The following is a 72,089-nucleotide window of genomic DNA, read 5'->3' as shown; positions in this document are numbered from 1 at the left end:
TTGGTGGGGTCTTTCTCCCCCCTCACTTTAGCGTAATGTGCTATGGCCGCCAAGTTGTAGCCTACCCACGCTCGAGTCTTCCCTGTCTTCCAGCACCAGCCTATGAATGCCCGTACCGGGTTCTCCCCCCGGATGCCCACTAGCACCTCTTCCTGGAATTGCGTGAAACGATCCCAACACGCCCTGTACCTTTTGGCTGTACCTGGTGCCAGGGCTGTCTCTACCAATGAGGTCAGATCACCCCACTCATCCCCCACCATTGTTCCTTGAATGGGTTCATCTCTTTCCTTGCTTCGGGGCAGCTTTCTCGGAACCGGTCCCACTGTAAATGAGACAGAGAATCAGCGGCCGTGTTTTTTACCCCTGGAATGTGCCGTGCCCTGACCTCGATGTTCAGCTTTAGCAGACTTTTGGTGAGCTTCCTGAGGAGCCTTAGGACCCTAGGATTGCTGGATGACCCTGTGTTAATAATCTGCACCACTGCCAAATTATCCGACCATAGTGCGACTTTCGTATTCTGCAGCTGCCCCCCCACAATTTAAATGCCACCACTATGGGGAATAGCTCCAGCAGCGTAATGTCTTTAGTGACACCTTCTTTGTGCCATTCCATTGGTCATGCCATGCCACACCACCTGTCCCCCAGGATCGCACCAAAACCCAGGGACCCCGATGAATCGGTAAACAGTTTGAGCCTCTGGCTGCTGGCCCAGTCCGCCCTCCAGATCGCCACCCCATTGGATTCTGTTAGGAAGCTATCCCACATCCTGAGGTCCTCCTTCACCTCTGAACCCAACCGGACGTGCTGAGAGGCGTGTTGCAACCCCACTGTTTTTAGTTCCACACTTCTGGCAAACGCCCTACCTGCCGGTATCACTCTACCTGCGAAATTGAGGGTCCCAGCCAATGACTGTAACTCCCGCAAGGTTGCCTTGTTTTTCCCCAAAAGCTCCTGAATCAAGCCCCGCAATTTTTGTACCTTGTCCTGCGGGAGCCTAAATTCCCCTTTCACTGAGTCAATCTCGATCCCCAGAAAAGTCAATGTTGTCGCCGGACCCATGGTCTTCCCTGGTGCCAAGGGCACCCCTAACTGCTCCATCTGCCCTTGAAATTCCTCCATCAGGGCCCTGCACTCTCCCGTCCCCTTTCTCCCAATGAAGAGAAAATCATCTAGGTAGTGCAATATTCCCCCTCCCTTTTTCCCCAGCCTCACTGTAAATTCCAAGAAGGAGCTGAATGCCTCAAAATATGAGCACGAAATGGCGCAACCCATGGGTAGGCACCTGTCGTAGTAGTACTTGTCCCCCACCTTAAAACCCAGCAAGTGGTAACTGTCCCTGTGGATTGGTAGTAGTCGGAAGGCTGACTCCACGTCTGCCTTCCCTAACATTGCCCCTTCCCCTGCTGCTTTCACCATTTGTATCGCATCCTCCAGGGAGGCGTACTGCACCCTGCACTGCTCCTCAGGGATGCCATCATTCACCGACTGTCCCTCGTGGAAGGATATGTGGTGGATCAGGCGGAATTGGCCCTCTTCCTTCTTTGGTACCAACCCCAGTGGGGATACCACCAGATTGCTCATGGGTGGTGCTGTGATTGGGCCGGCCACTCTCCCCAGCTCCACCTCTTTCCCCACCTTCCTTTCCACCACCTCGGGTTTCTCCAGTGCTGACCGTAAATTGGCCGCCTCCTTCCCCCCTTGGGTACCTGCCCCGGGATCCGAAAGCCCCACCTGAACCTTTGCCATAACAACTTTGCCTCTGCTTTGTTGTGATACATATTCAAAAAGAAAGTCATGGCAAGGAGGCTAACTGGTGTGGGCAATGTCCCTTTAATCACACGCTTGACATTCACAAATTCCCCTACATTGCCTTGTTTTGCCGGCATATCAATCAACATTTGCTTTTTCTTTTGGTTTGCTACTTTCCCTGGGCTTAGCCTCCCCTGGGGTGGCTTTGCGAGGACCTGTGCCGCCACCCCTTTGGTGCTTGTATCTGGATGTCTTCCCGTATGAACAGTAGCCCTCGTAAACCTCCAGCAGATCTCTTTCTCCCCCTGGTGGGCTGCTGCCCTGTACACCCAGGAGGAGGGCCCGCGAATGGACCCTCTCCCACGCTGTGAGTACCCGCCTCTGCCTCTCCCCCCCGGGACCTCTCCCCTTGCGGCTTGTTCTCGGGTTCCCTGCAGGGGACCACCTTGTCCATATACCCCCCGACATCCATTTCGTCCCATGACATTGCTGGCCATATTTGCATCTTTAATCTAAAGCCCTGGTCGTACTCCAACCATCCCTCGCCGCCATATTTCTGATACAAGTCATGGACATATTGCTCATACGCTATCATTGCCAGTGCATCCTGCGGGTACCTTTCCAACATCACCGACATGTACATCCTATAAGGGTTTAGCCAATTGTTAATGGAGTGCTCTACCTTGGTGCATTCTCTGTCCCTCGTTTCCTTCTCTTTCTCGGACAGCTGTTTCAGCCCTCCCCCCATGGGCACAATCCCTAATAAGTCAAAGATGTCAATAAATTCTTTCCTCCACAGCCTCTCCTTGACTGCCCATGGAATATGCCACACCAAGGATTTTCTGTAGCCCGTATCGGTGCGAACCCTGGCAGAGGTCTCCCATACTGGGTTGCCTGGCCCCACACACCCCCTGTCTCGCTGCTGCTCGGGCCTATTGCCGGCAGCTGAGCTGCGCTCTGCCCCCCTGGTAAGACCGCCTCTGGCCCCGGCCCCCATTCCTTCTGGGCCGCCTGCGCCGCCATCGGTACCCCCGTAACGGGTTGCTGGGCCGTCCCAGTGGTAACCGGAGCCCTCAGCCCTAGACTCCACCATTCCTGTCCCCCCCGGTATCCCTGCTATCTGTGCCTGCTGACTGCCCCCGGTAGGTGGACCCACACTAGGAAGCCCGACAGATAGGAAACCCTCGGGTGGGATCCCGCTCCTCTGTGGCAGCCGACTCACTCCCCCTGTCTGAGACCAGCCTGACTCCTACCTCCGCACCATGGCCCCCTTAAACCCTGAGTTGCCCCTGGTTGCGTGGCTGCTCCCCCATTAATCATCATCCCCTCCAACATACTAGCATTGGCAAAAACATTTGGCATTTGCCCATTTTTCCCCCATGCTTGCATGCATTCCATCACCATACCTTTTACCAACTCCAGGGATGTGGTTCTTCCACCAGCGACTTCCACCGTTCTGGTCACAGGAGTGCTGGGTGGGCTCACTCGGTTCCCTGAAGCCTCAGCAGGCGTAGGAGCCATTAAGGCCACATCCTCCTGCACCCTCCCCTTTTGTCGCGGTCTCTTGGTGCTGTTGGCCTGTTCCTTGCTCGCCTTAGCCTTAGCCGTCATTGTCCTTTTCCTCTTTTTCACTTGGACCTCTTCCTCTTCATCCTCCTCCAAGCTGTGAATCTCCGCCTCGACCACCGTGGCCTCACTGCCGCTGTCCTGAAACATCAGAGGGGAGCTCTCCACCCTCTGGCTGTGCCCGGGCCTTTCCTGGCTTGTCTGGGCCACCATCTTTGTCATCCAGTCCGGGCCATGGGTTTCAGCTGCCACCCTGGCCATCTCCATAAAAGCCGCCAGATCCATTGCTTGTGGCTCTCCTGCTGTGTCAGCCACCTGCTTCCTTTCTGTCCCTCCCGGGAAGCCTGTTGCTGTTGCCCGTGGTTTCCTTGATCCTCACACTGCCCTGGTGCTTTCCTCTCTGCACCCCTTCCTGGCGTGTGTCCACACGGCCCCCTCCTCCTGCCCGCCGCTGCTCAGAAGGAGGCTGCTGCCTCACGGCTTGCCGAGCAGCGTGTTCCTGTGAGAGGGGGGCCTGTGCGATGCCGTGGCCACTGCCGCGTGCGCCGGCACCCGGTTTGTGGGCCCTGCCCGTAGGGGGGGGTCGTTTGGGTCGGCCGGGGCCTTAATGCTGGGTCGCTGCCCCGGATGCACCCGCTGTACCTTCTTGCTGACTGGGCCCCTGCCCTGCCTTGGTGCCTGGTCGCGCCGGAGTTGCTTGCCCCATCCTCCTTTCCGCCGGCTCCTGCGCCGAGCGGGTTCTTTTCCTGCTTGGCCTCCGCCGCTCACTGGGCTCCCGCCCTTCCTTCCCAGTCGTGCCGAGCCGGTCTGCCTGTGCCGCTCTGCTCGGTCCCGGCACTCCGCTCAGCTGGGCAATCCTTGGTCCCAGGCTCCAGCCCCACCTTTTCGCTGTGCCTTGCCCGCTCTGCGCTCTCCTCCGCGGTCCTGGGCGCCTTCCTCCTTCTTCTGCTGCCGCGACTCAGCTCCCGGCACACCGATCAGCTGTGCGATCCTCCGGCTGCTGGGCGGTCCTCCGTATTCAAAGAACTCCTTCCTGCACAAAACGAAATGACAACGAAATCCTTCCTACTGGCGAGGCGGCGGCCGGGTCCCAGTGCAGGGGCAAGATGCCTTGCACCCCGGCCCTGCCGGCTTATAACGTGCTGGCCCCGCCCCTTTTCTTTTGTTTAGCCCTTCGCGGGCTTTTGGGCTATTTGGCCTTTCGGCGCCGTTCCGCCCCTTGACCTCCTATCCCCAGGGGGAGGGTCCCAGGTTGCCGGCGGCATGACCCCGCAGGGGTTAACCTGCTGCCTCCTCCATTTTGTGTTGGGTTTTCCGTCATCAACGACAGACAACTCATTCTGTACCCTGGAACACGCAAGAACTCAACCTCAGCAAAAGAGTCATCAGGAAACAAGAGAAAACCCTGGCACTGCTCTAGGACCGCATCGGACCTGCCCAACCTCAAGGAACTCGAAGCAACTCGTCAAAACTCATCAACGCAGCCAAGGCCGCCTACTATCAGAACACCATAGCAGAAGCCGACAACTAAAGCAGAGCCTTCTTCAAAGCGGTCAAGCACTCTGTCAACCTGCTACCCGTCCCTTTCATACCACACTCCATCGAAAAAACAAACGCCATCAACATCTTCTTAATCAACAAAATCAGCAAGATTCACCAGCACATAACACCAGCTCTGCATCCACAGACTCACCTCATGTCCCTCCTTGTGAAATCTCCACACCCTGGACAACTTTCAAGACACTCTCAACAGAGGACCTGGTAAAAACCCTGGCTACCATCAAAGCCTCATCATATACAGACGACATCCTCCCAGCATCCATCCTCAAGAGCCTCCCAGCAGAAGCTCTCCTTCCCTAACTGGAGAGATCATCAACAGCTCCCTAACTCAAGGTCCCTTCCCATCGATGATAAAGACAGGACAAATCCTGCCTCTAAACCCACTCTGGATCCCGACAACCTAGGCAACTATCGCACCATCACCCATCTTCCCTTTCTAGGCAAGATCGAGAAAGTGGTAGTCGCACAACTGCAGCAGCACATCGACACCAACAATCTCCACCAAACCTACCAGTCCGTGTTCAGATGCAGCATGGAGACAGCAACCATACAGGTGGTCGACAACACCCTCAACTTCCTTGGGAGCAGCCACCCCTGCCTCCTGGTTCTACTCAACTTCTCAGCCACTTTTGACACAGTAGACCACCAGGCACTTACGGACACTTAAGTTCACCCTATATCGGCGCATGGGAATCGGCAAGCGTGTCCAAAGCTGGTTCTACCTCACCTACCGCCTACCGGCAGCAGTTTGTTCAGATGGATTCCTCTAAATTGCCAATGCTACCCATCACCTGTGGAGTCCTGCAGGGTTCCACCCTCTCTCCAGCTATCTTCAATCTAGACATGGAGCCGCTGGAAGACCTCATAGCCATAAAAAGCATCCACATACACCAATACGCTGACGACACACAGCTATACCTCAAGATCGACTCCATCAAGGACACCCATAGGCCCAAAACCTGCCTCTCACTGATCCAGTCTTAGATGTTCAGTGCATTCTTGAAGTTCAACCCCTCCAACAGCAAACTCCTACTCCTCACCAGTAACACAGAACACCCAGATATACAGACCTGGCTATCAACAATGAACTCTGAGGGCTTCACATACGAGCTCACCTCCTGCGCCACGTCCCTCGGGGATCACATCGACAAATACCTCTCCTTCAAGACACGCATAGCTTAGGAAACTCAGACAGCTTGGTATCAGCCCTCCAACCTACAGAAAGCCAAGCCCTTCCTCCCTCTGAACAGCTTTTGATCCACTGTTTAAGCACTGGTCTTATCCCACATGGTTGGGGGCAACACACTCCTCAAAGGCCTCCCGTCGTCCTCCCTTGTGCCCCTGAGAAGTGTCCTACACATAGCCACATGCCTCACCAAGGGTCTACGAAGATACAACCCCTTCACTGGCTCCCACTGCATGCACAAATCACCTTCAAGTCTTGCAGCATCATCTATAAGGCAGTTGCCATCAAGTTACCCAACTACCTCGTGAAACTCTGCATCTCCGGTGGACAGCGCACCACCAGAAGCCAGGACACGTGCAGACGTGAAATCTGCCGCTGCAAAAAGGAAAGGACCAGAAAACAAGCCGTCTCTGCCTACGCCCCATGACTATAGAACCTCCTCCCTGTCAGCATCAAACTCGCCCCCACGCACCTTACAGTTCAGAAAAGAACTAAAGATCCACCTCTTCAAGGAGGTCTCTTCTCCTCTACACCTAGGCCATCACGTCGCCCCCCGTGCCTCCTGAATTGCTCGAGGTCACCTGCAACGCCCCGCTCCGACACCCGGTACAGTAGTACCCCTCACCTGTGCCCGACTGTATCCCACCCCCACTGTATATTTGTATATAAGTTCACACTATATAATTCACGTACATACCCGTGGTGATACCGTTCCCTGGCGAATGCTTCTAAACCAGGAGTGGTATGCAACTGCGAACGCACAGGCATTCTGCGATTCATGACGCCATCTTGTTCTTTGAGTTTAAGTTTGCATCTCTTGTTTTAGTGTTCTTACCATAAAGCGTTAAGGGCCTGGGATTTCTCCACGCACTCCCTCCATTGCCTTGCACGTTTAGGATTTAACACATTCGATATAAGAGGCATGTATGATTTCATCTCTCTCTCTCTCTCTCTCTCTCTCTCTCTCTCTCTGGGATTCTGCAACACATAACCACACACACACATTGTGGATTTCACTCCATACACACACTCAATATCCAATTACTGGAGACTTGAGATTTCATCAGGCGCTCAACCACAGTGCTGCTCACACACATTGTCCACAACTCTGTGCATGTGGACTTTCATACCCACACAAGACGTTCTTCGGAAGTTGGAATCGGACACTGTAGGCAGATTCCACTGCTCTGTGCTGTTAGGATTACACACAACACACACATTAACTCCACAACATTTTGCATTTTTGACATTGTTGTTTTCACACTACATGCATGCTCTGTGACACCTCAATAGTTGCGTGTGTGCCACATGCTCACACACATTCTCGCATATATGAGGATTTGAGGTTGTACATTCACATTCCAAATCCCGCATATTTGGCATGCCAATAAACACACACACACACACACTGCGCACACCAAGCAATTTGGGATTTACCATCACATAAGAATAATTGCGCTTCTTGGTCCAGTAAACACGATTCCATTCCTACCGATACATACACACACTTGCACACACGCACAAATACACACACGTGCACACCTGGAGATTTGGAATTGCATACCACACATATAGAGCGCAATCCTGGGAATGTAAAATGCCACATTCCCAAAACTTCCAGAGTCTAGGGAACATGGTGTTTCACATCACACAGACATTCTATAGCCATTGGGTTGCTGCAGCACAACGCCCCGGAGCCTACTGGTTTTGGAATTTAACACAACACACACACTCTAAAGTCTTTGGGATATCACACCAAAGCCATGCTCCACAGAGCAGGGGAATTGGTACTTCACACTCCATAAACACGCTACAGTCTTTGGGACATTGGCTTTCACAGGGCTTGCACCCACCCATGCGCAACAATACTAGTCCTTTCATAGCTCAGGGGAAACGCATTTGTCTTGGAAGCAAAACAGCGCAGAGAGTCATGGGTCTGAATCCTGGTCCTGCGCTTAGTGGTTGGTCTCCGGCATAAAGTGTGATATAAAAAAAAAACTCAAACTCAATTCTAGAATTCAGACATATGCCACTGCGCTTAGAACTGGGATTTGAGCATCACACGCTATATTCTACATACATTCCTTACACCACACCCAGACCCTACTGCACATGACACGTGTTTCTTTTATCCTTTTAGCCTTTCCTCCCATTTCCTTTCCACCATAGACCCCGGTCTGGTTCACTCCGCGCTGGGGCCATTATGTGAGCAGGGCTTGGTGCCGTAACACCACTATGGTAGGGTGGACAGATTTTAAAAGTAAAAAACCGGGACAGAGCAACTACCATAAAAGTAGGACTAACTCTTGAAAGTGGCGTCAAGACACTACACTTCAGTAACATTTGGAGGAGAAGGGGGTTTAAGTGCTACTGTTCAAAGAAACACATATTATAAATAATCACAAACTAACACTATCTTAAGCTGCAAAATGCAGCATTTCTTCTGTGTGAGATTGTGCATTCCTGCCTGCCAGCTATGAAGACCTACTACAAAAACCGGGACCACTGCAGTTTCCAATGGGAACATAATCTTGAGAAAGGGGGAAAGAGTACCAAATACCGGGATAGTCCTGGCAAAACGGGGAGGTCTGGTCACCCTACACTATGGTGGTGATGAGTGCAGTATAAATGCTTTCCAGCATAACACACGCATACAGTTCTCCAGAGCACTGGACAGCTGCGGTTTTGCAGCACATACCAACTGCACAGCCCTGGGCCGTTGGGAGCCCACACCACCCACAGGCGCTCAGCACTGCTGTGTAGCTGTGGGTGCACGCCCTCCACTCCTCAGTATCTGGTCTCACGTGATCACCCAGCCCAGGAGCTGATATGAAAATAAGCGTGGCCTCCCCTACACTTGAGCTGTCAGCTCTCATTACCGCGCCGGCTGTGCCGCTGCTCCTCACCGCGGGCCGCTGCTGCATGGCAGGAATGCAGAGCAGTCTATCAGTGAATGGAAGCCACTCATAGTTACACGGCAGGCCGAGGCTTGATAGGGCCTCCTTCGGCAGCCAAGGCAGGTGGTTTATTGTGTTATTTACTGGGGCCTGCTGGTAGCCTCCCGCCCAGCCAGCTCTGGCCACCATGTGTACCGTACAATCCCCTCGCAATGCTCAGCCTGGAGCCTGCGTGTCGGGCATGTCTTACTGTGTATACGTTTGATTTTTCCTCATTAGCTCTGTGACCGGTGTAGTATCTAACTATACCGCCTATAGAGACTGTTGACATCAGTTCCATTTAAGTTAGGGACAGGTAGCCTTGTAAAGTCTAGTCAGCACATCTAGCCCTACAGATAGACTAGACTCACCCTGCCCCAGTATATATGTCACATTGAGCGTGATTGGGTCAATTCAGTTTATTTCGTTAAATTGTATTTCTTTATGTTTCCAAGAATTGGCTGATGTTCATTTGGAACACACTAACAGTTTTTTAAGTGTATTTTGTTGATCTGGAATATATTAATTCCAGTCACCTTGACGTGTTCCATCTATTTGTTATTTTTCCTTGATGTATTTCTTTGTCTTGCACATATTTGTCAATTTCATTAGTTTGTAGAACTCAATATTTTTTGTGAATCATTGACACAAAATATTCTTCAAATATGTTTTAGATTTGACTACTCTTTCTGGATTTATGCTAACATGCTTATGTTGCTCAAGCATAGTATTATATGTACTATATTTTCACTAAACTACATGATTAATTCATGAAACTAACGAGTTTAGTAAATGCTGTTAATTTATAAATCATCTAACTAATAGTGCCTCCACGGGAACACCCCATTGTTCGTTTGTTGGGATAAAGACCATCAGACAGTGAGTAAAGATACGTCCCTTCCCCTGGACACTGTACATCAAAGTTTACCACGTTGACCCCAGTGTCCAATAAATACCTCAGTTACCTCATACAGTGTCCTGTCTTCATTAAAGCCACCACATAATTGGCGACGAGGAACCAGAACCCAGCGCAACCGCCATGCAAGGCGCTCGCCCCTCCCCCCATGTTCCTCCCCTCGCCCGGGACCCCGGAGATACCGTGGCTGCAGTGGGAACCGCTTTTCTCCACATACCTGGAAGCGATGGGCAGAATGGAATACGCACAGGTCAGGAAGAAAGCAATGCTGTTAAACGCAATGGGGGTCGAAGGGCAGCGCATATTTGCAGGACTAAAAGCCATGCCAGAGGCTGGCGAAGACGATGATGTATACCTGGAGACAATTCACCGCTTCGTGAAGAGGTTCACCAACAAAGAAAATGTGGTGTTGCACAGACTGAGGTTTTACACCCACAAGCAAATGTGCAACGAGCCAGTCGACGACTATATTGCTCGAATGAGGGAATTAGCATCCCTGTGCAGATTTGGCGACAATACAGAACAAGTCATCTGCGACATGCTTGTGGTACACACCAATTCCAGAAAAGTGCAGGATAAATTCATCAAGGAGAAGGAAGTGGATCTTGACAAGGCCATCCAAATAGCCAGAGCCGAAGAGGAAACCACCAGCAGGAGCAATGAGGTTGGGAGTCTGTCCCCGGTACCCGACATATCGGCGCTGCAGTGGAGAGGGCGCAGAGAAAGACAGCCCCGCGACAACCCCAGGGACAAAGGTCCCAGACCGAAGTGCTATAGATGCACCAGCACCAAACACATGGCCAGTGATCCCGAATGACCCGCCAGGAACAAAGAGTGTTCAAAATGTTGACGCTTCGGTCACGTGGCCCAGGCCTGCACGTGGAAGGGAAAAGCCGTCACCCGCATCGACGGCGACAAAGAGTCGAGTGAAGACGACAAGCTACACAACAGACCCATGGTCATAATGGTCAACGCCCCCCAAGCCAGATGAGAAAAACCCCACTGCACAATAAAAGTGGACGGCATGGAGAGACGAGTCATGGCTGACTCAGGTTCGGATCTCACCATATTGCCAATTAACACCTACAAAGAGATGATGGGGCGAGACAAAGTTGAAATCAGAACCACCAGACAAAAGCCGACGGTCTTCGGAGGTGCCACCGTGGATCTACTTGGTAACATTAAAGCAAGGACTGAGTTCAAAGGCAGGTTCACCACGACGAAAGTCTACTTCGTGTCTCAAGGCCCCGCGTTATAGGGTGGGACGATCAACACAGGCTCAGCATTAGGCTAGACCCCAGCACACCAGAACAGGTGCTTGCAGTCTCTTCAGGAGGAGCGCCGAGTCAGAAAGAAGCCTTCCCTGGCCTGTTCTCTGAAACTCCAGAAAAAAACAAGAACTTTGTCCACAAGATCTGCCTCAAACCCAATGCAGTGCCTGTAAAGTGCAAGGTCAGGTCCGTACCTGCCACAGCGAGACCTGCACTGGAAGCCCACCTCCAGAGCATGGTCGAAGAGGGCACCATCGAAACGGTAGAGTCCTCAGAATGGTTGAGCCAAGTAGTACTCATGTAAAGAAGTCTTCAAATGACCTCAGAGTCTGCATTGACCTCAGAAGCCTCAACCTAGAAATCGTGACCGACAGCTTCCCACTCCCCAACATCAGTGAGATAGTGCTCATGATAAAAGAGGCAACGATGTTCTCAAAGCTGGACATGCGTGACCATACCACCAAATCAGCTTGCACAAATCCTCGTGCCCACTCACGGCGTTCATCACCCCATTCGGCACATTCCAGTACACCACAATGCTGTTTGGCGTGTCCTCAGTGGCATCCGCATTCCAGAGGATGATGAGGTCCCTGGATGACATACTCTATACTCAAAGAACTCAGAGACCCATGACAAAGCACTTGCTGCAGTACTGAGCAGACTGCAGGAAGCAGGGGTCCACCTGCGCCACGAGAAATGTGCCTTCGGCATAGGGGAAGTCGAATACCTCGGCTATCGTATCTCAAAAGAGGGAGTGAGTCCCAAAAAGAACCTCCTAGAAGCCATAACCGACGCCCATCACCGATGTCCAAAGATGAACTCTGGTCCTTTCTGGGCCTTGCGGAATACTACGCAAAATTTGTCCTGAGATTTTCAGAAACCATGTCCCCCATGAGGGAACACCTGAAGAAAGGGGCGAGCTAGGCTTGGGGGCCCCAGCAGGACGAAGCATTCAAGGAGATCAAAAGAAGGATCCTCCATGCACCCTGTTTAAAATCCTTCAACCCAGAGTGGGAAACATTCATAATGACCGATGCCAGCGCCTACGTTCTAGGCGCCACCCTAACCCAAAAAAAGGGTGACACAGAGAACATTGTAGCGTTCGCCTCAAAGGCCTTGTCTGCATCGGAGAAGAACTACTCCACAGTAGAAAAAGAAATTCTAGCGTGGGCCTGGGCCGTAGAATACTCCCGGTCGTATGTCTGGGGTACGAAATTCCGATTGGTCACCGACCACAAACCCCTCATACACATGCTAAACCCAGGAGACACAAAGACCGCCACACCGAGAGTGGCCAGAATTGCAGCCAAACTCCAAGAATACACCTATGAAATAGCCCACATTGCAGGCCCAAGCAGATTGCATGTCTAGGCTCCTGAACCAAAATGCCCCAGGAACCACATTCCTCGAGGACGAATGCGTAGTGGCCTCCATAGGCGACCTAAAGAACAGCGACTACTTGGAATTAAGCGAGCGCCACTGGCCAGATGAATACGAGCAGGGCGAAGCCCTCCGCCGTGTAGCAGAGTGGGCATGTGAAGGATGGCCCAATGAAAGAGCAATCCCAGAAAGGCTACGCCCCTACTGGAAAGTGAGCGACGAAATTAAGACCATGAACGGTCTCATTCTGCGTGCGACCGTGTGATTCCCCCCAGAGGTATCCGGAAACTCATCCTGTGCAGAGCCCATTCGGGCCACCTAGGTAGTAACATGACGAGGCGTAGAGTACAAGATGCCTACTGGTGGCCAGGCATGGATCAGGACATACGAACCATGATAGAGAGGTGCCACAAATGCATCAACAGCGACAAACGCCTGTCCGTGAGGTGGACTACTTTTCCAAAAGGGTGGAGGTCGAATTCACCTCAGACATCACCACCAGCACGGTCATCGAGGCGCTCACTGCCGTCTTCCAGCACAAAGGCCTTCCAGAAGAAATAGTGACCAACAACAGGGTGCAACTAGTCTCCCGAGAAATGGAGAGATTCCTTTCAAAAACACAACATTCGACAGTTGGCAGCAAGTCTGTACCACCCACAAGCCAATGGGCTCGTCGAGAGAGCAAACCGCTCCATCAAAGGGGCGCTACAGTTGGCGCATGCATTGGGTTTGGACCCCAGCAAGACAGTAAAAGAGGCTGTTGCGGCCCACCGCATCACACCAAACGCCATCACAGGCGTATCACCTTTCCAACTGTTGAAATGGAGAAGGGCAGCATCCACGCTGGTACCGCCGTGACTACATCAAGTAAGGGTAGACAAAGATGTGGACATGCAAGACATAGTATTCTGCATGCAAAGAAACAAAGAAGTAATGAAGGCCCAAGGGGACAAATACAGGGCCGCTCAACGCACGAACAGTTAGCAAAGGTGACCTTGTAAAGATACGCCTTCCCCATAAAGACACCATGACCGGCTCCAAATCCAGCAGACCCATATAGGTCATTGCCAAGGGCCCCAACCACATATGCACCAGCGATGGTAGGTGATGGAACTTGGAAAGAGTGGCCATGTACCGCAGAAGAGATTCAACCAACCACCCATCCGAAGAAACACGAGGACAGTCCCAGCAAGGAAAGGAGGAAGGAAGGAAGAAAGGGAGAGAGGGCGGAGAGAGAGGGCAGGGGGAGGAAGGAAGCGAGGGGAGAGAGGAATAAAGGAGAGGGGGAGGGAGGGGGGAAGGAAGATAGGGAGGGGGGAAGGAAGGAAGGTATGAAGTATGCCAGGAAGGGAGGGATGGAGGGAAGTATGATAGGGAGGAAGGAGGGAGGAAGGAAAGGATGCATGAAAGAAGGGAGAGAGGGAGGAGAGGGCGGGAGGGGGAAGGGAGGAAGGAAGGAAGGAAGGGAGATGGGAAGGGAGGGAGGAAGGATAAGAGAGGGAGGGAGGAAGAAAGGGAGGGAGGGTAGGGATGCGGGGAGCGAGGAAGGAAGGACGGGGGAGGGAGGAAGGAAGGAAGGGTGAGGGAGGAAGGTCACTGCGAAATAGAGTAAAAAAGAAAACACATTTGTATACTTGTTTGAAGGATAGAAATGCAAGTGGGAGACCTCCTACTTCAAACTCAGTGCATGAACGGTTCAAGTCTTTGATTTTTGGCATTTCAAGGGCTGCACATCACGTCCTGTTTAGAAATACCCCCTTATTTTTATTTGCGCAAACGCACGAAGGGAGTGCAACAAGATAACCTGCACGTGCACACTGAGCGTGTGCACATCCAGGTGTCCTTTGTGGATTTGGGTGCACCTTTTTGTCACGTGAGTGATGCTAGTGCACCTCATCACTTGCACCAAAACACGTTTTCTGAATCTGGCCTGCGCGTGTACCTTGGCTGCAAGTGCCATGTGACTCCACCTTGAGTGCAGGCCTTTAAGTGGCCTGCGGAAATGCTGGCCCGGCAGCCTTTCCAGCCGGGGCCCTGCCAGGGCCCACGCGCAAGAGGCGGGCTATCCTTCCTCGCTGGAGCGGCTGCTGCCCATCGGCGGTGACACAACAAGGCCACATAGTACTTCTAACCATTCCAGAGTCCTCCAGAACCCTACCAATGTAAAAAAGGTGACTCCCATCCAGGGGAAGATGTTAACACCTTTTTAAGGGCAGGTTTTGGAGGATGTTTCAGTTATGCGGGGCGAGGGGGGCTGGAACAATGAGAGTTCTTGTCTTTTGGTGGAGCTATCTGTGGCAGCATCTGGCACGCCCATCTCTGCAGTAGGCGCGTTAACCTCTTTCGTTATCTTACATGTCTTGGGACCCAGAGTGACCTATTTTTATTTCATTTTATTTTACATTTTATTTTCAGAATTTAGTTGGACTGCATATTAATTATATTTAAGCCTTCCAGTTTTTCTTTTTTATGGATTTTTATACATAAATACAGGACATTGATCTGCTTCCTGTCAGTATTTATTTATAAAAACGAAATAAAAAAAACTGAAAAAAAGCCTTTCTTTCTGGTTCTCTCTGATGTCACTCATACATTGCAGGCCAGTCGCATTGCAGATTGGCAGCAGGGAGAGTGTAAAACTTGCTTAAAAATAGCATCAACGTCCTTCAAATTGCTGACAGCTTATATCTTAAGGCAGCAGCAGTCACAGGAGCAAGATGTTGTTGTTATGCAGCTAGCATTTCTTTCCTATATGGCTGAATGTGTGCTTTAATGCATGCAGAAAAATGCTGGTTGCAAATTATGTTTTTATATGACAGAAAAAAGGCCACAAATTAAATATGGATACATACAGATGGAAACGGCAGACAAATAAATACCGTACCACAGCCTTAATCATATTTAACATGCTTTTTTAAATAAATCGTTTTTTTTACTCCCAAGATTTCAAAATGAATGCAGAAAATTAACTGCATCTGTTAAGCTGCTCCTTTCTTTTAAAAAGACACTCATTCTTCTTAAAGATCCTTATTTTCTTTAAAGAAAAGAATGTGTTGATTGATTTAAAATGAATGTGATTCTCAGGCGACCTCAGACACTTTTCACATCCTCGTCGTTTTCTTATCCCACTTAATTCAGTGCTTGTGGGGCTGCTCAGAAGGATGGAGGCGCCATCTTCTTGTATTGGGGACCCTTGTATGCCATTCACGAGCCTAAATTCTAAATGCCAAGGACGAGTATTCTCGTCCTTTTTGCATAGACTTGCATAATAGCCTGGCATTTAAGGGGTTAATGCGCAACCCAAGGTTTTATCCGCTCTTGCCCGCACCAGCGTGTTCTCTTATGGCGCCCCCTTGATTGTGTGTTGGGGTCTGGCAGGTTCCTGGTTTCCACCTGTAGCTACACCCAATTTTGTTGTGGAACCAGGGGCGGGACCATAACCTGCCTTGGGAGGGCTTCACTGCTGTCACCTTAAGGAGATTGCAGGCAGAAGACGGCACTCCCCTGTGCCACGTGGCACCAATCGCAGAGGGGCACTGGTGCCTATCAAAATTCACACCTGGGAGAGCTGATCACTTACAAATGAACAATCTATAACTGGGCAGCAGCCCATTCATTTACAGTGGCAATGGTCATGTCTCCCATCTCAGCCCCCCACCCCCACACTCCTGCATAACCAACACAGACCACCTGCTGTGGCTCAAGCTCAAACCCTTCAAAGGAATGAGGGAATCGCCCATATCAAGCAAACTGCACCCCTCCCCCCCACCCTAGCTCATCCAGGCTCACTCACACCTTGACTTCCACTTTGACTATAAATTAACTATATATGAGATAATCCAGAAATGCACTAGGCTTCCCCAGTTACTTACGTCTCTCTCTTTCTCTCCTAGTTGTGTATTCTTTCAGTACTTTCGAGAGCCAGAGATTCAGTTGTGTCTAAAGTTCTCCCTTCTCCATCGCCCATGGCTCTTTTCAAAGTATCATCCCTATCTTGACAATTGACATCTTTTTCCTAATCATACTCTCTACTCAAATTCCCTGTGGTGACATCTTCCAAAAGGGCACAATTACTGTATGTTCCCTGCACCTTCTAGGCTGCCATGTGATTCGCAATACCCTTCCTTTTATGTATAACCTTCCTGAGCTTTTACTCCATTAGTGTCTTCACAAACTCAGCTTTTGCACTGCAATTGCAATTAGTATAACCTTTTACTATGTTTCTGTCTAATGGCAACACACTCATGAATGTATTTCTCTTTCGTATTATGTTATTATGCAAAACTCCTTACCATCTTTCTTAACCAACCAGGGGTGAGGCGGATCAATGGCAACTTTCTCCGGTGAAAGAGTAGCTGTCCCCTGATAGAATGCAGAGTAGTGCAGTAGAACAACAATCTATCTCTCTATGAATGCAAACAATTTGCTATAGCCAGCTGCACCTATTTCTAAATTAGAATGTTTAAACGCTCCAGCATCCCATCGCTTTGGGGATGATATCCTGAAGTCCAATGCTATTTGGTCCCACTAGATGCAAAGCACATTGGTTCTGAAGAAAGAAACATCTGCACTCCATTGTGTGACACTAACTCACCTGACAACCCCTCCCTAGTAAGACAATATTTCAAAAACTCATTGACTCTACTAGTGGTATTTTATGTACTAGCCTGGAAGGATTTAGAATAGTAATCTATAGCACCTGTGGTACATTTTGAGTCAAGGGACAATGTGTGGGCAAGAAATCGCCACTTTAAAGGAAGAGGGTTCTTGATTAAGGCAAACCAAAATACTCTAATGGCAGTACCAGCACCGCAAAAGCAGCATTATCCAGAGGAATCCAGGCAAACAGGAAGCAAAAAGGAGAAATCCAGGAACTGTCTACCACTATAAGAAGCTCACAGGATTATTTCCCTCAAAAGGATAAATTTAAGAATTATAATGCAAGCCAAATGAACTAATTCAATTCAAGACAAATATGACAATATAACTACTTCCATAACAAGAGGACAATCACTAAAACATGACTGTACAAATTTACTTTCCCTCCTGATGAACCACTAATGTAAAGTGGGGAAACACGTGTTGAGGGCATTGATGTAAACCTTAAGAAGTTGAGAAAGAAATGCAACTAAGCTGTGGTAGCAGTTACTACTAAATAAATGTATGTTTGGAGCGCCTGGCAACAATGTTTGTATCCTTCATTTGAGTACTCTAATGGTACCCCAGGTTGTCCCTATGGCAACGTGGTTAAAGGACAAAGCTTATTTATAAAAGATAAAGGGGGGTCTGGGAATCTCTCTACCAGCACGAACACAGCCCAATGACCTGTTCTTGGGTGAATAACCCCTGGGAGAGACTCTACCAAGTCTTTAGCTCACTGTCCCTTTCACAGAGAAGAAATTTCCCCGCATATCAGCCTTTGTCCTGCCCAGGGGCAGTCCAGCGCCGAAATGCTAGGCAATTCTCCTCTGAACAAGAGTACCATCAGTAACCCCATACACGTGTTTCAGCCTTGTTGGGCATCATCAGTGAGGTGAAACTGGTGCCTCTCTAAGAACAGTGAGCAAGGGGTCCACGTCTGGATCGCCCTGTTAACTTAGGGTGAAACCCAAAGTTAATTTATTCAAAACAAAGGGGGGTCTGGGAATCTCTCTACCAGCACGAACACAGCCCAATGACCTGTTCTTGGGTGAATAACCCCTGGGAGAGACTCTACCAAGTCTTTAGCTCACTGTCCCTTTCACAGAGAAGAAATTTCCCCGCATATCAGCCTTTGTCCTGCCCAGGGGCAGTCCAGCGCCGAAATGCTAGGCAATTCTCCTCTGAACAAGAGTACCATCAGTAACCCCATACACGTGTTTCAGCCTTGTTGGGCATCATCAGTGAGGTGAAACTGGTGCCTCTCTAAGAACAGTGAGCAAGGGGTCCACGTCTGGATCGCCCTGTTAACTTAGGGTGAAACCCAAAGTTAATTTATTCAAAACAAAGGGGGGTCTGGGAATCTCTCTACCAGCACGAACACAGCCCAATGACCTGTTCTTGGGTGAATAACTCCTGGGAGAGACTCTACCAAGTCTTTAGCTCACTGTCCCTTTCACAGAGAAGAAATTTCCCCGCATATCAGCCTTTGTCCTGCCCAGGGGCAGTCCAGCGCCGAAATGCTAGGCAATTCTCCTCTGAACAAGAGTACCATCAGTAACCCCATACACGTGTTTCAGCCTTGTTGGGCATCATCAGTGAGGTGAAACTGGTGCCTCTCTAAGAACAGTGAGCAAGGGGTCCACGTCTGGATCGCCCTGTTAACTTAGGGTGAAACCCAAAGTTAATTTATTCAAAACAAAGGGGGGTCTGGGAATCTCTCTACCAGCACGAACACAGCCCAATGACCTGTTCTTGGGTGAATAACCCCTGGGAGAGACTCTACCAAGTCTTTAGCTCACTGTCCCTTTCACAGAGAAGAAATTTCCCCGCATATCAGCCTTTGTCCTGCCCAGGGGCAGTCCAGCGCCGAAATGCTAGGCAATTCTCCTCTGAACAAGCGTACCATCAGTAACCCCATACACGTGTTTCAGCCTTGTTGGGCATCATCAGTGAGGTGAAACTGGTGCCTCTCTAAGAACAGTGAGCAAGGGGTCCACGTCTGGATCGCCCTGTTAACTTAGGGTGTAACCCAAAGTTAATTTATTCAAAACAAAGGGGGGTCTGGGAATCTCTCTACCAGCACGAACACAGCCCAATGACCTGTTCTTGGGTGAATAACCCCTGGGAGAGACTCTACCAAGTCTTTAGCTCACTGTCCATTTCACAGAGAAGAAATTTCCCCGCATATCAGCCTTTGTCCTGCCCAGGGGCAGTCCAGCGCCGAAATGCTAGGCAATTCTCCTCTGAACAAGAGTACCATCAGTAACCCCATACACGTGTTTCAGCCTTGTTGGGCATCATCAGTGAGGTGAAACTGGTGCCTCTCTAAGAACAGTGAGCAAGGGGTCCACGTCTGGATCGCCCTGTTAACTTAGGGTGAAACCCAAAGTTAATTTATTCAAAACAAAGGGGGGTCTGGGAATCTCTCTACCAGCACGAACACAGCCCAATGACCTGTTCTTGGGTGAATAACCCCTGGGAGAGACTCTACCAAGTCTTTAGCTCACTGTCCCTTTCACAGAGAAGAAATGTCCCCGCATATCAGCCTTTGTCCTGCCCAGGGGCAGTCCAGCGCCGAAATGCTAGGCAATTCTCCTCTGAACAAGAGTACCATCAGTAACCCCATACACGTGTTTCAGCCTTGTTGGGCATCATCAGTGAGTTAACAGGGCAATCCAGACGTGGACCCCTTGCTCACTGTTCTTAGAGAGGCAACAGTTTCACCTCACTGATGATGCCCAACAAGGCTGAAACACGTGTATGGGGTTGCTGATGGTACTCTTGTTCAGAGGAGAATTGCCTAGCATTTCGGCGCTGGACTGCCCCTGGGCAGGACAAAGGCTGATATGCGGGGAAATTTCTTCTCTGTGAAAGGGACAGTGAGCTAAAGACTTGGTAGAGTCTCTCCCAGGGGTTATTCACCCAAGAACAGGTCATTGGGCTGTGTTCGTGCTGGTAGAGAGATTCCCAGACCCCCCTTTGTTTGCATATTTATAAAAGATGTTGAGGGGGATGCGGCCAGTTCACAAGCTCAAGAAGAAAACAATGTAAACGATATTACTGGCAAGCTATAAAAACATCTAATTTTATTACCTAACTACCATAACGAGATTTGAGGCGAACATCCCCATACAAAGGGGTTCCATGTGAACTAGCCTCCACAGTTTTATTGAATTCAATGGGGTTACACGTAATATGGATTCTTCATGCAAAGAAATGTCAAAACATGAAACACCTACCAAGGCTCTAGACATCTGACGAGAAGCGGCAATGGACAGGATGGGTATAAGATCAGCAGCCCTGTAGATGTTTCAGTCAATAGCTCCTTGCAGACTGGGAAAGTTCACACCAGCCCAAAGGCGGGTACGTCTCCAGTGAAGGCTCTCCTTCGCAGGGCAGGTGCAGGGCTGGCACAAGACTCTGCCCGTCGCTCATGCTTTTCTTCTGCTTGGGTGGCTCTCTCATGTTCAATGTCTTGGACCTGTAAATCGGCCATGCACCCTGCACGTTTTCACATCCTATTCAGTACCCGTTTAGAGTGTCTTGAGCCCACTACTCCAGGTCTTCTTGGCACTCACACTGCCATTAGCTGCAGCTCTGAGGTCCTACAGCACAGCAGGCAGCTTCCTACAACAGTCCTTTGTTATCCGACTGTGTGAGGATATGTTGGTGGTGGGTGAACTCTCCCCCATCTAGTAAGTAGACTGGTATAAGGAGGCAAGAAGTCCTTCCCAGCGCTTTAAGTCTTTGTGAGCTCTGGACAATGCAGACCAAGGAGCATCCAGTTCATACGGCAACATCGTCCTTGAAACTTCAAGTTCCTCAACGCTACCATTACTACTACTGTTGGTCAGGGGAAGTATTTAGTTCCAGCCCACCCCTGGCAATTCTTTCCAGCCACCATAAAAAAGGTATGGGGGGTGTGGTCCAAATGCTGAAAAGATTCTCATGCCATCTATACCTGGGGAGCCAGTCGCCTCTTCCCACCCCCAACCCCATCTCACAGGGCGGTAACTCCCTCCTTTTATCCTGGACCTGGCAAGGCCTTGCCCAGCTGCACATGAAGTGCTGTCAACTCTATCTTGGGCCACCAGTGATAAGCTGTGTCACACCTGTCACAGCAAAGTCTATTTGAGCCACCCACTGCCCCAAGCCCCTCCTCCTGTCCTCCCTCAATAGGCAAAGATCTAGCGCACAAGCTATACTTTACAATCAGATTAAGGAGATTTGAACCCATTATACTCGCCCAAACCACTTAACCACTCTGGCAAATGAATTATCGTACGCAGCTACCAGGAAAAATACAAATTTGCCAATATTTTACTCATGGTAAAAGTGGACCCATGAGAAATACGGTACCTCAGAAGGCGCTGGAGTGGTCTACACAAACAGTAAGTGTTTTAACACTCAAGGCTAGTCACTGCAACAGCCACTAAGCCAATGGCCTGTGACCTCTGGCTGCCCACTGGAATAAAACCAGCCTTTAGGCACCCATTCTCAAGGGCTATAGAGTAAGGCATTGCCATTTCTACAGAGAACGCAGACCAGACTTATGAGGTCTAGACTTCATAGTGGAGTTCTATCAAACTACAGAAAATGAACCAAACCCCATTGGTTGAACGCCGACGCCAGATGGACTCTCTCGCAGTGTGGAATGGCCCTGGCATGTCAATTGCCAACATCCTCCACATGCCCCCGGCTAAGTGTATGGAGAATCATAGGCACAGCGCTTAGCCTGAGTACTTTGCCACTAGTTGCATATACTTTACATTCCTATATGCACTCCTTCCCTCTTCTGTGAGAGCCTTGAGGAAGGCTGAGGGCCACATCTCTTGCGGCATAGGCTGAAGACCCAGAGCTGGGCCCCAACACTAGTGGTCGTGCAAGCCTAGCAGTGCCGCAAGAGGTGAGGGTTGGGCTGAGGGTCTGGTGGAGAGATGGAGGGCTCTGAGAGGGAGGGTGTCTGGCTAGAGTGGGAGGGCCTCAACATATCCTTCCTCAATGTTCTCTTGTTAAGAGTCATTCCTACATGACTTGGATGTATAAGATGAAGTCACCCTTTTCTCATCTCGCTTAGGGTCACTGAGTCTCTCTCCCCAAAATACTATGCATGCCGCGTCCACACTCAGTTCTGCCCGCACTTTGCTGGATGAGTGCATTTCGTGCTTGAATCATCTCTCCTTTGGCAACCCCTTCACAATACACCCTTACACTTTCTTCAATTGCTCATCTTCTCTTGTCTGATCTGCCCAGTCGCTTTCACTGCTTGTCCCGCCTCTGTCCATAGTGCATCCTGCATGGCGCTATTCCAATCCTTAACACGCGGCACTGCGCATTACGCATCTTCCCCTACAACAGGGCCTGAAAGCAGCAAGCTGCAGACACATAATCTGTATCTACATAGTCCACAGTCCATAAACCCTCTTCTGCTCCCCTACTGCATCTGGCAGAGGGTTTGTGGGATGTAAGCAGAATTGCCATTTCATCTCTCTCAGAGATAGAAACTGTCCCTGTGTCAGCCCGTGTCCGGATTTGGGGCCTTCAGAAATACTATTTCTAGGGGTTTGAAGCCCAGCACTAGAGAAGATGACCCAGGCTCTCAATGACATTCTTGAGCCCAACCAGTCCATGAGTGACCCCGTTGCCTCTTAGTCAGGCCCTCAAGGACCTTCACTCGAAGGCTGCTACATTGAGGGCAATTCTCCGAGGCATCGCTCAAAAGCTGTGGATGGCACCATTGAACCCAAAGTCCATCATCTCACTCAAGACTGGAGAGACTGATGCTTCTTGCTTCTGTGGCAGGGTCACACGCCACAGCCTTTGCAGCGGTTCCCCTGACAGAGAAACAAAGGAGGTGGGAGCTTGGGGCAAGGAGGTGTTTCCATCAGGCACCTTAGCACTATGCTCTGTTAATGCCCCTTTCTTCTATTGCCCGTCACTGCCATTCACTCACTGATCCTGCCGTTGAAGCAGAACATATTTGCATCCAACCCTGAAGGATCCCGGGAGACTTTGAAGCCATTGTTGAAGGCAGGCCTTGCTCTCGCCAGCAGAGTGGTGACCTCCACCGGGACGGTTGTCCAGTCTCCATCTTGGATGAGGGCATTTAGATTCGTCCAGGATGTTCGAGACACCCTTTTTGAGAAGTTGTTGGACATGCCTTTTAATGGCATGAATCTGTTTGGTAGTTGGGAACATGAGAGGCTTGAAAAATGTAAAGGGTACTTGAGAGGGAATTCGCAGAGAAAAACGAATGAAAAAAAAATGAAGAAATACCGATTTTTTTTGATGACCGAAAATGGTATTTTTGTATATATATAGTAAATAAAAGGTGGGGGGTGGGGTCAGGGTATAAGTTAGGGTAGGCGAGCAAAGAGGAGGGCGGGGGTCTCCCACTGTATTATTTTTTAAAAAAGTAGAAGAAATCATTTTCGTTTTTCAGTCAAAAAAATTAGCTAATTTCTCCATTCGGTTTTTTTTCATTCGACATCTTCACGATTATACACTTGAGAGCAGCACTTGAGCTCGAGACGGGAAGAGGTATCGATTCTAATATATTATAAGTACCTGATTTAGCAGAAGATCTCAAATCTGCACTATTTAAAAGAAACTCTGTCACTGGACATGGCGGGGGGGGGGGCAGTATCTGCCTAACAGAGGGGGGAGCGAGGGGAGCCTTTCTATTTGCGAGGTCTTTTCATCCACAAGGCTTGACATAGCAGGTGGTGCAGCGGTCCACTGAACCACACACACATAATAGGCAATGGCAGACCCCCTTCCCCACTCATGCTGCATTGACATATGTAAGGCCTCTAGGATAATGGTCACGTCACTTGGGCTTTTGGCGCGCTCCGCTTCCTAGTTCTCATCCGGGAGGGGTCACTCTTTTCCTCTGAAGAGAAGAGGGTTTGGTCGAGGCCAGCAGACTGAGCGCCATTAAGGAATGCATTACTTGTGCCCCTCCATAAATTGGTGGGGGGGGAAGGGGGAGTGGAATCTACAACTTCTTGCCCTGTAGAGCTTCCTAACCTGCTTCCCGCGCTTCCTCTGGAACAGCTCTCTTGGAACAAATCTCTCTGTCAATGCTGAAAGGAGTGGAGTTTGCACCATGAGCGGAACGTTGGGAAAGGCTGGTATTTTTTCTATTTCCATCTCCACAAAAAGGGCATGGCGTCCGACCCACCCGGAAGATGAGGCTCCTAAAGTGGCTTCTACAGAGGTCAAATTTCAAGTCTGCGAAGATGAGGCTCCTAAAATGGCTTCTACAGAGGTCAAAGTTCAAGTCTGCGTCCTTTGCCAAGATCCTCCAAGCGTTAGAGTTGCTAGGTTATCTCAGCTCTTTAGATCTAGAGAATGCTTATTTTCACATCCTTCTCTTCAGAAAACAATGGAGACTTGGAAAGCGCTTTCATTTTGGGGTAGGAGAGGCACATTACCAGTTATCTCTGCCCCCATTCAGCCTCACTTTGGCACCTTGTGTGTTCACAAAGATCATGGCAATGGTATTTATTTATTACATGTGTATAGCGCACAAACAGCCCTTGGGCATCATGGCGCTGTTACTTGAGGAGAACTCAGTTACAGGGAAGGTACAAGTGGGTTATGCATTTACCTGTTTTACATTAATACGTTTGAGCATAAGTTATAAATACATTTTGCGGGTTAACAGGAGATGCAGTAAGCAGTCACATACGGTGACTGTGGTGTTCATCAGGCGAAGAGAGTGGTTTTCACGGCCTTGCGGAAGGCCGTGAGAGGTACCTCAGAACGAAGAGTTGTAGGAAGGGCATTCCAGTGTAAGGCAGCAAGGTAGGGCTACCTAATTCTAATGAGACATGGCAGCTCCGGTGTTGGGCATTGAGATTTTCCCTTCCGAATCTTAGGCCAGGGCAGGGAAAGCAGTGCTGGTTTCTAAAGAACATGTTACTGCCCATCTGTGGGGATGCTGCACTTGACTTAAACCTAAGCATGGTGTTAATATTGTTAAATGATGCATCATTTTTAACCTTTACTTTCTGTCGGGGACCTTCCTGATTATTGCAATAGTTTAATAAATGCACGTTGTGTGTTTGAACGTAAAGGTTTACGTGTGAACAGTGCACATGTGAACGTGCTATGCACATTTTATATGTATATCCGTTTTTATTTTTAAACAGTGAGAATGGGGAGGGGCACAAGAACCCAAATCCTGACAAATATGTCTGGGGTAAGAGTTGTATGATGAAATCACTAAAAACATGATGCACCCTAAGTTTTGTGCTCCTTTCCTTTTTTCCTTTTTTATTTTATTTTTAAAAAAAACATTTTTATTTTTGTTTTAGAAAAGTCCGCTTTTATAAACAGTAACCATGCATATAAGTTGGGAATGCAAAGGCTTTAGGTGTGACATTGTCTGCACGCATATAATTTAATCACATTCATTTGGGCTGCTGCCTTCCAGTGTACTTGTGGGGTCTCTTCTCCGCAAGGGGACTGAAAGGCAGCTCAGGCCATTGCAGTCCTGCGGGCAGACAGGCTCTCTGGCTGCTCCACTGCCTGTGTTGTGCTTGTGCTCAGAGCAGAAAGGTTATCCATAGGAACATCAAAGGATCGGTCAAACTCAGGGAGATATAAATAACGTTATGATAAACAGCACATCGGGGTCTCGGGAGGGTAGCTCAAGGGCAACGTGCTCGCCTTGCAAGCAAGACCACACGGTTTATAGTCATATAATCGAATGTCAAAATGTCGAAAGTCATAATCTCGAAAAAAAAAATCGAAAACAAAAAAGTCAAATGTTTTTTTATTATGTTTTTTTATTCGAAATGGGGGGGGGTTCCCCCCCCAAACTCCCTTTTTAAATTTCATTTTGTTTTACCCTTTTTTTTATTCCCGGACCCCCAAAAAATATATAAATAAAAAAATAAAAAATGTGACTTTTATTTTTTTGACATTATTGTTTTCTATATTATGACTTTCGACATTATTCATTCGATATTTTGACTGCACACCAGACCACACGGAGCACCACTGGTTCGATCCCCGGGTCGACGCTTAGAAACCTCTGGGTATTAAGCGCGTATAAATAACCTAGCATATCATATCACATTAATTCGAAAATACAGGCTGCTCCAGTGTCACTCTGACCCTTTAGGCCAACGCCTAGTTGGTCCAATTGGCAACCAGTGGTTATTTACAATCAAAAGCACTAGTCCAGTCAATAGCTCCATCCACACAGGGCAGGTGCAGGGCAGGCACGTGCCCTTTGCTCGTGCTCTTCTAGGCTCTGTCATGGTCAATGTCTGGCACTTGTAAGTGGGTCATGGGCCCTGCAAATTCTCACATCTGATTCATTAGCCCTTTTCGGCATGGATCAAGTCCACCAGTCAAAGACTTCTTGGCGCTACAGACTGGCGAGGGCTCTCCGATTAGCTGGAGCTGTGAGCAGCTTCATGCAGCATTCCTTCATCATCATTGTGGTTCCTACGACCTTTCACCCTCTGTCTCATTACCCGAGTTGCATCTTGAACCCTCGCCCATTCTGTGTTCTTTTTACAGGGTGGGCTTTAATAGGATTTTCTATTAGTTATTATTGCATATGGTGTGCTTAATTAAAGTATATATATGTTCCTACTTTCACATTTCAGGTGAAAGTTTTTTTTCCAAACCTTTTTAAACCCACCATACCTTTCTTGGTGTTGTGAAAACATGGCCAAATGCTCCAACCAGAGGGCTGTCAAGACTGTACTGCACTGATGATCCCCAACAAGGATGAAACCAGATATGTAGTTGTCCTAACAGCCTTGCAAAATGTCTGTCTTGGGTGGATTAAGCTATAAAGTAGTATAAAAAGAAGGTCAGGCGCGCACTCTGGTTCCAAGTCATTTAATCCTGATGTAAGTAATAACAGGGTTGAATCCCAACACAGTTCAAAAAATAATAACAGGGCTGAATCCCAGATGCAAATAGTCCCAACAATGTTCAAAAATCACCAGGGTTAAATCCCAACTGCTACAGTTCCAAAGCACAATAGTTAGTTCTACTCCTCCAAGTACTTAATGTTACAGGAGACCCGGGCTCCAGAGGCAGCAGCACCAGGGCTATTATGCCCCCACTTTGGAGAGCCATATTCATGGTTTTCCCCCCTCCCCCAATTGTGGTTAAGATTTGTGTTTGGAGGGGAATTGGTTCCTGGTCTCCTGAATGAAACACTTGTGCCATCACTACAATAACCAGAATCCTTTGAGACTGAAATTGAATGAAATTGAAAAAAGTAATTAGCAACACCTGAAAAGGAACACAGCTAACACAGCCTCCCTGATGAGAGTTTGAGACTTGAAAGTACTTGGAGGAGTAGAACTAACTATTGTGCTTTGGAACTGTAGCAGTTGGGATTTAACCCTGGTAATTTTTGAACATTGTTGGGACTATTTGCATCTGGGATTCAGCCCTGTTATTATTTTTTGAACTGTGTTGGGATTCAACCCTGTTATTACTTACATCAGGATTAAATGACTTGGAACCAGAGTGCGCGCCTGACCTTCTTTTTCTGCTTAATATCACAGGAGACCCGGGCTCCAGAGGCAGCAGCACCGGGGCTATTATGCCCCCACTTTGGAGAGCCATATTCATGGTTTTTCCCCCTCCCCCAATTGTGGGTAAGATTTGTGTTTGGAGGGGAGTTGGTTCCTGGTCTCCTGAATGAAACACTTGTGCCATCACTACAACAACCAGAATCCTTTGAGACTGAAATTGAATGAAATTGAAAAAAGTAATTAGCAACACCTGAAAAGGAACACAGCTAACACAGCCTCCCTGATGAGAGTTTGAGACTTGACAGTACTTGGAGGAGTAGAACTAACTATTGTGCTTTGGAACTGTAGCAGTTGGGATTTAACCCTGGTAATTTTTGAACATTGTTGGGACTATTTGCATCTGGGATTCAGCCCTGTTATTATTTTTTGAACTGTGTTGGGATTCAACCCTGTTATTACTTACATCAGGATTAAATGACTTGGAACCAGAGTGCGCGCCTGACCTTCTTTTTCTACTTTAAGCTATAAAGTAGCACTGCACTCAGACAAAGACCATTTCATGGAGAGAAGGTTTGCATTTGGGCTAATTTTCATATCCACATTGCTGTTGTGGCTCAGAGGTGGAGACTTCCAGTAATGGCTACTAGGTGGTGTTTTGAAATTCGACCATCCACACAGTAGGTGTACACTCGGCCGGGCTTTTTTGAAATTTTATATGAAATTGAATGATGGTCTATCAAACTCGGAAAATGTTTGGGGCTAATCCGCACACATTTTACTATGCTCACCTCACGACAAACACATAGACCTGTGTATTCTGGGTCGACACAGCCTACAGGTGCAGTCCTCCCTGTCACATTTAGTTGGAATGTGACACCCAGGAGCATACCAAGGCATCTCAAAACGGGGCGGGCAAAACCTTGCTCCTGCCATGCCCAGCCTAATTAAATAACAAAGGCTCCATGTATCCGCCCTGTCCATTGTCAGTTCTGCTGGTGGCAGCCTTGCATACTAAACTTCAATTAATTCAAGCAGGCCCATGGGAGGCCTGGTCACATGACTGACAAAAGGGACAGGAAACCCCCAACACCTTTGAAGTGCATCTGTGTCAACCTGAATCCAGCTCCCACCCCTCAGTATGAAGGGCAGTGAAGTGTCATATCTGGAACATGTGCTTACTGTAGGCAATCCCCTCAGGGGGACCCCATTCAGAGGGTAGCAGTTTGTGACAGAAAGTCTGTTCTCACCACAACTTCAAGGGAGACCTGCCATTCATCAGGAACCACAGAGAGCTCAATTAACCAGAAAGAGCTTTTGAACCCACAGGAAGATGGGAGGGACTTAGTAGTACATGTTTTCATACCTTTATGGTTGCAAGACACTCTGGTTATGACCTCTCGAATAACAGAAGATTGTTGTTGGGGACCCAGGATTGGCTCCTAAAAGTAGGCTTAGTCTACACCAATCACTGGGACCCATTTGGCTTTAAAAGAGGGTTGAGCCCCTCTTTCGGCAGATAATCTGAAGACTTTGCAGGGAGTAACAAGAAGAAATCATTTGGACCCTGGCTGAAGGTACAGTCTGCCTCACAGCTTCACCAGTGATGGAAGGCCAGGGTTTCCAAAGAAGGAAGCAAGATCCCTTCCCTAAGCATTTCCCAGGGAACAGAGGGAGATGCTGAATCCGGAGGACCCTCAAGCAGTTCCAAAACCAGTACCCAGCTAGCACACAGCATGCCCTACTAGGCTATGCAACCAAGCTTTCTAGGTGGGAAGTGCCAGAGTGTCTCTGAGCCAAACCAAGGACAAAGCCATTGCCTGCAAAACTCTCCTCAGCTTTGGGCCATCTGCCTTTAAGGACAACACAAGCCCAGTGAAGAAGCTAGGGGGAGTGCATCGATGAGCATCAGCTAGCGTCCACTTTAAAGGAAATTTTTGAGCCAGTTGAGCCCTTCGAGCTGCAACCAACTGCACCTCTGAAGGTTGTCACACTGCAGTAGCTAACATCATCCAAGACACCTCGAGCAGTGCTTCAGACCCACAAACCAGCACTGAGACAATGATTCCTGACTCCAAGCTGCTATGAAGCCAGCCAGAAGCTGCCCATCCAGCCTCGCTCGCCGAACTGCCTGCTGCCTGTTACCCGCAGCTGTCTCCCATCTTGAACTCTGTCACAGAAGTTGCAAGGCGCCCTGAAACCGACTGAACCCTGTCGAGCACCAAGAACCTCTACAAGCATAAGGTACAATGTGGTTCTGTACCCGTGGTCCTTCTCCGAAGGACCCTAGCGAAATTTTATGACCCATTGCACCCTTTGTACTGAAACCAAGTATCCTTAAACTGTTGCAATTATTTACTATACCGACTACCCTCCTGTCAGTATCCAGAGTACATCTCTGATCCTTCTTGAAACTGTCTGTCCTCTGCATTCCCTTACAGGGTGGGTTGTATTTTGTAGTGTGCTAGAACTGTCTGTTGAATAATAATAAAGTAGATATTTGCACAGTCCCTTTTACCATTGGGTAATAATTGTATTTTAGCTGTGTTGCAACTAACCAATGATCCACGACCATGCAAAGATAATCCTGCCGTTCCGTCCACATTACCAAAGCTGGACAAGGAGTTTTATAATTGACTTGTTTTTCAAATCTGTTCGGATTCCTTCTGGTGTACTAGCGATGTGGGGCTGATTGTAGGTTTAGAAGCCAATTTTCACCCCTGGACCACTGGTGCCCCGGAAGTTGATTTGGCACAATAGAAACTTGATTGGACATTCCTTTATTTTGGACTGTTATACGTCGCTATTTCGGTTGCTACGTTTTCACATTCGCAACCCTCTTGAGAGTATAGCCATCCCCCGGCACACGTTAGCACAAATGGCAAAAGGGGCATATTTCTTAACTTAGCCTGTTGTACCTTTACGATTGTGTTGACCCTTGGTTTGAAGATGTGTGAGGGCTGAGTAGGTGCTTTATCCTTGGCTTATCCTCGTACTCCTGCAGGGAGAATTCAATTTGCCAAATGCACCAAATCATAACCCTAGTAGCAGAGTGGAGTGGCATACTGTACCACCACCAGGGTAATTAGCAAGGGGAAATTAAGAGGATTATCCTCTTGTCCCGGACGATAGCTCAGCTGCAACGTACGCACCTTGGAAGCAAAAACACAGGTTCGATCCCCAGGTCTGCGCTTAGAAACCTCTGGGTGTTTAAGCATGTTATAAATACTCAACTAAAACAAAAAAAAAACAATTAAGCAACTAAAAAACAAACCATTTCTGGAACAGTGCCTCGATGCCTGCGGGCTGTGTGAGCGCTTTAAAAATGTAAATTAATAAATAAGAAAACAGGAATTGGATGTTGCAATCACATGTAGTGGGGGAAGAATGTTTTTGACAACATGGGTCGATATCAGTATTGTAAGGTGAACCATGGTTCGGCAAACAGGAGGAGACAGATGTTTACTGAATTGTTTTGGTAATTGGGTTGCGTTTAGAGAATTGTAAGTTAGTACACAATGTAATGCATGAGGGACTCGATTGTGTGCTCGGGCAAAGCTGGAAGTTTGTTGGTTTATTTCCCCAAGCAGCTCCATACCATGTACCCCAAGTCAAACTCCAGGATGTTCAATGAAAATGAGTTATGGCAGGCTAGGAGGATGGTTAAGTGTCAAATAGATCATAGGGAGGGATGTATGCGGGGGGACATTTTTTTGTGATAATACACAGTCGTATCTATTTTAGCAACACGGTCAGTCAAACAACTTTATTTCAAAATGCTCATTTCATAAAGGTACACACTAAACACACAATATACGAATTTCCCAAAGAAACACTTGTAAAATGCAATTTTTATACAACATAACATTTTCTTAAATGTAAAGCATTTTCAATAAAACCATGAATAGAATCAGCCACATTCTTACAGCAGCGTCTTGGCCTCGTAGAGTGTGCAAACCTTTTACAGTGTAAAAATGGACAAAAGGGTCATTCTTCTGGGTACCTTTAAAATTGGGCAAAATAATAATAAATAATTAAGTCTTCCATTGTAGTGCCGTTTCAGGCACAACAAGGTGTTATGGTCTGGGTCATGCTACTAGACCACCTTGCCACTACTGAAGCTAGTGGTAGGCGATTTGATCTGAGATTAAAAATTATACCCCTTTTGTGTGGGTTAACAAACCAGCTTGTGTAATTCTCCACACCCAACTGTGGACTGTGCGCCAAAAATGTTGTACCATACATAGGTTTTACCATTTCACAGCTTTGCCGGGCTAGTGTTGTATTCTCTTCGAAGGTGGCTTTCAGTTTTGAAATAGTAATTGCTCCTTCCTCAAAAGGCGTAATTATTGAATTTCTAAATCCCAGTGAAAAAATCAATTGCTTTATGTATTGCATCCATAGGCTGTGCCCCCCCCCCCACCTCTGATGTTAGTTGATCCTTTTTGAGTCAGTGTGAAAAATGATGCTCGTTAGCCGTGGTACACACAGTCTAGCCAACAATATCAGTGGTTTTAGTCTTAACCACATACTCTTTGTTGATGGAGGCTGTTCCCACTTCTCTTTTTAGTACTCTCAGGAGAGACAACTGAGAGTAGCAAAGATTACCTGTATGAAACAGCTTACGAAACAGAAGAAAGACTACCACCAACTACCATCACATTGTCCCACTAATGCGGCCTGGCAATGTCAGGCAGACCCAACCCTGACCACACACCTGCAGCCCATCAACATCACACGGGTGTATAAAGGTAGGCTTCTGAGGGAGAGAAGTAAGATGCAGTTGGGAGAGCAGGAGGGAGACCGGCAGAGGATCCCTCTTCAAATCCCAAACACCAGAAACAAGCTGGGTAGGTTGTCTGGAGCTGAGAAGCTGAGAGACTGGGAGCTGTCAGGAGTATCCTGAGGAGGACAGCATGCAGCGATGCTGGTCCGGTGAGAAGAAAGGGCTGCAGTGTGTCACAGGAGCCGTGCCTCCTACATGTTGGAATCAGACAGCCAGGACCCTGCTGGTGAGATCCAAACAATTGCTTGCTCCCTTGGGGCCAGTGCCGACCCCAAGTGGGTCTGAGGAGCAGGTGGTGAGACCCTGACCTCATCCCCATGCCCAAGGACGGAGCCGCTAATCCTGCAATGCTGGCCGGTGATTCTGATCAAAGAGAGAGAATGAGAGAGACTCGGGCGAGAGGACAGGAAGAAGAGCGCGCAAGGGAAGGCATCAAGTAAAGCAAGTAAGGGTCTGAGCCTGACTGAGGGAGACGCACAGGTGGAAGTGAAGAAGGGGTCCGAGCCCGACCGAGCGAGACCCGTATTTGAAAGATACATTGAAAGTGAGAGAACGCAAATGTAAGAAACAAAGTAACAAGGAATTGAACCTCCTGAGTATTAAAGATAAGTGTAAAAGAAATGGAAGCAATACCTAAGAAATACAAGTACCAGAATGCAGTAGTGCCGGAGTGGTCAGGCATGGAATTAAGTAAAACCATGCAGTTTTCAAAAGCCTCTGACAGTAAAGCAAGTGAACAAACTTTGAAATGCACAATGGGCAAGATTAACCCTGGTGAAAGAGGAAGTTAAAAGGTGATTACTTTAAGAGAAAGATTTCTATGATCATTTGTGCTCGTGGTACTGAACTACCAAGACCAAGAGATACAGGGGCAAATAACATAAGAGTGTGAGCTGAAGAGAAAGTCGAAGTGGTCCTGCGGAGGTCTTTGGTGAAAGCCTTGCACATTCGAAGGCTTCAACATCAGTACAAGGTCTGAGTCCAAATGAGGGAGACCAGAAGTGTGATAAATTAGGGGACGGGAACACCTATCAAAGGTGAATTAAGCTTGGGGAAGGAAACTCCTGCAAGTGCTGTGATTGCTAGGTCCGAGCCCGGCTGAGGGAGATCTACGTTAAATCTGGTACTTCTTGATAGAGAGGTCCGAGCCTGGCTGAGAGAGACCTATGTGAACTTTTTGTGGAACTGTGAAATTACTTTTGGTGAACTTGAATAAGTGACTTTAACGTGGGAGGCCAAGCGGGCCTCGACCCACATTTTGAACTGCCTTGTTTTGATACCTGAGCCAGAGTGTGCCATCCTGTTTACGGGGGCTGCCTTACTCTGTGCTGTCCAATGCGGGGAGGAGAGCTGACTCAGTCATCTTGATTCTTTATGGTATAACACTGATTTTACTTTGCATACCTATTCCCCTTTACACACATTTTGTATAAGAGATAGGGCGGGCATTAGGTTTTGTTGGTATAGGCCATTTTTGATCTGACAAAGATTGACTAGGACTGTGTTTTCTTTATTATTTGATGGTAGAGCCTACTCCTATCATAGCTATAGGGCAAAGCAGGAGGTTTTCCAAACCTCGAAAATTAAATAAAGCTTTTGAAACTGTTCTCTTGTGTCCGTTGTCTTGCCAATCCAACTGTTGATACCATGCTTACCCTAGAGTCTGTACTTGGCTTGAGGTGCTTCTTGTTCCAACTTTCCCCACATTGAAATCTCATATATGGAGATTTGTTCAAGTTCTGTCTTGCAACCTTTTCATTAGTATTCTTTTGCAAGTAATACTTGCCTCACCATATTGACATCTCATACATGAGGATTTTTGCAAGTTTTGTATTTTACTTGGTCCATATTCAAAACTGTTTCTTAATTGCTCAGATGCCTGTCGCTACGCCCTGGAGTCCCTCTGGACACACTCACTGGTGTCTGGTAGCGCTCCTGACCTGTGGCAGGTTGTTGCGGTGAAGCTTCCTCTCAGGGATGGCATTTCTCACACTGCGGACTCTCTCCCAGCTTTCCTGTTGTCTCCACGTTCACCAGCCGGTAAGACTGCTGCTACTCTGCACGACCGCGTACCTGGTAGCTGTGCTGCTGCTGCCGGCTCCTCAATGGTTCTCCCACAGTGCCTGCTGTGTCTCTTAAGGCCTTGCGTCATGTCGGTAGGTGATACTTGCGAGCGGCAGTATGTAAGACGGAGATCCTCCTTATTGGCACACCACCTGCACCTTCCTTTCCTGTCACTCTCTGGCCGGCCACGCTTGTCCTCTTCCAGCTCCCACATGTGAGGCTAAGAACCTCAGGGTCATCTTCGACTCCACACTCTCTCTGACATCTCTAAGAAGTTAAACTACCAGCTACGCCTCCTCAGAGGTTTTCTTCCTTTCCTCACCTTCCCCCAGGAGCTCACTGTCTCCAGAGCTCTAGTTCTCTCAAGGCTGGACTACTGCAACAGCCTCTTTTTAAATCTGCCTGCCTCTACTCTCCGTTCTCTACAAGTCATCCAGAACAGGACTGCAGGACTTGTCCTTGGCCTCAAGCCCTGAGATCGTATCTCTCCAGCCCTGAAATCTCTCCATTGGCTCCCAGTGGCTGCAAGGATCAAGTTTAAGACCCTCTGCATTGTCCAAAATGCCTTCTGGGACCTGGAACTGCAATACCTCCAACTCTCTCTTCGGAAATTTCATCCTACTTGAGGACTTCGCTCCTCCAGCTCTGACTCCTTGAGGGTCAGTTGCTTCTCCAAGCAACGAGTTGGGGGCCGATCTCTTTCTTCGGCTGGCGCCTCCCTCTGGAACAGCCTCCCTGCTTCCCTGAAACTTGAGCAGGACCATCTCCTTTTTCAGAAGCACCTCAAGACCTTCCTCTTTGCTTCTGCTTCTCTCTTCCTCTCACTTGCTGATCTCACGTCTGATACTGCACTGGTCACCTGATTACCCTCTGAATTTGGGCCCAAGTACGGTGCCCGTGTTCGGCACTTGCCCATTCTCCCTTCTCCCAGCACTTTTTCCCCTCCCCTCTCACCTGCACTTGCGCGATCTCAATCTCAGTAGGCCTAGTAAGATCGTTGTCTTTTTCCTCCCGCTGTTTCCCCTCCCGTGCCTCATCACGCCTTGAAACACTTGTGTATAGGCGCGTTATAAATGCCATATCATACATAATATCATGTCATGTAAGAAGAGATCTTTGATGGGGGAATTCATCACAGAGTTCACTAACATGTACTCATTAAGGCTCCTTAGGTCAATGCAGAGCCCCACAGATTCCCTGGCTGGATTTCTAGGCAATTACAATTGGGAATACCCAGTCTGTGCAACCAACAGGCTCAATCAGTTCCTTTTCAGACAGTTTTCTAGCATCTTTGGCAAATAAGTTCAGTATGTTAAAGTTACCACCATCATCAACAACTGTTATTTGGCTTTAAAAACATAAAGTACAGACATTTACTAAAACATCATTTTGTTTGTAATAAATACAGAATTATTAAAATACATACAGATTCCCAATATTTGAGTGCAAAATTCACCATCTAAAAAAACATATAAATGTCATATCCTAAAATGTCCACTAACATGTCTGCATATGTCTGAGGAGAGCAAGCTCGCAACCGCACTAGAATCAGCCTGGCTTAATCACTGAGCCAGGGTTAGTTTGCAACTTAAGTTATCTTAAGCCGGTGAAGGTTCACCCCTGGATTTCAAAACGTGTGTTCTACACATCCAGACCCTGTGCATATAACACGCAGTTGCATAAGCTACACGGGGCGTTACAGAATGCTTACATAAATTTAGGGCGTCCCCTCTGGCTTAAATCCAGTTCTAATCAGACTAAGGCTGATGGAGCGATCACGGGGAGCAGTAATAGCTGTTTCAGAAATGTACATTCCACAGTGTTGAGTGCCCAATGTACATTCCACAGTGTCTGGAGCACTGGTGTCCCCACATCCCCACATCCCCAGATCTCTGCCCTGCAGGTAGATGCTGGTAAGGCCTGTTTTATGTACAAATCCAGGGCAGGGGAAATGCCACCACTACTGTGTGTGTTAAAAAAAGGATTTGGTAGCCCCACAGTGTTTACTTAAATGGATGCTTGATTTTTCAATCTGGGCAGACCACCCCCCATTCTCCTAGAACCTAACTCCTAAGTAAACAAAGAACTTAACCTGTTCAAGTTGTGTTCCATTTATTCTCACTGACAGGGGGCAGTGCTTGGAAGACTGAGGCCTAAAAAACATTACTTTGGACTTCCCTATATTTCATCAAGCTGCGGTTCATCACACCTGCTCTTAAATACATTCAGGTAGGTTCTCAGGCCTTGGGGGCGAGATCGCCAAAATCACTACGGTTATTGTATGAACTTGTCTGTGATAGGTGATATGATAAGTCATTTATAACGCGCCTGTACACAAGTGTACACTTTCTTTTCAGATGTATTTGTTTTTATTCAATAAAAATGAAAAGTGATTCACCTAACTGCTCGCTGCAAAGTCTTATTGTTAGGTGGAGCTGCCCTGTGGCTGGGTGCATTACAAACCTTTAAAGTGTCATGATGCCCTGCTTAATATAATGAAAACCAGTAGTGGCGGGCAGGGAGCTGGGAACAGTTAATGGGGACAGCAGAAGGCAGGCTTTAAACACAGTGCAGTGCTTAACACCACGTTTCTGAAAAGCATGTGCCTGTTTTTTTCTTGATCAATTTCACTCAGCAAGTCCCACAACACAATGAGCTTGAGGTTGGGAGCACAGGTCCTTTTTAATGAATAAGGCCCTCATTAGGACCCTGGCGCTAAGTGTTTAACGGCGCCGTAAAAGGCTGCGGCGCCGTTAAACACTTAGCGCCTTACTACGAGGTCCCTTTACGGGACCCGACCTGAACGGCTGGTCTAGTTAAAGTAGGGACCCACAAAGGGACCTGGGTGCTAAGTACGGTACCGCAATTTGTGGTACCGTACTTAGCGCCTTCCCCAGTCCCATTGAGCCCTATGGGGCAAAAATGGGAATGGGGAAGGGCCAATGTTCAATGGGGAATTACCGCCCGCCAACCTTGGAATGGGGTGGTAATTCCCCATTGAACATTGGCGGACTCGTTACGATACCGGCACCAACCATGGTGCTAATAGCGCCATGGTTTAGCGCCAGTATCATAATGAGGGCCTAAGTCTTGTTCTTGAACCCATCATCAGCATGCGATTAAAGCCCATCAGATTTCTCTCGGACAACTTCCCTTCCAATTTGCTCAATTTGAATCAGGGAATCTGAAATAGTTTGCCTTTGTATCCTTCAGGATTTGCACTTGAGCTTTCTTTGGACATTTTGGCCCTCATTACAACACCTGCAGTAACCAATGGCGCTATTAGCACCATGGTTGCTTCCGGTATTGTAACAAGCCCGCCATGGTGCAATGGGGAATTACCACCCCATTCCAAGGTTGGCGGGGCGGTAATTCCCCATGCACCATTGGCCCTTCCCCATTCCCATTTTTGCCCCATAGGGCTCAATGGGAATGGGGAAGGCTGTAATTAAGGTACCGCAAATTGCGGTACCGTAATTACCTTCAAGGTCCCTTTGCGGGTCCCTACTTTAACGGCTGGTCCAGACCAGCCGTTAAGGTCGGGAGCCGCAAAGGGACCTCGTAATTAGGCGCTAAGGGGTTAAAGGCGCTGCAGCCTTTTACGGCGCCGTTAACCCCTTAGCGCCAGGGTCGTAATGAGGCCCTTTGTGACAAAATTATCCTATGGCATTTTTAAAATTTTATATGAATGTTTGTTTCGTGCTGGCCCTACCCAGAGGTTCTCGGAGTGCCTCACATGGTTCAAAGTTTGAAAAGGTGGGAGCTGAAAATGTTTTCAGGAAAGGATGGGAAGATTGGGATAGGCAAGTGATAGCAGTGGAGGGGGGCAGGGTTATGTGTGGGGAAGCAGGTATGTTTTGAGGCTCTTTCTGAAAGTGGTGATGGAGGATGCGGTGCGTATGTGGCGAGGTAGGGTGTTCCATGCCCAGGGTGCACAGTGGGTAAATGCGTGTTTCTGTGTGCATGTGAGTTTGCAGAGTGGAATGTGTAGAAGGTGTTGACTGGCTTGCCTGGTGTTTGTGTGGGTGATGGCTTTAAGATTGGCGTGAGGCAAGATGGAGTTTTGAGGTGGATGGCTTTGAATACAATGCAGAGTCCTTAGAAGGCAATTCTCTGGGTGTGGGCAGCCAGTGGAGCTGGGCAATAGCGGGAGTGATGTGTGAATGTTTGGCTAGCTGGAGGGTGAGTCTGGCTGCTGCGTTTTGCATGGCTTGCATAGGGGCATGTACGTTGTTGGGGAGTCAGTGAGAAGAGCATTTCCATTGTCCAGCTTAGAGAAAACCAGTGTGTGGACTGTGTGCAGAAGTCGACAGGTGGAAGGATATGTCTGATTTTGCATACGAGGTGTAGCTGTAGATTGCATGTTTTGGTGACAGCCACTGTGTGGTATGTGAAGAAAAGGTGGGGGTCGATGGGGAAGCTAAGGGATTTGACATATGTGGAGAGGAATATGTGTGGGTTGTCCGTGGCGAGTTTTTGGATCCAGGGAGTTAGGGTGAAGAGGAGTGGTGATAGGGAGAATACTTGCGGGATCAAATACTTGACTGGGGCGGGGGTCTGATCGATAAGGGGGTATGGAGACTAAGTATGCCCTGTCAGTGAGAAAGGAGGTGAACCAGTCAAGTATGGTGCCAGAGAGAGTCATCCGGTGGGCTAGAATGTCTCATAGAATGGTGTGGTTGATGGCGTTGAAGGCTGCAGGGAGGTTGAGGAGTATGAGTAATGCTGTGTGTCCTTTGTCTGTGATGCTGTAGTGGTCATCGAGAATTTGAAGCGTAGCAGTCTAAGTGCTGTGCCCAGATCAAAAGCCTGATTGGAAGGGGGTATGTAGGTTGTTTGTGGTGATATGTTGTTGCAGTTGGGTAGTTACAAAGTGTTCCATGATTCTGGCGAGGTATGGTAGGATAGTAATGGGGCGGCAGTTTTCAGGGAGCATGGGGTCAAGCGATTATATTTTTGAGGAGGGGTTAGAGTTCTTCTGTTTTGAGTGCAGTGGGGACAGCACCATGTGAGAGGCAGGAGTTGATGATGCTACGCTGATGATGGTATACATGGAAGCTGAGCTCACCATCATTCCTACAACGTTGCCATTGATACATACGTTAACATTTTCTTCATCAACATCGTCATTCTGTATCATTTTATCTACTTCCTTGCTACTTGCGATTCCATGTCTTTCTCCTCTTGTACCATGTTGGCTTTCTACCAATCTCTGCTCCTGAATAAGAGGGCAACATGATCCTTCTTTTTTTCATACTTTGTTGCTTACAGAGGATATCCTTCAAATTGCAACATCGCTCAAACTATCACACAGGAAGCACCTGCCCATGACACTACGCAAGGAATTACCACAATGCTTTAATCCATTCTCTTATCTCATTTACTCTTTTAGTTTACATCAACTGCATAAACATCCTCCCGTGTGTGGAGGACCGTGGTCTGGGTTCAGCACCTGAGCACTAGAACGTGTTGTCTCTGGTACTATGGCAATGAGACAAACCTTCACTACTACCCTGAATCCAGCATCGAGAGTTTGTACTCTCCACTGCATGATGTGTCTTAATCCATTATTGGGGATTTTTGTCAACCCTTTCACCTGCTGCTCTTTCAGTCTTTTCTTCCTCCTCCACAATGGGCTTTCTTGCTCTGTCACTTCCCTGGTCTTCCTCCTCCTGTTTCCTTCTTACCAGCCTCTACCAACATGCAAGTGATCCCTCCTAGAACCGATAGGCTGTTTGTTCTTACGGTTTCCCACGCCCTCTCTTTCGAAACAGGCTCGCACACAGTAATTGATACTTACGAATTTCCTGCACCACCATTGCACTCACCAACACAACAGCAAAGCTATCTTGCATTCTCCCTCTCTAACCTGGCCCCACCCTCCTCTTTTTCCAATGCACCAGAGCGCCTGGAGGCAATGGAAATGGCAGAGGAGTGCTGTATAACTCCCAGCAGCATAACATAGTGCCTAGCTGTACCACCAGGTCCTTGCTTTACCCTTCACCTTATTCCTGCCCTCAAAGTGAGGTGTACTTTGGGTGGTGGTCGAAGTGGGCAGGAGCGGTTGGGAGCGGTGCTCCTCTACTTTTATTTTAAAAAGAAACCGTTCCGGAATGGTTTGCTATTAAAGTAAGTGTAGGAAGAAGTTGAAACGTGCACTTCAGTGCACTGCACTCAACATTCCCTTAAACAGCAGGTGCATGTGTTTGCGGGCTTTGATTGTGCGTGGGAGGGGGCGTGGCAATGGGGTTTGTGGGGAGCGGAAGCAGGCGAGTAGGGAACATTGTTCCACTAATTCTTGTCATACACTTCGATCGCTAACTTTGGGTTTTCACCCTACATCACGACTGCCATTTTCAAATTCCTGCCTTCTCGTCCCCTCTCCTTCACCCTCACAACCCGAGACATTCTCTCCTCATATGCACTAAAATTTACACGATTCCAGTCCCTGGCAACCGCCCTCCCACTTAAGTGCAGGGCTCCCGTCAGCCGAACCTCTTCACACAATTCTTGACTTGTGCCTGCACCAGGCCTTCACATGACTTCTCAGGGAACTTGTCAGTATCTTTGTTCTCATGGTTATGCGGACTGGTGCCCTGTGGGGCGGAGAGGGGGGGTCTGTGTGGGGGGTTAAGGGGTGGGAGCGGGTTTGGACGGCGCTAAAATATAACTATAGAGCTACAACTGCATACAAAGGGGCACGCATTGAACACAATGTTGTAGTGGCAACAGGGTGGCATTCACTGCAACATAAATTGAGGCTGTGGTAAGGGTACGTGGGGGTGTTCATAGGTGCACATCTTGAGATGGCTGCCACTGGGGGAGTGTTCATAGGGCAGGTGGGGAGATGTTCATGGGGGCCCAACCTTTGAAGGCTGCCACTGGGGAAGTGTTCATAGGGGAACCTGGGGCGATGTTCATAGGCGCATAGCTTAAGAAGGCTGCCACTGGAGGGGTTTTCACAGGGGAACGTGGGGAGGTTTTCATGGGGGAATACCTTAAGAAGGCTGCACTGGGGGAGTGATCGTAGTGACACCTGGGTTGGTGTTCATGGGGGCATTTATCAAGAAGGCTGTCACTGGGGGTGTGTTCATAGGGACACCTGGGGGTGTGTTCATGGGGGCATATGATATCATATCATATCATATGGCATTTATAACGCACCTATGCACAAGTGTTTCAAGGCTCGCCAATGCAAGTGAGGGGATACAGAGGGAAGACGGAGACAGCGATCCTACTTGGCCAGGTGACATTGAGATCGTGCAAGTGCAGGGGAAGGGGAAAAGTGCAGCGGAGAGGCGGAGGGGGCAGAACATAGGATAGCAGTAAAATAAATAGAGAGAATAAATAATAAATATGAGTGCGGCCAGCTGGTCGCAAGTGCACGGGTAAGTGCAGACATCAGGTGTCAAGTGCTAGTGGGAGCTGTAGGGATACAGAAACAGTCCCTGGGTGCAAGGGTTGCCAGGGGGGCAGTGCAAGTGTGAAACTGGTGGGGATGGGACCTGGGCCTAAGATCAGAGGGTAGCCAGGTAAACAGATTCAGCCAGGAGATCAGCAGGGGAGAGAAAGAAGAAGCAAAGAGGAAGGTCTTGAGGTGCTTCCGGAACCGGAGATGGTTCTCCTCAAGTTTCAGGGAGGCAGGGAGGCTGTTGCAGAGTGAGGCCCCAGCAGAAGAAAGAGATCTACCACCAACTCGCTGTTTGGAGAAGAAACTAACCCTGAGAGAATTGCAGCGAAGAGCCTGAGAAGGAAGATATTTAGGAAGGGAGAGTTGAAGGTATTGAGGCCCCAGGCCCCAGAAGGCCTTGTGGACAATGCACAGGGTTTTGAACTTAATCCTCCTCGCTATTGGAAGCCAGTGCAGGGATTTCAGTCCAGGAGAGATACGATCCCTGGGCTTGAGGCCAAGGACCAGTCTTGCAGTCCTGTTCTGGATGAGTTGCAGAGGGCGTAGAGTAGCAGCAGGCAGATTTAAAAAGAGGCTGTTGCAATAGTCCAGCCTAGAGAGGACCAGAGGTCTGGGGACAGTGAGCTTCTGGGGGAAGGAGAAGAAAGGCAGAATACCTCTGAGGAGGTGCAGCTGGTAGTGTGACTTCTTAGAGACGACAGAGATGTGAGGAGAGAAGAAATGTGTGGAGTCCAAGATGACTCTGAGGTTTTTAGCCTCACAGGTGGGAGCAGGAAGAGGGCCAAGAGAGTCCAGCCAGAGAGTGACAGGAACAGAGGGAGCAGGTGTGCCGATGAGGAGGGTCTCATTCTTACTGGCAGTAAGGCATAGATCATTGGCGGCACACCACTCCTGGATGGCAGACAATTAGAGATGAGAGAGGGAGAAAAGGTCGCAGAAGGGAGCCTGAAAATGAGTTGAGTGTCATCGGCATGGCACTGGAATTTGGGGCAGAGCACTGCAATTCGGTAGGCAAGAAGTGCCAGGTATAGGTTGAAGAGCCAGGGAGAGAGTTAGACCCATGGGGGACACCACAGGTAGAGATCGGGATCTAGATAGAGGAGAGGAAGGACCCAAGTTGAACCTGGGAGGGTCGATCAGAGAGGAAAGAAGCCAGCCACGCCAGGGCCTGACCGGTGATACCCAGGTTATCACAGAGACGGTTGAGCAGGATGGCATGGATGACTGTGTAAAAGGCAGAAGAGAGATCAAGTAAGATGAGGACACAGGGGGTGTTGGAATCAAGGTTGGAGAGCAGGTCTTCACAGATGTTCAGGAGAGCGGCTCCGTGCTTCTGGTAGCTCCTCTGAAGCCAGACTGATGGTCATAGAAACAACCAACAGATTCAGAGTGAAGATTAAGCTGGGAGATGGCCAGCTTTTGCAGGAGTTTGCCTGGGAAAGGGGTGATGGAGACTGGTCGATAATTAGCTGGGCAGGAAGGGTTGGCAGAGGGTTTCTTATGAAGAGGGTGCACAGGGGAGTGCTTCAGGGGTGAGGGAAGACTCCAGTGGTGAAAGAGCAGTTGCAGAAGTCAGCCAGAGCCGGGGCCAGGGTGTCAATGGGGTCCTGTATGGTTTTGGAGGAACAGGGGTCAACCTGTTTTGACGAGACTTTCGTAGATCAGACTTGTCTAGAAACCTCGTCTGGGGGAACAGCGGAAAGGCAGAGAAGGAGGGAGGAGAGGTGGCTGAAGAAGGGCCAGAGGAAAAGCAGGAAGTAGAGGCAGGAGGGAGGAGAGGAAGAGAGAGAGAGGACATGATGGGGGGGTGAAGAAGGCTGCCACTGTGGGGGTGTTCATAGGGGGACATGTGCATTTGTTCATGGGGGCCACATCATGACTTACTTTACGGGACCCTGTCATTAGGGCACGTTGGGATTTCTTTCCCAGGGTCTGTGCAAAGCTGTTTTTAGAGGTGCATGGGGAAGTGTTCATGGGGGGTAGTTCATGGGGGGTAGGAAGGCGTTAATAGGGAAGATGGGGTGAAGCCCACGAGAAAAGTCGAGGCTGTCACAGAAGTGTTTATGCAGCGCAACGTCTGCACTTTACTTTACCTGCCATTTTGGCAGGCGCTGTGGCAGTTGCTGTTTGTCAACCGTGGGTATGCCGTCAGATGTGTGTGTGTGTGTGTGTGTGTGTGTGTGAGGGGGGTGGTGCGGGGCATACATCCTGCTGTGACCCTTTTCCACATCCGCAATTGGGATGCATATTTGTCTGCGGTTGTGAGTTTCCCTGGAGGGTGTCCCTACACAGGCTAAAAACGGGAGACAGAGGGGGGAGTGAGAGAGAGAGCGAGAGAAACAGACCGCGATTGAGAAGAGAGAGGGGGTGGGGGAATAGAGAGAGGGGAGAGCGGCGATAAAGAGAGAGAGAGAGAAAGAGGGGGGAGAGAGAGCGAGAAAACAGACAGATTGAGAAGAGACAGAGGGTGGGGGAAGAGAGAAAGTGGGGAGAGCGACAGAGGGGGGAGAGAGAGAGTGAATCAGACAGAGAATGAGAAGAGATAGAGGGTGGGGAAAGAGAGGAAGAGGAGAGAGCGGCGATAAAGAGAGAGAGAGAGAGACAGAGGGGGAGAGAGAGCGAGAGAAACAGACAGAGACTGAGAAGAGAGAGAGGGTGGATGAGAGAGAAAGAGGGGAGAGCGACAGAGGGGGGAGAGCGAGAGAGACAGACAGAGATTGAGACGAGAGAGAGGCTGGGGGAAGAGAGAAAGAGGGGAGAGCAGCGATAAAGAGAGAGCGACAGAGGGGTGAGAGAGAGAGAGAGAAACAGACAGAGGTTGAGAGGAGAGAGAGGGTGGGGTAAGAGGGAGATTGAGAAGGTAGGTAGGATGCGGAGCGAGAGAGGTCGAGACAGATATATATATATATATTTACATATATATAGAGAGAGGAAGTCTGGGGGAGAGAAATGGGGAGACAGAGAGGTGGAGAGCGAGAGAGATGGGATGGGTAGGGAGATACAGAGACTGAGAACAGAGAAAGAGAGAGTGAGAGCGACAGGCAAAGCTTGTGGACAGAGAGAGAGGGGTGCCAGGGAGAGAGAGAGGGAGGAAGGGAGAGAGGGAGAGACGGGTGTCGGGGAGGAAAAGTGGGAGAGGAGATAGGAGATAGAGTGAGTTGGGTGGGAAAAGAGAGACAGGGGTCGAGGAGATAGTGAGAAAGATCGAGAGCTTGGAGAGTGAGAGAGGCAGAGATACCGAGATAAAGCGATAGAGGCAGGGTGGGGAAAGAGAGACACGGAGTCGTGGCGAGAGAGAGGGAGCGCGCTGGCTAGGGAGTCACTCGTGTCCTCGTGGGTGGCAGCTTTGCACGGACGGGCGCAAGTGGCAGGCTGGGCCTGGGCCCTGCTGTAGATCCGGTCCTAGGGGTACAGGCCTCCTTTGTATCCGGCCTGGAAGAGGACGCCAGGCCCTTTTAAGGTCTGTTCAACCTTCACCTAGCTGGAAAGGAAAGACGGAAGGGCAGGTGCCTAGGGCCTGCCCAGGAACAGATTTAATTACGGGACAATGCTGGTAATGGTGTTTCTGACAAAACAGAAAAAAAGGCGCCCTGACTCCAAAATGCGCACAGTTTTCTTTGCAGTTTCTCGCAGGTTTACACCTTGAACGTGTTTTGCGGCTCCTTCGAATACTTGCTTTGACAAGGTGTAGCACTTCTCACAGAGAGCACCCACACTTTCCTTTACAGGACCCGCTAATTACCTTCCTGAGCCCCGATTATCATTCAAAAGATGCTTGAAGAAGAAAATGATGCTTTTTGAGGCAGGGAAGCAGCGTGGGCCAATCAAATCACACAGGCCGCGGTAGCAGAGGAAACACACACGGTGGAGTGACGTAACTCCGTCGCATGGGGAAGATAATAAATGGAGCGTGTCCAGTGGTGCTTCAGAGCTAGGGTGACCAGATTTTTTAAAAAAGAAACCAGGACGGGCCACCGAAATAGAAGTAGGACTAAGGTAAATCAAATACAACTTCAGTCCTACTTCTATGTCACTTGCCTGATGCCGGGGGCGCGGAGGGTGTGTGCTAACATGCACACTCCTCTCATTGGAGGAGAGCGCCGGGGAGGGGAAGGGGGAGGAAATGGGGGCGTGAAAAGCTTGGCGCCGGGACCCGATTTTGGGATTTCGAAATCGGGTCCCAGTAAAAAAAAGGGACCACATCCGAAACCCGGGACGGGGTTTATAAAAGAAAAAAACTCCTGGGACCCCCGGACGTCGGGTGATTTCCCCGGACTGTCCTGGGAAAACCCGGACGTCTTGTCACCCTACTCAGAGCACGAGCGGAACCCGGACAGAGAGCAGGGTGCCTTGTATCATTCCAGGTCATCATCTCGCAATTGTCCATACAGATCTTTAAAATGGTTCAGCCAAGCAATCTCCTCAATCAGGGTTTATCTGCACCCCAGATTGTCTAATTTCCATACCATTAATAACCTTCCCAAGATGTTGGCTAGACTTGCACAGAATAATACTCAGCACAGCCTCTCCATCTTTTTCCCTCAAATTAATCTTGAACCATTTGAGCAATCATGCCAGTGTCGCTTCTCATTTTTAATGAGGGTATGTTTAGTGTCATCCGTAAGAAGCCCAAATAAAAAAAAAAAAATAAGCCCAAAAAAAGCCCAAATAAAAAAAAATGATTTAATCTTTTTCCATAGAGGCAAAAAAAATGAACATTCTCAGCCATATTAGCTCATCGTCAGGGATGAGCTCTACATAATACAAGCATGTGCATATTGGGGAATATATCATGAATAAAATACAAATAGGTGTAGGAAAACATGTGCCCAGGTGTAGAGTAGAGAGAGGGAAAAGAGCATACAGATACACAAAATGCGCAGGTGTTGGTGATATAGTAAATAACATCGTTGTGAATAGTAGTGACTGAAAATGAATGGGAACAGTACCTTAACATGCTGTTTTTGTTTATCTGTAAGTATAAGGTATGTCAGAAAAAGCGGCGGGGTTGGTCAGGAGTAAAGGCACAGAAGGGAGGCCCTTACCTGGGCTGTGGTGAGGTTAGTTCTCTGTTGATTGATGCAGGATCTTAAATCTACGGAGAATGGAATGTGATGTAAAATCTGTACGGTATACGTACTGTTCTTTGGCGGCAAGATAGCTTAGGAGACTTGTGAATAACTGACATGGTGTGTGATCATAATAGTATTATTTTCCAACTGTCCTCCCCCCCTTCATATGGCCACGCCATATAACACACATACCTTCATACACTCCATCAACCATGACCAGTGTCATACAAAACAATACTCTACTAAAAAGATATAATGCAGAATTCCTATAACACATGACATTCATTTTAACCTCATGGGCCTCATTATAAGTCAGACGGTAAGGGGTTAACGGCGCCGGTAAAGGTGCCGCACCGTCAACCCCGTATCTCCTGATTACGAGGTCCCCTCGCGGGACCCGCTCTGCACGTCTGGGTGGGTCCCGCGAGGGGGAAGAGGGAGCAAACAACGAGCCGCTCGTAATTGGCCCGTTGTTTGCTCCCTTTCCCATTCCCATTCAGCCCTATGGGGGCTGAAATGGGACTGGGGAAGGTCCGGGCCTGGGTTCCTGAAGGGAGGAATTACTGGGCCCTCTTAACTCGGAATGGCCCGGTAATTCCCCATTCTGGGAACTTGGACCCAGACCTGATTGCTACCGCCAAAGTCGTAATGATGGCCTATGCCTATGTAACATTGAACATGTTGGTCAGGCATCTTTGCTTTGAGAGAGAGAGAGAGTGGAGAGAGGAGAGAGGAGAGAGAGAGAAGAGAGAGAGATTGAGAGAGAGAGAGAGAGAGAGAGAGAGAGAGAGAGACTTTTCCCAGCAGGGCAGACTGGGTTCTGGACCTTCAAAAATCAAAAAAATTAAAGAACAATCAAAAATGAAAAAATGAAAAATCAGGCATGTGACACTGCACACCACCATGGCATGGATCCTTTAAAATGTTTCTTCTTTGGCTATGTCCTTATTGAGCTTTGCCTTGTCTCAGGTGCTCTTCAGACATCCGAGAGATGCACCCAATCTCCTAACTCCTTCACACGGATGGCGAGAGGCATACAGAACACCAACTCATAAGGGCCTTGGAATATGGGATTGTTCCATCTATGCACAAAGTTTTTTTATGTAGATCAGCTCCCCAGGTAATAATGGTCCAGTTGTGGCAGATATGTTTGCAGTTGCTGTCCCTTCTGGTGGGTCCTGTCCTTCGTTCCTGGGTGGCGCAATCTGTCGAGAGATATATTTGATAGCACGTGTTAGTGATGATAAATATTCCCCAAATTCCTCTCCTAGTACTGTCTCTGCTTGATGCACATCTGACGCTTTCCTCACAGGGAATATGGGGGTCTGCATGCACCTGCCTGTGACTATTTCATGTGGTGTCAAATGGTGGTCCTTACTAGGCTGTGTGCGTAAACCGACGAGGGCTAAGGCCAACCAGTGCACCCATTTTTTCTTCAACGTGGAACACAATTTATACTCTCCAAAAGCCCATTGACCCTCTCAACAATGCCATTAGCATGAGGCTGTTAAATTGAGCACATTCAATGTTTTATGCCAAATAGCGCTGTGACATGCTGAAATAGCGCATTAAAGAAATGTGTGATCTTAATACTTCGTACACGCCCCATCGTAGAAACACCTCTCTGACCAGGAACCATGCTGCAGACTTTGCATCTGGGTGTGCACATGGTCCTGCCTCCACCCACCTTGAAAAAGGGGCAAATCACTAGAGTAAGGTACCTATAACCATTGCACCTTTTCCCCATATATGCATAATCTATATGCATTTCACAGAATGGCCCTATTGGGTGAGGTAATGTACCTCTTAATTTCCCTAATGTCATTCCTGTGCTGAAACTTTGGCATGTCAGACAATGCATTGCTTTTTTTTTTAAATGCTCTCCTGGAGGTTTGGCACTAACCAGTCCTCCTTAATATCTGCCACAATATGTTCGTTGGAGCTGTGGGAGGGGAAATGGAGTTGCTCAAATGCCAGAGAGAGTCATTCTTGGGGCATCACCACCTTCCCAGAACTCGCCTGTCTCCACAATAGATCAGTGGGAGACTGTTTGCATCCCCTCTGCAACCATAGCTCCTTTTCCTCCTCAGGCGCTTTCCCTTGCAACTCTATAATCTTTGATATAGGCAATGCTGTGTATGGAATTGTGGTCTCACTCTCTACAGGGGTGGTCACTGTAAACTCTGTTAGCATTGTATCTGGGAGATAGGCTGCCAACTTTGCTGCCTGGTCTGCAGCTGCATTGCCCTTAGAGATTTCATCCGTGGCATTAGTATGGGTACCGCATTTGACGACTGCCACAGCAGAGGGCCATTATAAGGTTTCAATTAGTTCTTCCAACCGCCTTACATGCTGCACTAGAGAGCCATCTGCCCTCCGAAAACCCTCTCCTCTTCCCCCGAGACAGAGCTGCATGCACTGTTGTGACATATGCTGAGTCTGAGTAGATGGTGACACACTACCCTTGAGAGGCTCTCAATGCCTCAATGAGAGCGACAAGTTCCGCTGCCTGAGCTGAATAGTGCAAATGTGGTGGGATTCACCATCCTACTCCTGACTATATGAATATGAGGTGTGGATATTATAATCTCCTATGCAGAGGATCTCTGAGTTGTCAAAGTGGATTTAGATCTTCCTAAAATGACGAATAGTGAATGTTCCACAAACAAGGTAAAAGAGCACCCCATGACAATCGTGGAACTTTTCTCTATTGCAAATGTAGCCGCTACAAGTGCCTGTTTGCGTGCAAACTTTCCCTGCATGACTGAATTGAGCGTACCACTATAATAAGCCAATGGCTCTTTGAGTCAATACTGCTGTCACGAGCCGTCCATCAGAGTGGGAAAATAAATAAAACTCATATGTATAATCCGGAGTTGCTAAAACAGGGGGCGTGCAAATGGCTTCTTTCAAGTCCTCAAATTGTCTAGTCAAGTCTTCAGTCCATTCCAATTTACAATTTTTTGTCTTATGCCCTTCTCTTGAGACTTTGTAACAGCGGCCTTGTGTAGGCTGTGTAGTCCAGGATCCATGCCCTACAATAATTACATAAGCCCAATCATTGCTGCATTTCCTTGACAGTACTGTGCCTAGAGGTGGCACGTACCTCCGCCGCCCTATCCACAACATTTGTTTTCCCGTCTGCAGAAATAAGTTCCCCCAAGTACCTCCTGTTGGCAGGATTGTATCTTTTTTTTATCTGCCTTGTACCCTTTGTGAGCCAGCAATTGCAATAATGCAACAGACTCCCCCCTACACTGTTGCCCATTTTCACTACATGCCAGCAGATCATCCACATAATGGATGATTGTGCTAGGCACCTGAATATTTCCCAAGTTGGCATGCAGTACTCTATTGAAAATACTTGGACTTTCACAGAACCCTTGAGGCAATCTCGTGTGCTCAAAGCGCTGTTGACCATGCGTAAACACAGTGAGATACCATGAATCAGGGTGAAGTGGGATTGAGAAGAATGCATTCTTCAGATCCACCACTGTGAAATATATCGCTGTCTTGGGAATGCTACATAGGATTGTCAACGGATTTGGAACTACTTGAAACTCCTTCTGCACCATGTCATTAAGAAGATGTAGAGCCTAGATCATCCTCCAACTACCCATATTGCTTTCTTGACTGGGTATGTGGCCGTATTACACAGGGACGTGGATGGCACAATGATCCCTTGATCGAATAGAGCCTGAATAGAGCCTTTTATCCCTTGCTCTGCTTCCCTTGACAAGGGGTACGGCCGCACCCTCAGCAGTACTGCTCCTGACTCCAGTGTAATCTGCACTGGGGTCACATCTCTCGGTAACCCAACATCATGTGGATTAATAGTCCATAATTGTGCTGGCACATATCGCATGTCCTCCTAAAAAAATAAAGACAGGGTCACCACTGCCATCAGGGGGCACTGTACCTTCCTATACTGCACCATGACATCACCGGATGCAGATTTCCAAAATGATCTCCCCATTTTGCTCAATGTCCTCAAATAATTGCTCATCAGTCATTTCCTTCAATTGCACTGTCAGGTCTACACATAGCACTGTGCGCCATTTGCACCCACCCTGGTCTGTTCCAATCAGGACTACTCTTTTGTCTGACACTACTATTCCTTAGTCTGCCTGGGCCCTTTGACAGACAGCAAACAGCTGCTCAGTTACTTCTTGACACTCTGCCAGAGCTAACCTCAGTGACGCAACACTGCATGAGCCCTGCGATCCATTTTTAGAGCAGGCCACATTCCTTTTGGCAGAGAGCCTGCTTCTATCGTGCTTTGAGATTTTAGAACTAAATAGGATTTAACATTTACAAATGTATTCAGCTAATAGTTATTTGCGCCTTATATTGAAATAATAATTGCTTTCTTTTAGTGCCTGCCCATGTGTGTGCATCTGATTATATTTGCATGAAAAACGTTTCTGAGTGCACCTCCTCCCCCCTGCTCCCTTGTAGTGCCTAGAAGCAGTCAAAAGAAGTCTTGCCTAATTCTAAAGCACTTGGCAGTGAAGGAAGGCACTAGCTCCTTCCCTCCAACACCTTGGCACTCGCTCACTGGACAGTATCAATGAAGAAATAAACTACACATGTTACATAGGACTATTTGCTCCCTGAGACAGTCCTCCTATGGTGCTGTAGTACATCTCACCAAAGAAACCTAGGCATGAACCATACCCATTTGCGTCTGTACCATTATGTTCCTCACTCTCTAATGGACACAACTTGTTTTCCTGTACATTCGACTTTAGTGCCTACTGCAAGGTTACTTTGTGGAGGCACTGCACCCAGTGGCCTACGCATGCAGGGCACTGTCTCCCACTAAACCGAGATATTCACAAATAGAATGCGAGGGCCTGGCTGGTGTGTGTGGCTGTCACCATTACCATCCGTTCATATATGGCAAGACCATAAGTGTAATTATGGACCATAAACTGTTACTTCAGATTATGTCTGGGCCTTCACTGAGGCCCCCAGCGAGAATTGAGAAATGGCTATTGGAGCTACAGGAACATGCCATGCTGTCGTGTCGGCTGGGGGAAGACAATCCAGCAGATTATATTTACCCCATACTAGAAGCCAAGAGTTTTGAGCTCTAAAAGGAACATTACTTTTGCATGGTAACAGAGAGTGCAATTCCAAAATCGATGTCTGAAGAGGAAATTGCATCAGCATCAAGAGAGGACGAGTGTTTACAAATATTTGGCAGGGTCCTTGTAAATGACGGACTGGGAGCAAGTTCTTGGCCATATGGAAAGGAGGACGCAGGAGGCCGGAATGACCTTAGAGAAACTCTGGCAGGTAAAAGAGGAACTAACTTTCACAACAACGGGTCGGTTGTTATGAGACTTGAGGATAGTAATACCCTCTAGGTTGATAGCAAGAGTTGTGCAACGTGCCCACCATGATCATCAGGGAGGCTCTAAAACAAAGGTGCATCCTTGTCAAAAGGTGTGGCTTACGATGCCGGAAAGCAAGGTGGACAATTATATGAAAGACTGTGTGTGGTGTGAAGCGGCCTCTCACAAGAGATTCCCCGATCCAGTCCATGCTGAGAGGAGATGGCCCGTTGGAAGTCATAAACATTCATTTTGATTTGACCAATGCCAAGCCACACTTTTTGGTGGCAATTGACCAATGGTCAAGATATACAGAAGTGATGTCTGTACCCTTAATGGCAGTGGCAGATGTTGTACCTACCTTAAAGAAGATGTGTGTGGCCCATGGTCATCCAAGGGTAGAGTGCTCTTTCCATTGAAAGAGGTCCCACCATAGAGGTCTTCCGGAAGTTCTTGGATGACCGAGGAATTATCCACAGGAAAATCATGTCAATATCGTCAAGGGCAAATGGCGATGCCGAATGTTATATGCGTACCTTGAATAAGGTGTTCACAAAAGCCCATGGTTAAGGAACCAATCAGGGGAGAGGTTTTTACCAATTTTTATTCTAATAACGCACAACAACGCACACTTCCACGGGCGTGGCCCCAGCAGAAGCATCATTTGGCACATGCCCAAGGGGGCTCCTACCCCAGCATGAGTGCTGAGTTCCCATCAGTATTAATGATGCACATGAACAGACTGAAAGGGAACGAGGGAATGAAACGGAATCTAACCGGCGTCGACTTGTTGATCAAGACTTAGACATTGGCGATGCAGTGTTGGTGAGAACACTGAAGTCATGTGGAAAGTTGAGTTTTCCCCTCGAACCCCACCCATTCAAGGAAGTGGACGTAAAAGGCTCCATGCTCACAGTATCTGATGGACGGAACACGATAACAAGAAACTCCTGTTTCTTTAAGAAGTTCTGTGACTTTCCTAGTCAGAAGGAAAGCGTGGACGGTGTGTCGTTTGATAGTGATGACGGGTCCGATAGTGGCAGAGGTGGTCCAGGAGCAAGAGAACGTGGGTCCTGATGAAGGATTTTCACCAAACTATGTGTCAGGTTAGAACGAAATGTCGACAAGTGAAACTCGTGTGACACACCGGTTTCCAGAGCGGCAGATGAGACGTCAACCAGCACGCTTAGAGGCCTATGTTGTGGAATAACGTGCTCTTGGATGTTTTAGCTTGTGGCTGTTTAGGTTTCATGAGTGGATCTCAGGTTAATAGTTCGAACTGTTGCGATGCATGTTTACGGATGGGTTTTATGTTTTGCTGGTTATGATAAAGGAGGGATGTTGTGTGCCCCTTTAAGTCACAGAGATGCAAGGCCACGGGATGACGTCAATAAAGGAATCATGCTTGACTGCACAGATACAGTATGAGCGGAGGACCGTCAGTACCTCCAACAGAGTCTGTGGGCCTCATTACGACCCTGGAGGTAACCACGGCGCTATTAGCGCCATGGTTCCCTCCAAAACCTTACCGATTCCGACATGGTGAATGGAGCAATTACCGCCCCATTCCATGGTTGGCGGGGGCGGTAATTCCCCATTCACCATGGCCCTTCCCCATTCCCATTTTAGCCCCCATAGGGCTCAATGGGAATGGGGAAGGCGGTAATAATGGTACCGCAAATTGCGGTACCGTTATTACCTCTAAAGTCCCTTTGCGGGTCCTGTCCTTAACGGCTGGTTTTACCAGCCGTTGAGGGAGGACCCGCAAAGGGAACTCGTAATAGGGCAGTAAGGGATTACCGGTAATGTAATGTGTCTTTCATTTGGGGGTCCCATGTGTGGGGTGCTAACAGCAAACCCAGTACCAGTCCTGGGTGCCCGGACCACAGACGGAGATACTATTAACACACGTATCCCGCCTTCCATTGGTTCTAGGAAAAGTCTTTAAACTTTGCCTGACGGGAGTCAGGGGAAGTAACTTTTTTAACGACCAGAACCACCTCTCTCACGTACATTCATTGTGTATGACTTTAAGAAATACTGGCGCTGGTGTTTTCAACCCATTTCCAGATAAGGGGCAGTTCATTCAACTGTCAGGCCCTGGGGGGAAGTTGCCTCACACTCATTGTCTGCGGCAGATATGTTTCGGATCCGGCTTATCTGCTTCCTAAACTTTTTTCAAATACAGAACTACAGAAAAAGGTTATAATTAACGTGAGGCCTGTGCCGGGAAACTAGCCTAGCCTCGACTAACGCAATGAGATAAGAAAAACGAATGTGCGCGTTTGCAAACACACCTGCATGCGTACACGCGCTCGTTCGTTCTCTCTCTCTCGTTCTCTCTCTCTCGTTCTCTCTCTCGTTCTCTCTCTCGTTCTCTCTCTCTCTCGTTCTCTCTCTCTCTACCCCCCCAACCCCCCCCAGGCGAGCTAATTTACAAAGGGAAGCCTTTCATCTACCACAGAATGCCGAGCACGTGCCCTTTGACCCCTGGCTGGCGCTCTGAAGTGCTTCTTCCTTGCCAGAGTCTTCAGCATGCTCCAAGAGTGAAGCTCGTTTGCCCACAGGTTGATAACAGAGAGTTGCATTTTGAATTTAGTTTTGCTATAAACATGTATCTAGCACACACTGCAAACTCAATCTCTTTTTGGCGCTTACATGTTAGGGTTGTGTTTATGCATTTAGATATGTGGGGGAAGGGGTAATATGAGCACAGATCTGTGTGGCATGCCCCCAAGCCTGGTGTCCCAGTAACACCATTTGATGACACATCAGTAGGACCCATGGCTACCATTGTGGCACAGCAGTGGAGTGCTGAAGCAGAGGTATACAACATTTGGATCTGCAGATTTTTGGGATTACAACTCCCATCAGCACAAGGAAGCAAACGTGAGGGGTCATGGGAATTGTAGTAAACATCTAGAGAGTCAGAGGTTGTGTCGCCTTTGGCTAGAGTGTGGGCCAGGTGCCTCCTTGGCTTATGATCTGGCATCGACTATTTCCTGGCAGTCCAGATTGGCAGCTCAGGAGCCATGTGAGGAATTCGACAGTCTGCACGGTGGGCGTGCGCTCACCTGGTCTTTGTTGAAATGTGGAATGATGGTAGACCAACCTCTGGAAAATGTGTGGGGCTAATCCACACACATTTTCCTATGCGCACTCTACGGCAAAAGCATAGACCCGTGTTCTAAAGTAAAATATGTATTTAAGAACTTTACATTACAACAGGCTCGCCAGCCCTTCGAAATTACCTATTAGTTTTTCTTTGCAGAGCAATAATAAATAAAACAAACTATTTCCCCAAGCCTGGTGTGTTAAAAAAGGACTGCAACTTTGGGCAAAATCAAAAGTGGGTCCAGGCAGGAACGTCATTTAACCAAAATGCCAGTGGTAGTGGAAGTGACATCACATGATCCTTGACCTCTGATGACATCATAGGAAGTGATGTAATTTGACCCCACCCCGAAGTCACATCACGAGAAGCGATGTAACATGACCTTTGACACCTCGACAAAACAGGAAGTGGCATCACATAGCATTGTTTGTAAGTACACTACGAAAAATATGTTTACGGTATCACTGTAAAGTATACATTTCATACAAGAATGGGTCACCAGATTTATTGTCAATATCAGCGTGAATCATTTACCAAATTAATGTGAAAGCAAGTAGACATCCAAACGATAATGATGTGTTATTATATAGCATTTACGTGTAAGCGCTTCATACAGAACAAATATACATACAATATCACCCAACCTGTGTTGATACTCATTTATCAACCTCAGCAGGATGAAAGGCCGAGTCGATCTTGCTGGGAGCCGAACCTGCAACCTGCAGAGCACACGCACATTGCAGAAGTGAGCGTTCAACCCACTGAGCTATTTTACCAGCTATAGCATTCTGAAAACAAGCCACTCAAGGAACAAAAAGCCATATGCCGCTGGCCACAGTCCAGGAGCCTCAATTAAAAAAAAAGAGGGGTAGCAAGGGAGACCACAGGGGTAGCAAGGGAGACCTCAGGGGTCACAGGTGCAACCCCTGGCAACCCCTAAAGGACATACCTAGGTTCAGGAGAGGAGTCCATGACACACGTGTTTCCCGGTAAGACTTTTCATGAGATGTATCAATATTAAGTTAAAAGGCATACTCTTCTGTGAAAATGGCTGTGTGTGACTGTCACGTTTCCCAGATGTATTTGTTATCTTGCACTGTATATGACTGTATATCCGCCCCAGACTACAGTTTCTACGCTGTTTATTTTCACTGATTATTTCTGTCAAGTGCTTACATGTTCCCAACATTGCCTGATCACTATATTTTGCACCTTAATAATCCCTATAGTTGATTGTTTCTGGCACACTAGACATTGCCCTCCGTGGAGGACTCCACTAAAACTACATTTCTCTGTCCCCAACCTAGGCAACCAGCTGACAGCCAGTAACAGAGGGATCCAATTTCTCTGAAAGGCGGTTCAGTCCCCCTTCAGTCAGAAACCAGCTCCAGTCTCACCTGCCACCTAGGGCTGAATCTTTACACCCTGTAATTATCCTGCCCTCTGCAAGTCATCAAGATAGCCCCTGACCTCTTGCACCCTTTCTGGTAACCTTTTTCTATTCCCCATCCAACAATGAGTCTCCCCTTGTGGCTCCATCTGCCATGAACTCTATAATTTCAACTCCCCTGACCTAAGAATCACACAGAATACCCGAAAAAGTGTGTCCAGCCCTGCATCCCATCTCCCCATGAAAGCAAACACAACTTGTCCTGACAACAACCAAACAAACACTTGCCTGGGTGAGTGGGGCTGGAGCGACACAATATGTCCTGACAACAACCAAACAAACACTTGCCTGGGTGGAGGGCTGGACCTGCATCGGGTGGAGCAACAGCCTTATATAATCCTGCGGAGAAAGGACTGGGGACTCTCTCTTTCTTGGTTACTGGTGGTGGTGTGCTGACCGGGGGGTCAGCAGAGCTCAGGAGGCCCCTTCCACAGATACCCTTGTTTTCTTTCTGCACCCTTGCCCTCCTTTCCTCCTCCACCTGCTCTATATTTCCACCAGTAGGTCTACTGGCCTCTCTGCCCTCCTGTCTCTCCCTCTCCCTGTGTCTCTGTGCCTGTGCCCCCTCCCTGTGTCTCTGTGTCTGTCTCCCTGTGTCTGTCTCTCTCTCTCCCTGTGTGTCTCTCTCTGTGCCGCTCTGCACCTGCCCCTCTCTCTATTTTCCCCCTCAACATCTCTACCGATCCCCCCACTCCAACTCCCTCTCCAACCCTCTCTTTTTCACTTGGGGTCTTGTCCCCCCCAGGCTCCGGGTTCCATGCCAGTGGGTGTACCTAGCTAATCGAGTGTGTCTAATGTATTCTGCTGGCAATGAGTTTACTCCTCTTCCTGTAATAAATCTATTCATGGTTTCTTCAAAGACTTTGGCGCCTTCATTGTGTTCCCACTTTTCAGTGTAGCCTGCCTGTTATGGGCAGAGGGGGGACCCAGTCCGTCTGCGTACACAACGCACCCCCAGTGGATCTGTTGACTCCCTGGTTCAAAGCTGTGTCCCTGTCTGGGGTCTCCCTCACGGCCTCCCCCATTTTGACCTGCCTACCACTTTCACACTACTAACCCATAGTCTCCCCCATAACAGAGTAAAAAGCCATTGATAGTTCTGTGAACATCACAGTGTTTTGTGTGTCTTTCACAGCACATGCTTGTCTCCATAAACACATCAAGTGCTGAAGCAAAGAAGAAAAGACATAAGTAAAATTAAAGAAAACTGATGTCCATTGGATTGCACTGTTAGAAGTCGTAAGCACCTTAGAGGTAGGATCCTAAAAAATGTTATGGACCGACCTTGTTATCTGTTAAAAAATTGACAGTCACTGATTTGGCCTGCCCCTATTTTTATGTTTCCATAGGTATCACATACCACAAGTATCATTCCTGCACCCGAAGAACATCACGTCAAGTTTGCGCCTCTAACAATTTACAAGCCCCCGAAGAAAACCCCTTGATCAAAGCAGAGGGTTGAAAAATGCAGGGCAGAGCTAAGAACACAGAATAACACAGCTAATAGGGGGTCCACAGTAGCAGATAGTATAGATGGGAGTTGTACAGTAACACTATCAAGCACATATTTAGGCTGTGCTTTTTTGTCAATGGTGCTGTAACACCAACAAGAATTAATTTGAATTCTCTGATTTTTCAATTGTTCATGTTGTCAATTGTGGAAGTGAAGAACTGTGTTTATATGAAGGTCAGAGTATGTATGCACTTTATTGGTCCTGATACTACTTCACCAATGTTTGCAATTTCTCATTGTTTTTAAAAATGCATGCGTAATAATAAAAAAAGTGAAACCAATTAAATACCACTGAACGTTTTAGGGCATATTTGTTTTCCCAAGGCATCTTTTGAGTAAAATATACTTTAGGTGGCGGGCACAGACACGAGGATTACTAGATGTTCATATAGTAAAAAGGTTTTTTCCCCTTACAATTGATCCCAGTGTATAAAACGAATGGGAGCTCTCTGGAGGTTGTTATGCACTATATCAAGCTGAAGCCAGATCCCTCCATCAGTATCAATGACAAGTGAACTGTCATGTCTGCGTCTGTTGTTTACTGTAGGCCATCCTGCTAGGGGGACCCCCTTCATAATGTACGAGAATGTGGTTTGAAGGAGCCAGAGAGTCTGGTCTCGCTGCAGCCTCAAGGGAGACCTGCTGCTTTAACATTGACCACACAGTGAGAACCAATAACCAGGGAGACACTTTGAAAACAACAGACAGGAAGATGGTTGGGGCTTAGTGTCAGAAGGGAGTGAGCCCAGAGCTCTTTCTGTTGAAAGAAGGATTCTGCCATTTTCGTTCTGGGGCTCACCTTGCACCTGTTTTCACCCCTTTACCTTTCCTGTTGCAAAGCACTCAGTTTATGACCTCACACATACAGGAGATTGTTGGTAGAGACCCCAGGATTGGTTCATGAAGGTAGGCGTAGCCTACACCAATCACTGTGGCCCACTTGACTTTAAAAGAGGGCTGAGCCTCTCTTTTGGCAGAGCACCTGAAGACTTCACAAGAAGTCAGTAAGACAAACTCAACCTTGGAGCCTGGCTGAAGATAGAGTTTGCCTCACATCTTCCGCCAGTGAAGGAAGGGCAGGATATCCAAAGAGGGAAGCAAGATCCCTCCCCTAAACATCTCCCAAGGAACAGAGGGAGATACAGAACCCAGAGGACCCTTGAGCAGCTCCAGAACTGGTAACCAGCCAGCACACAGCGTGTACTGCTAGACTCAGCAAAAAGCTCCCTGGACAGGGAGTGCCGAATGTCCCTGAGCCTAAAACCAAGGACAAAACAGCTGCCTGCAACACACTGCACAGCTGTGGGCCGTCCACCTTAAAGGACAACACAAGTCCATTGAAGAAGCTGGGATAAGTGTCTCGATGAGCATCTACTGACATCCACCTTAAAGGACATTTTTGAGCCAGTCGAGTTCCTCGACCTGCAACCGACTACAATGCTGACTGTTGTCAACCTGCAGTCACTTAAAGACATGCGAGACTTCTCGACCAGTGCTTCAGAACCGTGGATCAGCACCAGGATGATTCCTGAACCTGAGTCACCTTGTAGGCCAGCCTCCAGCCGTTCGTCCAGCTTCGCTCGCCAAAATGTCTTGCCGCCTGATACCCGCAGCTCACTCTCATTTCAAACTCTGTTCCAGAATACTGCAAAGCGCCCTGAAGCTGACTCGACCCTGCCAAGCACCAAGAACATCTACAGCACAAGATACATTGTGGTTCTGTCCCCCTGGTTCATCCCAGAAGGCCCCTAGAGACATTGTAAGACCCATTTCTCCCTTTGTGCTGAGGCCAGGAAACCTTAAACTGCCGTGGTTATCAACCATACCGACTACCATCATGTCAGTATCCAGAGTGCCCCCCCTTTCCTTTGTGAAACTGTCTGTCCTCTGCGTTTCTTTACAGTGTGGGTTGTAATTGTAGTGTACTAGAACTGTCTGTTGTTTTAATAATAGAGTAGATATTTTTATACAACCTTGACTGGACAGTCCCTTTTATCATTGGGTAATAATTGTATTTTCACTGTTCTGCAACTAACCAACGATCCACGACCTTGCGGAGATAAGCCTACCGTTCCGTCCGTGTTACCAAAATCAGACAAGGAGGTTTATCATTTACTTGTGTTCCAATCTGTTTGGATCCCTTCTAGTGCACTAGAGGTGTGGGGCTGATTGATGGTTTAGAAACCGATATTCATCCCTGGACCACTGGTGCCCCGGAAGTTGATTCATCACAATAACATAGTCAAGAGTAAGTGAAACTGCAAGCCGTGTAAATAAAGGAAACACAACTGCCTGTGTTCTGTGCACCACCACACCTCCTCAAGTTCGCTTCAGAAGCTCTGCCTTCTGTACAGCTAAAACGTGTTTCAAGGTCAGCTGGTTCCTTCCTGTCACCAGTACTCCCCATGTGGGGACAGTCCACACTTTGTGCAGCAAATATACACATGTAGCCCCTCCTAGTCTTCCTATTTACGTGGAGAAAGGAAACTCCTTCCCGTCAGGGTGGGCATTTGGGTGAGAAATAGGAGAATTAAAGCCATAACCACCTCCACACCTCCCCCCACTCCTCAATGCCTTCTTTTCACCCTATGGTTCTCTTTGTAAGCGCCCTGATGCCCATTGGTGAGTGGTGCTATAGAAACATGCAGATAGATAGATAGATAGATAGATAGATAGATAGATAGATAGATAGATAGATAGATACATACATACATAGATACATAGATAGATAGATGGAAAAAGACCAGCCCAGTCAAATTTGATACATTCTGTGTCCTTGTTTGACCAGGCATCTTCGAGAACTGTACGCTGAGTGATGGTGAACCCAGCTTCATGGAACACTTTGGAGAACCTCCGGCACCATTCCGGAACCTGCCTACATAACACCATGCCTGTGGGTGCCCGGACACTAAAATCCAAACCGCTGGCAGCGTTCACAATGCTCGCTGTTAGCAAGTAGCTGAGCTCTGGCAAGATGCAGGCCCAGTGTCCAGCATTCAGCCACCCTGCTTTCACTGTGAGGCTATTTCTCTTGCCTGCCATGGTACAACTCTAGGGTCAGGGACAGTGTGTCTGGGTTTTGGGGACACTTCGAGAAATCCCCACTCCGTCTTTTGTCTGAACTGCTCTGCATCACATTGGCCTGTCCATGAAGAACCTCATTCATGGATTCAGCAATGTTCTATAAGCAAAGTGGCAGAGCTGCCTAAACAGCTGGTGAGTGGGAGAGGTGCACTGATGCAGACATGTTTCTCGGACCGTGTTACCTGTCTGAGGCGGGGTTTGAGGCATTTTAGAGCGACTGAGGCACATTTGTCTGAGAAAGCACTAGAACGTCTGGACCTCACCCAGTCTCCTCACAAACACGGTTATTTCCCCAGTGTGCATCAACCAATCAAGCAAAGGTCCCAAGAGGTCTGTGAGGGCCCGGAGGATTTGTGAGGTCCAACCTCGCAGGCGTGCTGAGCCAGGAGGAGGGAAGCAAGGCACAGGACGAGGAGGGGCCAACAAGAAGGCAATGGACCAGCTCCTTCCAGGAACCCTCACGTCTCAGGGGGTGTGCTGGTGCGGAAATCTGCAGAGTACAGAGGATCCCAGTAGATCACAAGGATTCAGCTGGGTAGATCGCCCTGCAGTACACGGCACCGTCTGGACGCGGCAAGCCACTCCTGCACACCCACTGAGGAGACTGCCACAGAGGAGAGAAGCACAATGTCTACAGCCACCCCCCACTCCCTGGAGACAAAACCTTGCCTGCAAGCCGGAAGCAGTGCTCCACCACAACAGGGAGCAGAGGGTGTGGTCTGGCATCGCCACAAACATGGGGTGGGATCCATCACCAACCAGCCTATTGGGTTCCTAAAGGGGGCGGACCCTGACGCCATCCCGGAACCGAAACTAGAGCCAGCGGAAGGGATAGTTCAAAAAGGGAAGAGGAGCAGGATGCGGGCCGGACCCAATCATCATCTGAAAAAGACATGACTTTTTGTCTTGCAGACACCTCAGACAGGAAGCTGCCCAGATGTGGAGAACAACTGGGCCTCGTAGAGGAAATTAACATTTCTACATAGGAAACGGAGATCCCAACACTCCAAGGGGACGTCTCTACCTCCCCGGAAAAGCAAGACCCTCCGGCAGAGTAAGGAAGTCCATGTAGCCCCGCTGCTTGAATAAAGGACACTGCGTAACCCAACAAGCCCCCTGACCTGTTATTTCAAGCGAGGAACACTCAAAAGGCTCCACTTGACACAACACCTCAACACTTCACGTTTTACTCTATCATGGCTCTCATCCTGTTTGGCATAGTGTGTGCCTGTGCTTTATTTCCCCCAGGGTACCCTTTCCCTTAGGCAAATGTCCACGCCTTCCACACCTGGCACTGCTCCACTCCTATGCAATGACTTGTGCCCCAAGTAAACCCCCACTCCTTTAGTGCCATCCCTGATCCTTCGAACATGCTGTGCATAATGTATCTATGTGGGGGTGGGGGAGGGGGGGAGAGAGAGGAGGGAAATAGAGAGTGCAACAGAGAAATTGAGAGGGAGATGGAGAAAAAGAGAAGCTGAGGGAGAGGGAAAGCGAGAGAGGGAAAAGTGAGTAAAAGAGAGAGAAATTGGGAGAGGGCTAGAGAGAGAGAGTTGACACTTGCACCAAATGAGAGTAGGAGGAGTGTGGGAAGAAGACCTTGCCATACCTTTTTTTTCAAATTATATCTTTAGATCATATTTAATGTCTTTCCAGACCTTTAAACACCTGGTGCCTTTTTAAGGATTGACATCATGCAATATTAGGCTATGTACCGATATAGCTGGTCACGCTGTGCATCGGTTCAATGCCGGGCCAGCATCCTTTAGTCAGATGCCCATTGCCCGGGGAACCCCCCTGTGACTGCCTACGGGCACTTTGCAGGTAGTCCAATCGCAGCGCCGCTCATTCTTACATGAAGTGACGAATGCACCCGGATACGCCCTATAAATGAACCACCGGCAGGCACGCAAAGCCATTGAGCTAATTGGGCTCCAGTACCCCGCCCCCAAATGTGAGCTGTGGGGTCGGGCGTCCCCACATACCTTTTTCCTTTTTGTTAGAGAGGGTAGAGAAGCCTTTCCTGAAACCAGCAGCTTTAAAGTGTCATTGGACCTCATTACGTGGTCGGCGGTAGAACCCGCTGATAGGTGGCAGACTACCGCTGACCCCAGAACACTGTTTTTGCCGCCTGACATCCCAGTGGCACCGGGATATCTTAAGTGGCGGCGGAACGGTAAATCCCCATTCCCATGGAGGCGGTCAATGAAGCACCACAACCACTGCTAACAGTGCCGGTGCTTCAGTGAAAACACTGCCGGTAGGGGCCTGAACGCCGGGCAGGTTAGGCCTGCCGGGAGTACCGTGCCCCTGCCGGCAGACTCGCAGTTTGGCAGACTAGAAAGGGTGCCGCTACGTTGCTACCAGCAGCCTTATTTGCAGAGCGCCAAGCATGTACCGATGCTCACTGTGTTTGTGCAGAAAATGTATTTGTACAAACACAGCAACACTTTCAAGCTTCTAGTTTCCAGCGCCTCTCTGCTTCAGAAAAATCACATGCGCACACCAGCAGCCCCTTACCCACGGATGCGAGCCAACATTTAAGGTTGTTAAGTGTTCTTTCACATCCAAGGGGAAGGGGTCTGATCTGCAAACTTGCCTTTTGTTAGGTAGAGAGGCGAGGAAGCCTTTTCTGAAAATGGCATTGTAAAAGGGTGTTGCAAGTTACCTCATTTTGTATGTAGGCATGTGTGCAAGGAGTGTGTATGTAATGTATGTATGAATGAGTGTGCCTGTGAATGACTGCATGATGTATGGGGGCTGGAAGTACATGTGAATGAATGAGTGTATGGTGAATGGGATGTTTAAATTAGTGAGTGAATGTAATTGTGTGTGGGTCTGTGTGCTTATGTGTAATGCTAGGCCAAGGTGCTGATTCTAGCGGGTGGGAGGTGGGGGCATGGTGGTTGGTGGGGGAAGGACAGGTGGAAAGGGGGATTTCGCTAAACATAACATTTTAGTGCACATCCATAATAAAGTGAACATGGTGTTATGCGACTAGAATGGCATTTTGCTGCAGCCAGTCTATTCATTGTTTACTGTGGCCTGACTTTTTTTTTTACTGGGCATCTATAACAAAGTAAGCCTGACATGTGTTGTTACGTGGTTAGAATGGCATTTTGGAACAGCCAGCCTAGCCATTTCTTCCTGCGGCTTGACATTGTTTACTGGGGTGGACATGTTTTCTTATAGTATCATTACAGCCATTATGCACAAAGCAAACATGAGTATGTTCTTATATGGGAATATTGGCATATTTTGGTGCAGCCAGAATGGAAATGCATGGCCACTGTGATATAATGAACCGAAATGTACGGTTTGTACCTCATGTGGAAGTTGGATCAGTGGCAGACTGTAGTTCTGCCCGGTCTCCAGGTGGTCACTTTTGCTTAAAGGTCTGGGCTTTGGATATAAAAATTATCAAAGCAACTAAACGTGTATGTTCTCTGGTAATAATGTCCCTCTATATATGGTCGCCATATATAATGTCGCCAATAAAGGTTTGTGCCGACATTATGTAGCTGACCGTATATATAGGGAAGGGGGGAGTGGGGATTGCGGGGGTGTCCCTCGCTGCCCTTGAACAAAAAAAAAGGTTTTGGAGGTTGCAGGGTTGCCCCCTGCATGTTCGATGTAATAATGTCTCTGCAAAAAAAGGTAATTTTTAGCAGAATTTTTTGCATGGTGACTTTTCTGCATGGACATAATCACATGGAACCTGTAATCTGTAAATCCAAACACTTTGCCATTCTCAGTGGCATACTACACGTTAAACTGTATCATTTGATACTTTGGCCTCATGCCAGACAACCATTGGGACAGAACAGAGGGGGGCGGGACCTCCAAGTATGCCCCACCCTGTTTTTGAAGTGGCCAATCCCATCACCAGTTAGCACCCCGCCCCCGAAATGTAGGTTTTGTTGCGCCCCTGACCACTGACATTGCAAAGCACACCCCCCATCGCAACCACACGCATGCAACTGTATCATTACCAACTTCGGATGGCCAAAAAGATAAGAGAAGGAGGGGGGTCAGCAAAGGGCCCGAGGGGGAGGCAGACGCGAGCGTAAGATGATGACAAGGACTGCCTCCAAAAGAAAGGCGGGAAAGGAAGAAGCAAATACCTTTTTAAGATGTAACGTTTTCAGTTTGCTTCTCAACAATATTAGTGTATCGATAGTGCCAATCTCTAGAGCAGGGGACTTCAAACTGTGGGGCTGGCCCCCTTGGGGGGCCTGTAAGATGCAAAGGGGGGTACAAGGCTATTCCAAAAGGGAGTATGGTGACTGCTTTTAATAGAAAATATAAGCAGATGGGGGGTCCACATGTGTTCATAAGGGGGGGTGGCGCTGAGCATAAAAAAGCTTGAATACCACTGCTCTAGAGGCAAAGAGCTCGAGAAAGACACTGCAGGCACCTGTAAGGAGTGGCCTAACGCTCCTTTGCATCTGTACCGCAGGACGTTAACCAATAACCAATGAACTGATCTCTGGGATCTTGATGGGGTGGCCGCCTCCTTCAAGCGAACTGCTGCTTACCCATTGAACATGTTGCGGACCAAGGTCCTTGCCTTGAACTTAACCCTAGCCACTACAGGATGCCAGTGCAGCTTCCTTGGAATCTGAGTCATGTGACCACGTGCAGGCGTGTTAGTTGCGGTATACAACATTACAGTAGTCCAATTTTGCACCGAAGATTGCGCGTGCTATAGTTCTGCAGTTTTGGTCTGAGAGCAGATGGCATATTTGTGTGAGCATCATTGGATGACGCGGCAGTGATTTTTACGATGAAGTTTACTTGTGGTGACATGGAAAAGGTGGCGTTGAATAGCTTAGCCAGCGACCAGGTATTTGACCTGTTCTGTAGTTCTGACGCGATCTTGGGATTCGGGGATTTGAAAATAGGTGGATATTAAATTTGGTCTAAAATGATCAGTGTGTAGTGGAAGGAATTCAGTTTCATGTTTGGTTAAGACTGCGGACATGCATTTTCATCCAATTTTCAATGCTAATAACGGGTTCCCCAATGATTGGCAGGTATTCGTTCAGGGTGCCTGGGAGTTTGAAAAGAATCTGCGTGTCATCGGCATAGTTTTTAAACTTCATCTCTAAGGGTGATAGACAGAGAGGAACCCTGGATGACACCACAAGAGTGGTAGAAAAAAATTAAAAGCTGCATGCCTGACTGCAGAAGGGCAGCCATGAAGAAACTACTGAAACCAATTAAGATAATGTAGTCGAGCTATAGCGTCTGAGCGAGTCCGTCCAACAGAATTCGATAATCAATAGTATTGAATGCTGCTGACGGACCTAGCAGCATGGCACTACATGAGGCATCAGTACCTAATGATTTAAGGTGCTTTTCTTCATCGAATAATAGGGGTCAAGTCCTAAAAATTAACGTCGCAATTGAATGTGGAGTCACCAGAAATTAGCATGTCAAGGAGCCCTCTGAAAAAAGTGGGGTGGCTCCGTCTACCCGCGTGTACCCTCGACTTGAGCCCCTTCATTGCGGCAGAAACCCTAATGCTGTATAATATGCATTGGTGCACCAGATAGATGACAAGGGTTTGTGGCAACACCTCAGCTAAAGGCAATGCAGACTACCATCTACCTGTCTGTCCAACCTAAAACCCTGACACCACTTTCCGCCACACCACAGTACCACTGAAAAACAGCATTCAAAATAGTCTTGACTGCAATATCAAAAAAACATGACATGCGGGTACTTCATCAGTCACTAATGCCATGACCAAGTCATCCTGGCTATAATGGGGTTTTAGTCGGTTGACGTGAAAGACCTGCACCTCTGTTTAGGTCCTTTCACGTAAATGAGGTAATTCAACTCACAGACTTTTTCCAGCACACAGTAAGGCTGGTCCACTTGTCCTGAAGGGCACTGGGCTTGACAGGCTCCATAATCCACACCCACTGGCCTGGAGAATAGACCGTCACTGTGGCCTTGTGGTTGTGCCAGTGCTTCATCAGCTCCTGAATGGCCTTCAGGTTTCTCTTTGACTGTTCCATGTACTTTGCCATTCTAGACCGACGGCCGAATGCATAGTCCACTGTGCAGGGGACGAGGAGTTGCCCTCCCATCCCTCCTTCACTAGACTGAGGGTACCTAGTACAGGGTGTCCAAACAGAAGCTCAAAGGGGCTAAACCCTACTCCATTCTGTGGCTCCTGCCTGTAGGCGAACAGCAGGCATGGCAGGAGAATATCCCATTTTCTCCTCAGGTGCTCTTCCAAGCCACCTATCATGCCACTATCTCGGGTTTTGGAAGATCATTACCCAACAGACATGGAACAGGGATGCAGTCTTTCACCGCTTCACGATGCTGGGTCATTTCACCTCATCAGCTGAACTTTAATATCTCCAAGGGGCACTTACTCTTTCCGTCAAACCCACTGATACTACAATCATGCCCATCAATATACTGGCCTGGCTGTACCCACTGCTGGGTGACAGCAGTGAGACTAGGGGTGGTGTCTCGGACCGCAGGATTTCTGTGTCCGTTGATATGCACATTTTCTAGAGTTGAGTAATATTGGGAACTGGGATCTCTTCTGGAGACCCGGTACCATTGACACTCAGTGTAACCAATCCACATTTGGCCACTCTTTGGCCTAGTGGGAAGTCCTTCTCGAGGAGACCCACACTAATGATGGCCTCCTCCATGAGTCCAACATTCACTATGGTTTGCTTGGGTAAGCCCTTGCAAGCAGGATCCCCTTTCCTATGGCCCAGATCCTTACACACAAAGCAACCTTTGCCTGGTGGGAACGCAGGCATCCCAGTGTTAGGGGTGCCTGCACTCTTCTTTTCAGAGTGTACGGCTGATATTAAGTTTCGGAATTTTCCTTCTGTCTTTTGGTGACCTGACTTTGAAGATGAGTGGGTTGGACCTTTGTCCTTCCCATCCTTCTTAATATTTTTGTCTGAAGATATCTCTTCTGGTTTAGGTGTGCTTCCTTGAGCCTTTTTCTGGACTCTACTACTTAAAAACCTGTCGGCAGCCTTTGAAAGCTCTCTTGGGTCTGTAATAGTCTTGTCCACAAATGCTGGTGTAGGTCAACCTCACAATTCTTCAAACATGTTCACATGCAATCAAATTGTACATCCCTTTAAATGTATCATATTTGTTACCAGACATACATCAGATATTTCAACGATAAGTGTGTGAACGGTTCAAATGTCTGCCCGCTTTTCTTTCCAAGCTATCTGCAGTTCTTGAGATACTGTTCTGGGGCTTTACAGAACCACCTGAGGGCCACCTTCATGTTCTCATAAACGGGCCTTTCCTCAAGAGTTAACTGAAGAATTGCATCAGTCCCTGGTCTCAATAAAGGAACCCATCAGGGCTGTACCCCACAGTATCTCATCCACCTCCTACAGCTGAAAAGCAAGCTTGAGCGCTTCACACTAGTCAAGAAGTCCTTCCCCACTTCATAAGCCTGTACTAAGTCTTTGGGGATGTGGCACAGGGGTTTATCCCAGGCACCCTGGTTTGAGCCACTACTGCTTCTTTCGCTAGAGGTGGACCTGTTGGCCTCCTTCTTCTCGACAAGTGCTGGTCTGTGTGGCACTGTCCCACTCCATTGTAACCTTGTCCCGCTGTTTTGTTTCTCCAGCGCTCCTCTCCTCTCCTACAGCAGGAGCTTTCTAGCGGCTACATCGTTAACAGCCGGGACAATTACTGGGCAGAGGCCTGGGACCTGCAGGATGCCGCACTAGCCCCAGACCTCTGGGACACTCTAGAGTATTGAAAAACCACACTTGCCCCCCGGCAGGATAGTTTCGAGAAACACTGCTCATGTTGTCTTCTTTGTCATCTTCCACCACTCCTCCCAGAAAGCCTTCTTTATTTGGGTACATAGGCTCTCATCCGTCCCCTGGGGTCTTCTCCCCAACTGCCCTCGTTTCTACCAAAGCTTAGAGGCTGGTCGGCAGCTCAGGTTTATTGACTTTAGTGCTGTAGGGAAGTCCCCCCTCTTGGTATAGGATGCACGGCCCGGACTGCCCCATTCTTAATCACCTGGAGTGCTGCCATGTTTGCCTGGGAAGTACCCAGAAACAAACTATTACAGTTATCCAGGCATGAGTTGACCATTCCTGATGCAAGAAGGGACATTCCCAGGAGTCAAGAATGGACGGATGTGGCATGATTATTACAAACACCCAGCAGTGTCTAAGCATTGCCTGCGTACCTTTATCGTTGGATGACTAAGCTGTGAGCAAGGCTCCAACTAGATCCGACCGCCTTCCACCAATGTGATGAATCAACTTCCGGGGCACCAGTGGTCCAGGGATGAATATCGGTGTCTAAGCCACCAATCAGCCCCACACCTCTAGTACACCAGAAGGGTTCCGAACAGAGTGGAAACGCAAGCAAATTATAAACATCCTTGTCCAAGTTTGGTAACGTGAACGGAACGGCAGGCTTTTTTTCACAAGTTCGTGGATTGTTGGTTAGTTGCAACACAGCGAAATACAATTATTACCCAATGATAAAAGGGACTGTCCAGTCAGGTTGTATACAAATATCTACTTTATTATTATCTCAACAGACAGTTCTTGCACACTACAAAATACAACCCACCCTGTAAAGGAATGATGAGGACAGACAGTTTCAAACAAGGTAAAGGGATGCACTCTGAATACTGACAGTAGGGTAATCGGTAAAATAATGAATCACAATAGTTCAATGATACTTGGTTTGAACACAAAGGGAGCAATGGGTCATAAAATGTCACTAGTGGCCTTTGGAGAAGGACCAGAGGGACAGAACCATAATGTACCTTGTTCTGTAGATGTGCTTGGTGCTCAATAGGGTCTTGTCGGTTTCAGGGCGCTTTTCAGCTTCTGCGACAGAGTTCAGGACAGGAGACATCCATGGGTATCAGGCGGCAGGCAGTTCGGTGAGTGAGGTTGGACAGACGACTGCAGGCAGGCCTACACGGCGGCTCGGGGTCAGGAATCATTGTCTCAGTGCTGGTTGGCGGGTCTGAAGCACTGGTCGAGGTGCCTCGGATGGCGTTAGCGACAGCCACATAACAACAGTCAGCGGTGTAGTCGGTTGCAGCTCGAGGGGCTCGACTGGCTCGAAAATATCATTTAAGGCAGATGTCAGTAGATGCTTGTCGATGCACCCCGCCTAGCTACTTCACTGAACTTATGTCGTCCTTTAAGGTGTAAGGGCCAAAGCTGAGGAGAGTGTTGCAGGCATATGCCCTGTCCTTGGTTTGGTTCAGCAACTCTCTGACACTTCCCACCTTGAAAGCTTGCTGCAGAGCCTAGCAGGGCATGCTGTGTGCTGGCTGGGTACCGGTTCTTGAGCTGCTGGAGGGTCCTCTGGATTCGGTATCTCCCTCTGTGCCTTGGTAGATGTTTAGGGGAGGGATCCTGCTTCCCTCTTGGAGGTCCTGGCCTTCCTTCACTTGCAGAAGATGTAAGGCAGAATGTACCTTCAGCCCTGGTCCAATGCAGAGTTCTTCTTGCTAAGTCTTCAGATAATCTTTCCAAAAGAGGGGCTCAGTCCTCTTTTAAAGCCAAACGGGCCGCAGTGATTGGTGTAGGCTACGCCTTTCTTAATGAACCAATACTGGGTCCCCACCAACAGTCTCCTGTATGCATGAGGTCATAACCAGAGTGCTTTGCAACAGAAAAGGTAAAGGGGTGAACACATGTAATACTAAGACCCCCAATTTTCCTCTCTGTTGTAGATCAAAGGGTCTCTCCAGTTAATGTAGCTCTCTGTGGTTGCTGATTAAAGCGACAGGTCTCCCTTGAAGCTGCGGCGGGACCAGAATGTCTGTCTCCGTCAAATCACATACTCCTTCATTCTAAATGGGGTGCCCCAGTGGGGATGACTACTGCAACACGCAGCCCCAGACATGATATTCACTGTCCATCGATACTAAGGGCTGGAGCTTGCTTCAGGTTCACACAGGTGCATATCAAATGTTGTTGGGGTTTCCTGTCTCCTTTGTTAGCCTCTGCAGCCAGGCCCCATGTGGTCCTGTTTGAATTAAACTCTGATTAGTATTCAAAGCTGCCACCAGCAGCAGTGCTAACAAAGGACAGAGAGGACCCATGGAGCCTTTGTTAGTTAATTAGGCTGCCCATGGCAGGGGGAAGGTTTTGACCTCCCCCTTCTGAGATGACATGGTGTAATCCTGGCTGTCATATCCCTACTAAACATGGTAGAGGGGACGGCATCTGTAGGCAGTGTCCACCCAGCGTACACAATGTGTATGTTGTGCGGTGAGCATAGAAAAGTTTATGTGGATTAGCCCACACATTTTGCAGAGGTTTATTTACCATCATTCAATTTCTTTTAAAATTTCGCAAAACCCAGGCGTGCGCACACTCACCGTGAGGATGGTCGAATTCATTAAAGTTCCAGAAATATTCTAAATACAAACACAACCAAGCACCTCACCCTCCCGGCAGTAAGACCATTCAGAATTCAAGTGGACTTGTGTTGTTTTATAATTTACCAATTGTTAATGTAGTCACTTTATAGAGCAGAGGAACA

This window comes from Ambystoma mexicanum, chromosome 10 (genome assembly GCF_040938575.1).
Source record: "Ambystoma mexicanum isolate Mex_15411 chromosome 10, UKY_AmexF1_1, whole genome shotgun sequence".
Taxonomy (NCBI): domain Eukaryota; kingdom Metazoa; phylum Chordata; class Amphibia; order Caudata; family Ambystomatidae; genus Ambystoma; species Ambystoma mexicanum.
The sequence above is the reverse complement of the archived record's forward strand: the minus strand, read 5'-3'. Positions refer to the sequence as shown.